Below are 72,089 nucleotides of genomic sequence, written 5' to 3' on the forward strand. Positions count from 1 at the left end.
TAAATCATATTACACTTACCGGTCAAGTTTCGTCAAATAGAGGAAATCAAATATTAAGTAACTTCCAACCACCAAATAAAAACACATAATCATCGAGAATGAAGGATGTCATGAGATGCAATGTAATATGACACCATGAAATGATATGCCTCAGAATACCCAGTACTCTCTCAACTGTATATACATGATACTCCTCGGAAATACATCGAGAGTTCATGACCCATGGGGGACTCGTGAGGTTCATATACCGACACAGACGATCTCCACGTGTCTGTGCAGACGATCTCAACGCACTATCATAATATTAAACAATTTTCGCACGGACGATCTCCACGTGCCCAAATTATAATCTTAACATCTCACCATCCCCGGTACGGATGATCTCCACGTGCCCAACTTATACTCAATATCATGTCAATTCATATGCAAAATATGATATCAATCAAAGGGATGATACAAGATCTCAATAAATCAAATGTCGCTATGACATATTATCACTTCAATCATTACAATTGTACGGATTCAACAAATGAACATAGCCACACACAAGAAATCAAGTCACTAGATACTTCAGTTAATGCCCATATACTTTAGCATTCTCAAATTACAACATATCATATTATAGAAATAGATTTTCCCTTTTATAACATTGGTACTCGTACCAATGCTCGTCACACCATTGGTAGGAGACCACATCTGTCGCCCTTACCCATTGTCCATTCCATTTTAATCTTTAATTAGAAAATATCCCTCAACGAAGTCTTAAAGTCTTAACATACCTTGATGCCGATCACGTGCCACGAATCCTCAAGATAGTTCCTTCCCTTTTCACGCAACTTCAGAACGTTCTCAATCTATCAATTATGCTATATTCGTAAGTAATCAAGTTCATAGACACTCAAATTATTATATATATGTCTAACCTAAACCCTAAAACTCACTCATTTTTCCAATCAAACTCCTACTCTTGATATAAATTTTATATGTCAAGGATCCTATTTGCTAAATTTCAAGCAAAGAATTGAACTTCAATCTCTCCAATTATCCTAAAATTTAATGTTACATCATATAATATACACCTAGTAATTAATTATCTATCTCAATATATTCAACTAAATTTACAATATGACAAAAATTAAAAATAATCGAAATAAATCACTGGTTACAAAAACCATAATTTCACCATCCATTAATGTCCTCACATGCCTCCGGAACTTTTTCCCAGAACCTCATTAATTACCACTAAAACTAAAGGTTCCAAATCAAAGAAAGAAAAAAAAATTATCCTACTGAGTATATTTCAATTTCCCAACATATTTAACCCTTCCAAAAATATTGAATCATTGTTCCCTGCTACTATATTCCAACCAATTTTTCTATCAACTCAATATAACAAGAATTTCTTAATAGTAATAATAGTAAATAGACAAATAATGAATCATCTTTCAACCTAAACTACACTAACTACGATAATTATGATTTCAATAATAACAAGAGAACAACTAGTTTCAACCACAAGAAAAGACAAACAAAACTATTCCCTACTATTCTATTTCAAAACTTTATAACCCATTGAAATAATACTAATACGGTGAGCATACATATCATTATGATTCATATAAAAGTCAAGAAAATTTCCAATCGCTCTTACCTGCAAATTCTTATTCGGCCCTCCAGTTTATATTTACGCCGTTCACAGGTAGTTTCTAATCCTTATTTCCTTCTTCTTCTTTTCAATGACAATTAACTATTAAAAGTGACTAATTCCACTAACTTAAGTTAATTATATAGGTCAAGTATAAAAGATATTAAATGAATTATGGATATAACCCACTAACTATTTACCATATTAATTATTTAATAAAATTTTCATCCACTAGATACTCTCAATTATCGAATATTTCAAAGTTTTCATTTTAATTTTACTAAAAGAGTCGAAATAGTCCTAATTCTCAAAACGACCTAGCGGGTCGTTACATCATCTACTACTAAAACAAACGTTCGTCCTCGAACGATAAAAAAATAAAGTAACTAAACGCTTAAAATTAATGTGGATAATTGATCTATATGTCCAACTCACTCGCATAAGTAGCCTCTTTAGCCCTTTCCTTTGAACTTTTACTGAAATAACTTCTTTCGACCTCAACTTTCAAACTTTCCCATCTATGTTAGTTACCAGTGGCTTCTCCTCAAAAGAAAGACTCTAATCAAGTAACACTGAATCACATATGCACCATCCCAAATGAAACTTCATCGTCATCAAATTATGAAATATAGGATGAACACCTTATAAGTCATGTGGCTAAGCCAACTCGTAAGCTACCTTACCTATACGCTGAACAATATTAAAGGAACAAATATACCTCTGACTCAACTTACCCTCTTTTAAAAATTCCATCACACCCTTCATGAGTGAAACCTTAAATAAATTCACTCTCTAACCATGAACTCCAAATCATGAACCTTTCGATCTGCATAACTCTGTTGGGTACTTTGAACCATGAGAAACCTATCTTGAATCAACCCAATTAAATAGAGATCGAATCGCGTACTACACAAAGCCTCAAATGATATCATCTCAATGCTCAAATGATAAATCTCGTGGTATAAAAACTCCACCAAAAACAAGAACTTATCCCAATAACTATCAAAATTGATCACACGTGTCCTAAGGGACCTGGATAGTCCATTCAAATACACTATAAATCTTAAGGTGGAGAGTTGTACTAAGATCCACTTGAGTACCCAATTTCTTTTGCATAGATCTCCAGACATGATACGTCAATTATGTACATCAAAGTAATAATAAAAATGGGCATCTCATACAAGTGAACTATCCCCGGAATATAGATCTAGATTAACTTATCCAAACTACAAGTAATCTGAATTGATATAAAACATGTACATTTGATTAATTGATCCATTATAACCCATATAACATCAAGCTTGCACAAGATACGTGGAAACCCTACTACAAAACTCATAGCAATATGTTTCCACTCCAAATATAGTATAAGCATCATCTAAGTCATACATTCATGCTTTTGGTGCTCATAATTTACTTGATAACAATTCAAACATGAGCTACAAATACAATCCCTTCATACAATACTATCTATAATATTGCTTCAAGTTAAAATATACCCCAATAGCCTCTTATTAATAAAATATCTGAACTATCGGCCTCTTTCATGATTAATCTACTCAGCTCAAATATTGGAAGAACATAATAAAATCTTTTATCCTTGAAACTCACTCACCACTAAGAATTTCTTCTTTGATTTCTTCTTGTAACACCTTATCGTAAGTCGTACACAAATTTCCATCACCAAACTATCGAACACGAATCTTCTCCAATAAGAATTATCTCACCTTCATGTAACAAAGGTAGACTACCCATACTCAATGTATTTTACGCTGTGCTATCTACTATCACATTCGCTTGTCCAAACGATAAATAGTAATCATTCCATAGTCCTTGAGAAACACCCATATCCATTATATTAAATTTAGATTCCTCTTATTAAATATTATACTAAAACCACTCAGAATACACGTTATAAATATAATGCCTCTACAATTTTTATGCAAGCACCACCACCACCGCCAAGTTTAAGCTATAACCAAGATAGTTCTTCTCATGAACTTTCAATAATCTTGAAGCATAAGCTATCACTTACCTTTCTACATTAACACCCAACCAAAAGATAAATAGAAAGAAACACCACCTAACATAGCTATTGTTCGGAACCTGAAACAGTACCTTGCTGACCTTCAAATCTGATCTCCAACGTTCAAATCAACCACCAAAATGTCGGAAATACTCAGTCTAAATTTTATCCCAATTCAACGATTAGTCTAAATTTTCCTCACAATATGTATTTATCACTATTTAACAATAACCCTCCATTTAAATGTCTTTACTAACTGATATTTAATTTAACTTTTTATAATCTTTTGATGTATTAGACTTAACCAACCTTGTGACTTCTATCAAATAACCATCAATATTGCCATAGTTTCATTCAACTTAAACTATTCAAATTATCTTCAGTATACCTCCACTCTAAAGGATAAAAAGAAAATCTGTCATACAAATCATATAACAAATTTTACCCTCTCAAACGTCATGAGAAGTGATCTCATTATATATCTCTATCCTTCCTCAACTTCTCCCCATAGCATTACCATAATCACTAAACTCTTATTTAATCAATTGAATCTTTCTAACCTAACAATTCTCTTCAATAAATCGACATTATAATTTTTCTATTACTAAATTATTCATTTATCCTAAACAAGGATCATAAAGTTATCCAAAAATTCGACTAAAGTTTAAATATCTTCGTCTAAATCACACCTGGATCAAATCATTCTTACAAATTTCAAACTCATCAATTTCATTCTTTAGAATAAAAAAACGCATTACCAAGTTATTTTGTTAGTTATACAACACCCATACTATACCACATAACGTCATCCCAACCACAAGGATCAGATTTGAAAATGTATCCTCACCTTTGATAAGAGAATGGACCAAGAAATTTTGACCTTAAACCAAATCACACACGCGCGATAAGGAAGTAAAGAAGAAACTTCCCTAAAGTCTTATAGCCATTGAAGATAAGTAACGGATGTCTCCGCACTGATCTGCAAGACTCTACAAGACTCAACTCTTGTACTCGTGAGACCGATGAACCTAGGAAGCTGATACCAATTTGTCATGATCCAAAATCACGAGTCATGATGACACCTATTGGTTGGGAACATAGTTGCCATCACGACTCGTGATAGGTCGTGGCACTCTTGTCCAGAGTTGTTGAGTAGTACTTTGTATTAAGGTTGTTGTATTCTAGAGGGGATAAGTCAAGAAGGACTACTATTGGACCGATAAAAAACATTTGTTGGAGTGAATTTAAATCTCCTTAAAGAGAGCGAGATATCCGTGCATCAATCAAAAGAAGAGATTTTTACTTCTTCATTTTATTTTCAATTGTAACTTATATTTTTTGTTATATTATAATTTTTTATTAACAACAATGAAATTAAATAATGTCTTTCAACCAAAAAAAATAAATTTATCGTGATAATTTATTTATAACTATTAAAAACAAAATAAAATCGTTAAATTATTCTAAATATGGAGAATTCGCAAAATCTAAGTGGGTGAAAAGAGGGTGTCATATGGTTGTTATTCATACTCAAGAGTACATATTGGTGTATATGTATTTTTATTATTAAACAAAATTTTAAGTGCATATGTTAGTGGGTATAAATTGTGCTAAAATATGATTATTAGTTCTTGACTTATATGACTATTAATTCTTGTAATTCTTATGGTCATTATAATTAGTTTCTTGCAATTTATATGACCATTAGTTTTTCATAACTTATGTAATATCTATCATATTCATCTACCCACATTACTACCCCTTATTCTGTCCATTGATTACATGAAAAACTTCTTCACCTATAAATAATGATACGTCTTCCTTTATATTGGGTAGGGGATGAAATATGTCAAGTGTGGAAAAAATATTGTAGTATGTAGTAGTGAAAGAGAGAATTGAAACAAATAAAATATTTTAAATCTACAAATATATTTACTATATAAAAGAAAATATCTATATGTTGAAGGAAGTTATTATACGAAGCTTTGTACACAAAACTAATCCAGAGTTGTTTGAGTTGCAACAAATTGTTGGACTGTTTCATTCCTAGAGGAGGAATCAAGAGAAAACTGTTGGATCAGTATAGATTATGCCACAGTGAATTTAAATCTCTTCAAAATGAGCGAGACATCTATGCATCAGAATATTATTTTATTCATTTTTAAATTTTATTTTCTACTTTAATTTACTATATATTTATAATATATTTCACTAATAAATTGTGATTGGCCCCATCATATAATCATGTTATTTAAGCGTTACTTACATATATAATTCTGCCTATGTGAAGCGCTTATGAAAGAAGGCTAAAACTTGTGCAAAATCGTTTAGAAAATTATGGAGATTTCCTTGTAGAACATTATAATTTTATGATTTTTTTAGAAAATCATCTAAAACCTTGTAACTTTGTAGATAATTGATCTTAGAGGGGGTCATTCACCAATAAATTGTCAAACAAAGATTTTTTCCAAACAAAAACTCTCCTTTAGCCCTTAATGTGTTCTTTTTACCCTTTTTTATTAATTTTTTTTAAAAAAATTCAACAATTTCAAAAGTCTTAAATTGACTTGACATAACATATTATTAACAAATTGTGTAAGATCTTGAGCAAGTTAATATGCTCCTAAATAAACTTCCCTTTTTACCCATAAGTTAAACATCGAGAAATTAGGCTTTCCCTTTTTTTCCCTAAGTTAAACACCGAGAAATTAGACTAGATCACTGCCAAACATTTTATGATTCATAGCCGACAGTGGAAGAGCCACTTTATACGCCTCTTCATTGAAAAATTAACTCGTTTGATAAAGTTAAAATTGTTATGAAATCAAGCTTATAAGACTATAATCATATAGAGGAGAATGCAAGAGAAGTAGATAGAAAAAGAAGACTTTTCTTTTTATTCAAGTGTATATAAGTTTCATTTGTATATCATACAAAAGTGAAAGGACAACCCTATTTACAGGTTGAGAAATCACTCCAAAAGTCACCATATTAAAAATCATAATAAACAAATACATTCTTATCCAAAAAGGTTCATGAAACCTAGTGAATATGGATGTTTGTTCATGTACTAACTTTATGGACTATCCACTCATTCAATGGATTTATAACACTCTCTCTTGGATGTCCATAGATAATGTGCCTCGTTAAAACCTTATTAGGAAAAATCCTGTGGGAAAAAATTCTAGTGAAGGAAAAAGAGTACACATATCTTTTGATACGCAATATTTGTTGCCTCATTAAAAACCTTGCCGGGAAAAACCCAGTGAAAAAAAGTCTCGGTCAAGGGAAAAAGAGTGCAACGCGTATTATACTCCTCCTGATTAAAACATCACTTAATTTCTTGTAATGATGTCTCCAATCTTCGTACATTGTGGTTGATATATTCTTTTTCAAAGAAAAATCACACATTTCCTGAATATGGTGAGTCATTTATCACAATCAGACGCACTTTTGACTTGCTTCATGGATGGATTTTATTTCTACATAGCAACATTTGTTTTATTGATCGCCAGGATATTATTGTGCCTCCACATGCAAACACATAGCGTACTTGAGATAGAGTTTTATGCGGATCAGATAAACATTCTGCATCTACGTAACCAATCAATTTTGTCTGGGATTCCTCGGAATATAATAAACCCATAACTATGGTCCTTCGAGAATATACAATCATGTGCTCAACACCATTTCAATGTCCTTTTATCGGGGAGAAACTGAATCTTGCCAGTAAATTTACTACAAAACAAATATCTGATAATATTGTTAGCAAAATGCACTAGTGCCCTGATTGCACCAAGATATGGAGTTTCATCACCAAGAAGCTATTCATTCTTCTTTTGAGATCAAACTGAATCATAATTTATGTCAAGCGATCTCATAATCATTGGAGTACTCAATGATGTGATTTATCTTATACAAAAACATATATGTGTATGTGTACTGATAGACAAATATTTCATTTGTCAAATTATCAATTAGTAGGTCAAGACAAAATTTTGTCTTACCAAGACCTTCTCATAAAAATACAAAGACAATTAGGGTCATTCTTTTGTATCATTTTCTTCCTTGACTTTTATATGCTTTAGACACCTTGATTGCTTTAAGGATTTTCATATAACCTTCATTGTCTAGCTAGACATGACAATCATTCATTATATGCATTCAAGTTTTTCATATGTTACCAGATCAAAACAAATCTTATTGTATCCACCATAGGAGAATACATCTCCAATATTGTTAGAAATTTTGCGACAAACCTTTATGCCCCAAGGCACAAGTTATACTTGATATATTACGATTATACCATCGCATAATAATTTATTGTACCCCACTAACATTATACCTTGATTTATGGACTATTTGTCCAAAACGTCACTTTTCTAAGTGAAACAATATACTTGAATTATGCATTTTACTTGGCCAACCATTTATCTGTCCACACTATATGATAGATTTGAATTCAAGATCCTCGTCACAATACCTTGATGGTTATTTCATATTGATTCCAATATGACATAACTTATCGAGATCTCTTCTTTTTTCATCATTTTTCAGGTACCTTAACCTTTTCCGAGGTTTTATGAAGTGTTATGTCATTGTGCTCTTTTATAGCACTTGCCTCATTATCATGACCATATTGATCATTTGCCCCTTTCCTTCTTCAAGGAATTTTATATTTGAAACCGATTGATCTATTACGCTTTCGGTGTATCATAGACTCTGTCCTTCATGGACTTCACATTGGAGCATTTGCAACTGAATTATATCATAGGCTTAATATTCATCTGACAACTGATTTGCAATATTATGCAAATGAATTGTCCCTTGAACTTCAAGTTCACATATTTATTTAGCGAGAATTTAGATAATTCATAATTAACCTGACACATAATTTCCAGTTGTCAATAACCTCTCCCCCTAATGTTAGCAAATCTAACATTCATCCCAACCTTATTTAGGAATTCATCTTTATGCATGGTGGAGCAATCAGATCATAACCACACATTCAACCTTTTAGATGAAAATTATTTGGTTCCTGGCCCTGAATCAATTTTAATGGGGAAACCTTGTTGGCTTGATGCATACATGTGTTGATACATGTTACTTATCTCATACCAAATCTCATTTGGGAGTTTTGTTCTCATAACCATGATTTAGCTATAATTGAAGGCGTACAATTTCTGCTAAATCAACCAGCATTATCAATATAATTTCATAGTTTGAAACTGTGTTCTTAATTTTAACAATTCGAGCAAACAACCTAACAAAAACCAATTTATAAGTTGACAACAAAACACATGTGACCATCGCATAGATGCATCGATCATATAGTTTCAAATGATCCACATGATAGGTGAACGTACCCATATTCACCCTTTTATATGTTCCAAAAGTTTTAGGGAATTACAATCCCAACCTTAACTGGTACAATGATCATTTTATGAAGAGAACAAGCAACACATGAGAATTCTTGAAGAATCTTTTATTTCTTCATCATATAATCCACATGAATTCTCAATTACATTTGCACCACATTTAAACCAGAATGGTCAACCGGTCATGTCAACTAATCTTTATTTCAGTACACTTATAATTTACTTTCGCATGTGATTTCATCAGCATGCCCACATTTGTGTGCAACAAACAAGAGGAAACAATTGGTAACCTTTTACATAAATATTTATAACCCCTTCGGTTGTAGTGATTTATAGTCTCGATATTTATTTTCAATTCATCCGAAACTTAAAAAATTTCTTTTGAGACTTACTACAACCCCATTATTATTCATCTGATAATAACACAACTCGTTAGAGCTTGCTATTAATTTTGTGTACTATCACATATTGCATGACACCATCCTTATTGTGAGCATCTCCTTCAAGGAGAAATTATATCATTATTGTCATGGTCAAAACATTACGAGCAAAACATGTTTCTTGCTTTACTTTTGTTGTACCATAGGTACACAACCAATGACAAATTTGTATTGTCACACAATAATGACCACAACCCTTATAGGCAAGAACTATTTCTTTCTTTTGCCCTTTCGATAGTTCATAACAAACATACCATAATATTCATGACGTATAAACGCACACGACCATTGACCGTTCATGTCAAATAAAATTTATATATTTCTCTCAAACCTCCCGTAGAGATGAGATGTGGCATAATCATTTTTTTCTCAAACCTTCCATAAATGTGAGTTGTGGCATATATCCAACCCATGATGATTTTATCACATCTTGACCCATTCTCTTATAGAATGATCGAACATTCACGATACTCATCACAAGTCACATTCTCTTCAAGGAATGGACCAATCATACATATGTACTTCATTAATTTGCATTATAAGCACATTGTCATGGCTTTAAAATTCATCATATTTTCATGACACACCTCAACATCACTTTGAAAGATTAAGTGTACCATCACTTTATCTTCTTGTCTTTTGATGGGGGATTTATAAACTTGTCAAATTATTGGGTCGACATTATTCAGAAGTCCAATGACCTTTAATACCATTTTGATAATAAATATTGTCTTCACATTTTGAAGGACTATTTGGAGAACTCATAGTGTTCTTTCTTTTATAATTACCACAATGATGACTATTATGATTCCGTCCCTTCACGACCTTATTCATATCGTTAATCATTTGTCATCTTTCAGACTAATTATTTACTGCTACCATTCATACGATAGAATGGAGCAAGTCAACATCGGATTTCAAAGTTATCATATGTTGCTACCACATTCTTTTCAAGGAATGGAGCAAATTCAATAAGACGGATTTCAAGGCTTTTCATCAAAGCCTTAGTCATCATTATACCATCACTATGGTGCATTGACTCAAACTCAATGTCTTATCCATATAAGGTGTGTGAGGCCAAATTATATGGGACTTGAACCCAATCCTTATCATCATGGTGCATCAAAACTCAAATTGATGTCTTACCCCCTTAGTGCGATAGAACTTGAATTTGTCGTCTTATCCCCAAATATTTTTCATTATGTGCATTCGGACTTTACCAGATGTCTTACCCCTTTTGGTGCGATGGGACTTGAATTCATCGTCTTACCCTTCAATCAATGTCATATAAATCAAAACCAATAGAACTCAACCATGAGCCTTTAAATGAAATCAAGAATTATAGAAGCAAATTTAGTCAAAATAAGATTGAGAGTTTTCTCACTTCCTACAATTATAAATATTAATAAGTTCCTCATAATTAACACTTAGAAAATCAACATGAAAATTTACTTCTTTATCCTTTAGTTCTTTTCTAAAACGAAAAACTGTTAGAAGAAAAGGACTTTTCTTCTTTTTAAGTGTATGTAAGTCTCATTTGTATATCATACAATAGTTGAATAAACAACCCTATTTATAGGTTGAGAAATCACTCCGAAAGTCACCATATTAAGTATAATAATAAATAGATACATTTTTATCCAAAAAGGTTCATGAAACCTAGTGAATATAGATGGTTGTTCATGTACTAACTTTGTGGACTATCCACTCATTTAATGGATTTATTAACAAAAAATTTAATTTTATGTATATATACTATATGTTGACTTTTCTTATTTTTTTATGTTAGATTTATTATTTTATATTTTGGCACTTTTTAATACAATTTTTGATTCGGCCACAAATAGAAGATTAACTTTAATACAGTAAACAAGTGGCAAAAAAATCCTGAGAGGATCAAAAAAGTGGCACTTTAATATCTATTGAAACACACTATTATATATTTAAGTTCAGTTGCATCTAATCTAATAACTAAATAAAGGCCTTAAATAAATTTAAATTAAGAACAAGTAGCTTAAAATTTTGGAGTTGGCTCCACATCTTTGAGAAGCAGTATTATGTTACTAAAGAAACAAATTATATAATCATTGTCAAAAGAATGTCCTTTTTTATATGTGATTGTCAATATCAAGTAGTCCACGAAACTAACGCCACGTCTGATTTTTGGTCCAATTGGATTAGACTTATCTATAGTTAACGCCTAACGGTAGTAAAAAGCCAATGACATTCTTTTTTACTCGTCAAATTTTAATTTTAAGTAATTAATATATTAAATTGATTATTTTATCTCTATTACTTGTATTACTAACTATATACTTGATAAGTAAATATGGAGGAAGAGAGTATATTACAAGCTACTTGCCAACTAACTATGACTTTGACAGCTATTACCCAACAAGAAATCCACACGCTTTATATTTCTTTTTGAATTGATAGAGCAATTCATTTTCCAACCTTAAAGCCAAGGTTTCATCCGAAGATGTAATTGCGTTTTTGTGTTAGAAGAAGGATAGCTATACTCTAAAGACGCATATTGAAGTGAAAGAAGCAGAAGAAGAAGAAGATGGGTCATAAAGGGAAAAAAGATAGGGCTAAAGTTGTGGCATATTGTTGTTGTCCTTGTATTGTAGTGTCTTGTACATTCTCTGTTTTAAAGAGGACACTCTTTGTGGTCTCTTTCCCTGTTTTGCAGTGCTTTGGATTGGATGAACATAGACATCAACATCAACACCACACACACTTCAATTCACAGCTTCATTAATGTTTTATTTTTCAAAGTTTCAATTTTTACAAGAACAGAAAAGGGGACAAAAATTCAATTACTTACTTGTTGGGTAGTGTATTCTGCTAGTTGATTTAGTTGTGAGCTATTATTGTTTCATTGTAATACTGCTATTCTGTTTGATTGTCTAGTGAAGAGAATTTCAATAGATATGTAACCATTGTATTTTTCCAGCTATAATTTTGTCCTTGGTGATAAGATTCTCTAGTTTTAAAACCATTCCACATTTGATTTGTAATTGCAATCAAATTTGAAAGGCTTTGATTAAATTACAAAAATGATGGCAAGAATCATCGATTTGAAGAAGAAGATAATTTAAACACTCTGCTATGTTGAGTAACTAATAAGTGACAAACCAGTTTATGGCCTAAAATCACCAATCTTATAGACAAAGTAGGAATAAGGAAAGAAATCAATTGCTTTTTGTGCTGATGGGATTGGGATAGGACGGATCAAATAGGATAGGACACGACGATACTTAAACAGGGCAGAACAGGTCAAAACTTCAAAATATTAAATGGGACAGGGCAAGCCCAAGCTTTGGCTTGTTTAGCTAATCGTTATGTCTGTGATAGTTTAGTTTTCTCAAATGACCGTTCGGAGCCGGAGGAAGTATTTAACAATGCTGATGAACGATTGTCAAGAATCAAACGTTTTGTTTGGCCCCATTTTTATGTAAGCCTTAGGTAAAGTGATCCAATAGGTAATAATATGCTTTTTGCCTCGTAAAAACAGAAATTTTCCAAATTCCAACAGTTTAATATAAACATTTTTTTTCACATACAGACTATCCTTTAATATTAAATAGCTATAACAGTAGTCTGACTTTGAAAAACTAGTAATTAGCACCCAACACAACAAAATTACACATAAGACTTTGAATACAAAATATTTCTCATTAATTAGCATTGCATGAGTTGACATCGTAACCTCTTCACATCTGAGTGCTTTAGAGGCTTCAACATGAACATCTGAGCCCCTTCTTCCATGCATCTGTTCATTTCAAAAAATTTGAGTTATTTATTTGATTACTTACCTATCATAACTTTGTTCAAAACTCAACTAGTCATCGATGATATAAACTTACTGATCAATTCGAGTTGGGATATTCTCAGATGACATAATAACAACTGGTACATCTTTCAATATCGACGATTCCTGCTTGCATTTCATTCAACTAATTAAACAACATTTTAATTTCTCCCATAGAATTTTTTGAACTATTAACTAAAAACTAATAATATACCTTGATTTTCTTAAGCAATTCATAACCAGTCATTCCTGGCATGCAATAATCTGTTATTATCATATTAACCTTTGAACCCTGTTGAAATAAACACACACACAAAAAAAAAAAGGAAAATCATAAACATTAATTAATACTAATAACATCCCTTGAAGAAAGAACTGTTTAATTAAAGAAATAATTACATTGTTATTTGTAGAGTTCTCCTGATTAGCTCCTAATCCCAAGTACTCCAACGCCCTTAGACCATTTTCTGCAGTAGTCACTAAAGCCAACTCACTAATTTTAGAAACTAATCCAATTTTCATCTAATAATCATATTTTGACGAGATTAGCCCGACTAATATAGAAAACTAGAAATAGCAAAAAAAACAATTCAAAAAATACTAATGGTATTAATTTAGTTAAGTCAGAGGCGGATCCACATGTATATGTAGGGTACACATCAGCACGTGCACTTGGTACTACTGATACAATCGAATAAAATGTTATATGTTAATTGTCACTGAAAGTTTCGATAAAGCCTAAATTGAAATAATATTAATATAATATTTAAATTATGAATTCGTCTTTTGTCTGAAATAAAATAAAATTCTCTTTACTGAATACAGATGAATCACGGTATTAATTTGTGGCCATACCTAGAGCTAGTTAGGATGAAATTATTTTCCTATATGATACTAATAAATAATGGCATCCAGAAGGAATTTTTTTTTTATTTTTGGAAGGAAAAAAAAAAGAGAATGACATAAAATGAGAGTAAAAGTCTGCATCAAAGGATTCGAAAAGATACGAAGGAAGCAGTGTGATCACGTATTCATAAAAAGTTTTAACATATCGAAAAGTCATATAAATCGGTATCATTTATTTACTTTTCCTACACGTTTATTCTTTTCCCCCATAATTAAACTCTTCTTTTATTTTAAATTTTCTTTAATTACCATTCCTTTAAGGAAATAAGAGGGAGAGAAAGCGATGTTATGAAGATCCAAAATTTGAATCGGTGAATCTTCAACTTTATTATTTCTATTTTTATTTACTTGTCAATGTTTTCTAATTTTTATTTTTGTTATTTTTTGACAAATTAAGGCAAAACATTTTTTTTTCTTTTTCTTTTAAGTCTTTCATTTATTAATATTGAGTTAATATTTTTGCAAAATATAGTGAGAAAATATATTTAATACTTTATCAATTAATAAATATAAAATAATAAATTTACTGAATCAATAATTATTTATCTGATACACGTGTCAAAATAAAATTTGACAAGTAAAAAAGAAAAGAAAGAGTATTACTCCTGTGTGATAACAATATCAAATAAAAACGTACAAATGATGTATACATAGTCTTATCCTATCTTATAATGATAGAGTGTGTTTGAATAGAATGTTAAGTAAAGAATAATGAGAAGTTAGTGTATAAAACAAATAGAATAGTGAAAAAACTCATGCTAAAAACGCTGTCAACTTAACATAAGTATGTATATTTAATTAATTTGTATAAGTATGCATTTTCTTCTTGGTATGTTGTATCAATTTGTGGGAGGATTTTCTTGCATGTATAATGTCATACTTGAGAAACATATATGATGGGGAATATATGATAGAGCAATTGAAACATATATTATACATTGTGATCACATGTGTTGTCAAATATTAACAAGAGAAAATGTGAATAAATAAAAATATATACTACCTTTACAAGATGATTTTTTGAGTAATTTTTCGACAAGTTTTCGATCAATAAGGTTGTCATCAACAGCTAGAACATGAGGTTCTTCCTGAGCAGAAATTGTTGAAGATGAAGAAGAATAAAAATCCATAATAAGGCACAAATAAGAATAAGAGGTGCAATAAGAAAAAGAAGAAGAAGAAGAAAGAATCAAAGTGTAGAGAGAAAAAAAAGCAATATAGTTTGTGGGGGGTATTTAAAGGAAAAGAAAGATTCTTGGAATTTCTTGGGAAGATGAAAAAAAGATTTTGAACTAGTGGGGGGTTGTGTTTAATTAAGGCAAGGAATCACCAAAATTAAAACTAAAATCAAAAGGTTGTGTCACACATGATATTTGGCCATCTCATATTTTGCTTCCATTACCCAAATTCTGTGGAAATTAATATTTCTTGATTACTTATAAAATGAATAAAATAAAATAGATAAAATGATATTTTTTAATTCTTGTGTTAAAGGTTAATTTTTTATTTTAGTTTTTGTGTTATTTAATTTAACACTATTAATTTTTAATTATATCAAGTGAGTAATTTTATTCCTTCAACTAACAGATTCAAAAAAATTAACAGAGAGTTCACTGCTAAAAGAGATAATTCGGGTATTTAAAAGTTATTGCTTGTGAAAATGGAATTTTTTTTAAAAAAATTATTCGTTGCATATCTTATCGTTCGTCGGTGTGAGAGGGAGGGTTAATGCCTATAAAATTGGTTTTGTTGAATTTGTAGCTCAAATCAATGGGCTTGTTCTTCTAGATAAAGATAAAGAAGACTTAGCTTGTTCTTCAAGAGAGAAAATAAAAAAAAAAGTATCTAAACTATCCCTTTTAGCGGTCTGTTAATTTTCTATAAATTTGTAAGTTGAAAGATTAAAATCACTTACTTAATATAATTGAAGGTCAATAATGCTAAGTTAGATAACACGAGAACTAAAATAAGATATAGTCTTAACACAGGGACTAAAAATGTCGTTTTCCCAATAAAATACTTTTTTCGGATACATAAAAATAAAATTTTTATTATAAAAAGACTATAAAACAAAAACAAAATAAAAAACTATTATAAAAAGGCTATAAAACAAAAAAAAGAAAAGAAAATTATAAGTGATCTAAAAAGCTAAATCCTCTCCTTTTCATTCATGCATGTATTATATCAATAACAATATTAATACTGTTTTCTCAGATCCTCATTTTCTTTTCTTTTTAATTATTAAAGAACAGATAATGTGCTCATAAAGAAAGTGTGGATAAATATTTTTTTTGTTTCATATTAGTTTATCACTTTTTATTTTGCATAGTGTTTCAGATATCATAAATAAGAAGATAATTTTTAGGGATATATTTTCAGAAAGAATTAACTTTTCAAGGTTAATATAGAAAAATTTTAATTAATGCTTTCTTGATTTAGTAAGGTGGACAATTTATTTAAAATAATTACTTTTAGTATAATGATCAATTGATATTGAACGGAAGGAATATTAAATAGTGGAATGTTTTGTTAAAAATGGCAAGTAGGTGTGTGAAATTTTCTTGAATTTGATATGGTGAGAAGAGGATCTAAAAAGTATGTGCATAGAGGATTTTGAAAGCAGTATCTTGCTAAATCTTAATAATGGGGACCAAATCTAGCTGCTTCCCATTCTTACAATATTCTACAACAAAAAAGTGTGTTTGGTATGAATCAAAGTATTTCTCAAATTTTTATTTTATTTTATTTTACAATAAACTACTTAATTCAAATGTAGCCATAAAATGACTTGTATAATTTATGGAAATTTTATTTTGTAGTAGTTCAAATATGCATTTAATTTGTGCGTCTTTCACTGCCCTAATTAATATGGCTTATATATAGTACGTTCTTAGCTTCCACATTTTTTGCTAATTCAAATTTTGAATATATACATTTATTAAGAAAATTTCTTTCAATATACTAGACAGTAAATAATTACTATATAATTATCAAACTCTATAGAATTTGTCTACTATATACCTCAGTTAATTCCACATTATCTTTATCTCTCTTGTAATTTTCCTCTTCTTATTTTCTCTCTGTATACTATCAATAAAAATGTTTAGGAGCTTGTTTGATATTGTTGCTGGAGGTAAAATATTCTATTGTTGCTGGAGGTAAAATATTCTTACTTTAAGGGGGGAAAATCACTTATTTTGAAGAATTAAGGTGCTTGGTTAATTAGTAAATTGTCTTTTAGTGGAATTAGAAACATTTTTTTTGTTTTTGAAAAAAAAAACTAAAAAATTCTGCTCCTTGAAAAAAAAAAATATCCCATCAATATGTACATATTTATTAATATATTCCTTATAATATTTATATTTGTGGTGAATTTTCCATAGTTATTTAATTTTTGGAATGATTATTTTGCTTGATTTTATTAACTATAGTTAAAATCATCATGTTAATATTATATATCGATATATTTTTTTCTTTATTTATCTCTGTATAAATATTTAAATATATATATATATATATTTATGTAATAAAGATAAAAATTCAATTGAAATTTTATTATAAATATATAAAATAATTTTAATATTAAAAAATACATTAATATTTGTCATTTTTCATGATTAATTCTTGAAACACTTTTTTTTAAGATAGTCAACCACAGTCTTCTTATCGAAAGTGGTTTCAAATTAATTAACTAAGCACCTAATGTTTTTTTTTTCTAAAAGCATTTTCCTGAAAAGTTTTTTAAATAATATATACTTCTAAAAATAAGTAATGTTTAACACTAACGCCAATCATGTTCTTAAACATAAATTATCTAAATATTCTTCCATCATTTTTGAATTTTTCACTTAAATGAATACTCCATTAATTCTAGCACTAAGAGTGAATAAATAATTTATTTGTATTGGAATGAAAGAATAGAATGTGTATGAAACTGAAAAACAGCAGTTTATTTTTCCCCAAAAAAGGGAGGGAGGGAGTCACACTAGTAGTACATCATAGGTGAATGAGAATTTTTAAGTAACAAATTGTTTTAGTGCATGTAGTTAGATAATGAACTAATTTAAGGTTTCACTTGCTATAATTAAACTAAAGAGTATTATATTAAATTATAATATTATCACAATAAGGAACAAAAATAAAACGTATATAAATGCCAAACTTTATATAACTTTATATAATTCCATTTCCCTATATATGACTTGGTGCACCATGATATATTTCTTGATACTCAGCAATATATAAGATATGTAATACATAGAACTTGATAATATCTTCATGAATTCCAAGAAATTTGCAAGTATCCCTCTTATTTTGTTCAATTATTTGGTTTATCTTTGTTATATCTTTGGACTTTGTGATATATATATATATATATATATATATATATATATATATATATATATATATATATATATATATATATATATATATATATATATATATATTTCCTTGCTAATAAAAGCAACAAATTTATATTACTTCCTCTATTTTAGTTAATTGAAAATTTTGGGACATTTTCAATGTTCAAATAATTGAATTTAAAGTTCAAAATGGATGTTGAATTTTTTCCCCTTCATATTTGTCCTTTTCTTTAGTAAAATTTGACATTTTATAGGAAAGTTATATTTATGATTTTACAGAGAATAATAATGAATATGATTTAAATATTATTCACAAATATTTTTTATAACAAATTTATATTGTTGCCTCACAAGTCAATTAATACGAAATCGTGGGAATAATATATTTGATGATTCGTCATTTGCATCATATGCATATATATGTATAAAAAAAATAAAAAAAAGTTATGGTATCTATTTTATATCATTATGTTTTTATTTGGTGTGGTTTGAATATGTCTTTCATTAATATTTGATATTTCTATAATTTTGTTTAAATCTTTTATCAGTTTGGTTTTACTAGAATCAAATCAAATTAAATATCATTAATTTTTAAAAATTTAAATTCAAATCGAACCAAAATCAAATAGAAATCTATTTAGAAAATCAATTTTAATTAAAATCAATACTCCCTCTATCCTTTTATATGACATTTTTCATTTTTCGAGAGTTAAACGATTTAAGTTTGATTGAAAATTCGCGCATGAAATTTTAATTTTTTTGAAATGAAATAAAGTACTACAGGTCACAATTTTTGATAATTCAAAATACATAAAAAATCGATGAAATATTTATTTTGAAACTTAAAAAATATCACATAAAATAAAACAAAGAGAATATTTAATTTAGATTAAAAAAAAAGAGAAAAGAATTATTTTGCATCATCCTTGCAAAAAAAAAAAAAAAAGATGATCCGAATTTCAAAGCAATGAAAGATGTGTTTAAAGTTCATAATCTTTGAATTTGACGAAAATAAATCTTTGCTATTTTTCGATAGATTTTCTCGTACCAAATTGCACAAAGTTCCAAGTAATATAGGGACTAACGTGCCTACAACATCAAATCCATTCTAAGCGATAAGAAAGAATCCCAATCACAAAACTCCCACTTGGGAGGGTCAACGTACTTATTAATTTTACACAAAATTTAAGATATTTTTTTTTGTTTTAAAATAAATAATAGATATTTATGTTATTAAAATTAATTCATTAAGAAGAAAATTAATATTTTAAATTATTGTTATAATAAATATATAAACCAGATATTTTTGGAATAAATTAAAAAAAAAAAATCGTATAAATTAAAATAACAAAAATAATGAGTATGTAGTTTATCATCTAAAATTATAATTTAAGAAAGAGGTAGGGTAAGTATAATTTGAATATGAAACTAAATTTTTTTTTGGGTGGGGTTGATTCATTCTTTATAAAACTAGCATAATCAGTACTCTCTTCGTTTTAAAAAGAATGATACAATTTTTTTAGTTTGTTTTAGAAAGAATGATTTCTTTCTTTTTTTTGATAACGTTAATTTTCAATTTCCCACTTGACATGTTTAAGGACACAAAATTAAAAAATATTTTGATACATTTGACATAACTTTAATTTAGTATCACATGATTAAAATATTTTCTTTCTTTTCTTAAATTTCATTTCAAGTCAAATTAAATGATTCTTTTTTAAACAGAAAAAATATTAACTAAAATATATAACGAAAGACCTTAAAATAACTGAATGCGTAATTACTAATGCATGCAACATTCTAACGAAAACCCTTAAAATGTGCCTTCTATAGATCATGCAAATGACATAGACTATGCTCACATGACCATAAAGTTTTCTTTAATCCATTCATATTCGAAATTTACTTCACAAACTAATTGTAATTCATATTATATTATACTTTCTTCGTTCATTATTGTTTGTCATAATTTTTATTTTTAAAGTCAAACTATAAAAATTTTGATTAACATTTGAAGACATATATTTTTATCATATTGATATGCAAAAAATTGCAATTTATAGTACTTTTCAAATAATTTTTGAATATCTAAATTTTTTTGTGTACAATACGAATTAATGTAATATAATTTAACTTTAGAATTTAGTCAAACTGACTTTTGAAAAGCGCAACATGACAAATAAAAGTGGACGGATGGAGTATTATATGATTCATTAATGGAGAAACACTCTTTAGTAATAAACGAATTTTCATTTTTGAAGTTTGGACACAACATTTAAGTGTAAGAAAGTAAAGAACTGATAATAGTAAGAATTTTATATCCAACTTGAGGTTTGTTATATCAAGTTCGAAAATTGGTCAGTACCAATTTTCCACCAACTTATTATAAGTAGGAACTAGGGACGACATAGTTTGAACCAACTTGAAATTTAGATCAAAATCCATTTTTTTTAGATATTTGGTTTGAATTTTAGATTATCATAAACTTCAAAATGACATACAATTAAAAATTCATCAACTGTTGTGTGTCATGGCCCATGTGCTTAGACTGCAATTGTACAGTGAAAACTCAAAATTGATTGTGGGCAAGCGTGATCAGCTGAAGATTGCTTGTGGGATTTCAGATCAGCATGGATATATTGTTGCGTGAATATTTCAGAATTGAGGTGAAGGGTTAAAATTGTCTACTTGTTATATTAAAATGAATGAAAAAAAGTTGAAAATGAAAAAGATCATGTGATAAATATGATAATGTGAATTGTCTTTTTGTGATTCTTTGTGATTGATTGATGAAGTGCTTAAAAGCATGATTGTAGATTTGAATTGTATGATTTGCTCTCTTCTAAGTGGTGTGATATTGCTTGTATGCACTGATTGTTGACACCGTGATGAAACACGTGATGAGTTATTATGTCGAGGTTTTTGTCGGCGAGTGCTACATATTGAGGTCTTTGTTGGCGAGTATTATCATTTCAAAGTCGGCGAGTGTTATTTGTTAGGATATATACAATTAATCATATGTTTAGATATAATATTTTGTTATAAAATCAAACTCATTAAAATATAATCATAAAGAGAAGGAGACAAAAGAAATAGATAGAAGAAGTGAACTTTTCTTCTTATTCAAATGCATATTTCAAATGGTGAGTGATATCTCTATTTAGTGTTGAATATCACTCCCAAAGGCCACCACGATAAATGTCAACTAATAGGTACAAAATTATCTATAAAGGTTCATGTCATGACCTTGAAAATGTAGATATATGATATGGACAAGTTCATGAAGAAAGTGTTAGGACTGAAAATAAGCAGGTGTAAACGCGGAAGCTAGCAATGCAAACCTCGAAAAATCACGAGTAAGAAGACAACGAGAAATATACCAAAAGACACAAAGATTTAACGTGGTTCGACCTACATCTACAAAGGAGATGAGCAATCCACTATAAATATGAGAGTACAAAATACAGAGAGAAACAACCTCAACCAATTCACTTGGAATACATAGGAGGTTCACACAAGCGATAACATATCAAGCTTGTGACCCATAAATTCTCTCCCTAACCAAAACAATCAAAGCCTTTAAGACTACATTGTGAATGCTGATAAAGTTAGAAGGAACATTCCTCTATTTATAGTGTCCTAAACCTTTTCCTACCAGAAAAAGGATTAGTCAATCCAAAACCTTTTCCTAAAAGGAAAATCTATTTATGGTAAGAAAAGGCAAATAGAACCTAACAAATCTCCCCCTTAACCTGAATTTCTAACAAAAAAAATTTGTCCACCTTCTTGACTTAATCTTCAACAACTTGCTTCTCCTCTCCATAATCTCCTTTGCAAAAATTCATGTATCAACACAAAGAACTTCTCTGAAACAATTTCTCCAACAAAATTTTCATTACTGTAAAAAAGGTTGCGGCTAGAACTACACCGGTCAAGATGATTACCTCCTTCTAACCTGATTCAATCATTGTTTATCGAACCACTAAACCTGACTCCATCATTGAATCTGGCTCTGATACCACCTGTTAGGATCGAAAATAAGCAGGTGTAAACGCGGAAGCTAGCAATGCGAATCTCGAAAGACCACGAGTAAGAAGACAACAAGAAATATATCAAAAGACACAAAGATTTAACGTGGTTCGGTCAATCGACCTACAACCACAAAGGAGATGATCAATCCACTATAAATATGAGAGTACAAAATACAGAGAGAAACAACCTCAACCAATTCACTCGGAATACATAGGAAGTTCACACAACTGATAACATATCAAACTTGTGACCCATAAATTCTCTCTCTCTCTCTAACAAAACTCTCAAAGCCCTTGAGACTACATTGTGAATGCTGATTAAGTTAGAAGGAACATTCATTTATTTATAGAGTCCTAAACCTTTTCCTACCAGAAAATGGATTAGTCAATCCAAAACCTTTTTCTAAAAGGAAAACCTATTTATGGTAAGAAATTAGGGCAAATAAAACCAAACAGAAACCAAATGGACAATTCACTATTCAATGGATTTATAACACTCCCCCTTGGATGTCCATAGATAATGTGCCTTGTTAAACCTCACTAAGAAAAATTTAGTGAAAAAAGTTCTGGTGAAGTAAATATGGTAAACACATCTTTTGATACACATTATTTGTTGCCTCATTAAAAATCTTGCCAGGAAAACTCAATGGGACAAAATCTCGGTCAAAGAAAAAAGAGTGCAACACGCATTACACTTCCCCTGATTAAAACATCACTTAATTTGTTGCGATGTTATCATTCAATCTTATAACCAGCTTTTCAATTGTTGATATGCACAGTGTCATTGTGATCAAATCGCATTCACAAGATGTTTCATGGTTGAACCAATCTTTATATATCATTGTCCGATTTCATGGATATGACAATACTTTGAGCTTAGTCGAATATATTCTTGAATATCATCTTATGCGTCATGACCTCGTAATTGCAAGCAAAGTGCTTATTCAACTTGTTCATAACAACAATTATCTTGTGGAAACATTCATTTGTAGTTGATTATCTTCGTATATTGTGATTGATATATTTGATATATTCTTTCTCAATGAAAAATCACATATTTCCGCAATATGATGCATCATTGATCTCAAGCATACACACGCTCTATTTGCTTCATGGAGATTTCTACATGATTTGAAGAAGTGATTACCAACACTTTCTTCATTGATGCCAAGATATTATTGTGTCTCCACATGTAAACAAATAACATTTTGACACTGAGCTTTATGCAGTTCAGATAAATATTCTGCATCTGCATAACCAATCAGTTCTGACTTGAATTCTTCATAATAAAATAAACTCATGTCTATGGTACTTTGAAGATACTCAAGTAGGTGCTTAACACCATTTAAATGACCTTTTGTTGGGAAGAACTGAATCTTAGAAACAGATATCTGGTTGAGTATTGTTAGAAAGATGCATTAGTGCCCTAATTCAATTAAGATATGAAGTTTCATCCCCAAGAAACTCTTCATCCTTCTTTTTGAGATCAAAATGGATCATCATTTATGTCAAGCGATCTCATAATCATTGGGGTATTTAATGAATCTGATTTATCCATATAAAATTGTATCAAAACTTTTCTGTGTATGTTGATCGATGGACAAATATTTCATTTGTCAAATTATCAATTTGTAAGTCAAGACAACATTCTGTCTTACCAATACCTTTTCATCCTCTCAAACACTCAACAGATTTGAAAGCTCTTTAAGAGTGCTAATGACGTTCAAGTCATCAACATACATAACTATAATAATAAATTTAGATCTTGACCTTTTCATAAAAATGCAAGGACAATTAGGGTCATTCCTTTTGTACCCTTTTCTTCGTTGATTATTTCAATCCATAAAAGAATTTTTGAAGCTTTATTTAAAAAGTTTCTTTCAAACTTTTATATGCTTCAGACACCTCAATTGCTTCAAGAATTTTCATATAACATTCATCGTCTAGATTGACATGACAATTGTTCATTATATGCATTCAAGTTTTTTAGATATGTTGCCATATCAAAATAAACCTCATTAAATCTACCATAGGAGAAAACATCTCCAATAATGTCAGGACTTTTGCGAAAAACCTTTATGTCCCAAAGCATAAATTATACTTTATATCTTACTATTATACTATCACATAATTATTTGATTGTACCCCATTGACATTATATCATGATTTATGGACTATCAATAAAAAACATAACTTTTCTAAGTGAAACAAAATATACTTGAATTATGCATTTTACTTGGCCAATCATTTATTTGTCCACACTCTAGGATATATTTGAATTCAAGATCCTCGTCACAATTTATATCATTGAGCGCTACTTCATATCAAAGATACCGGCGATGGTTATGAAACTTATCGAGAATTTCATCATTTTCAGGTACGTGAACCTTTTTCAAGGTTTTATGAAATGTTATCTCTTGGTGCTCTCTTATATCACTTGCATCATTATCATGACCATATTGATAATTTGCTTCTCTCATTCTTTAATGAATTTTACTTTTCTGATTTTTCTATTAGCTTCAGCGTATAACAGACTCTGTCCTTCAAGGACTTTAATTGGAGCATTTGCAGCTGAGTTATATCATAGGATTTGTACATTCATCTAACAATTGATTTGAAATATTATGCAAATGAATAATCTCTTGAACTTGAAGTTCATATATTTATTTTTCGAGAATCTAGATAATTCATGATTAACCTCACACATAATTTTCAGTTGTCAATCATCTCTCCCCTAATGTTAGAAAATCTAAAATTCATACTCAACTTTATTTGAAAATTCATCATTGTGTGTGGTGGAATAACTAAAATCATAACCACACATTCAAATTTTAGATGAAAATTATTTGATTCCCAACTCTTAACCAATTATGATGGGGAAACCTTGTTGGCTTGATGCATACATGTGTTGCTACATGTTATATAAATTTATCTCTTACCAAATCTAATTTGGGAGTTTTGCTTTCATACCCATGGTTTAGTTATAATTGGAGACATATAATTTCTACTAAACCAACCAGCATTATAAATATAATTTTATAGTTTGAAACTGTGCCCTTAATCTAACAATTCGAGCAAACAACCTTACAAACATCAATTTGTAAGTTGACAACAAAACACAAGTGACAATTTCATAGATGCTTCTATCATATAGTTGTAGATGATCCACATGGTTGGTGAAGGGGCTCATATTCACTTTTTTATATGTTCCATAAACTTCAGGGGATTACAATCCCAACCTTAACTGGTACAATGATCATTTTAACAACAAGCAACACAAGAGAATTCTTGAAGAATCTTTTTATTTTTTCATCACATTAGCCACATGAATTCTCAATTACATTTGTACCACATTTAAACCAGAATGGTCAACCGGTCATGCCAATTGATCTTTATTTCAGTACACTTATAGTTTACTTTTACATGTGAATTTATCAAAATGCTCATATTTATGTGCAACAAACAAGAGGAAAAAATGGGTAATCTTTTACATATTATATATAACCCACTTCGGTTGTAGTAATATGAAGATATTAAATCTTTTCATAATTTATAGTCTCAATTTTTTTTTTAAATTATCCAAAATTCTGAAACTTAAAAGTTTCTTTTGTGACTTACTACAATCCAATATTATTCCTTTGATGATAACATAACTCGTTAGAGCTTACAATTATTTTATGTACCGCCACACTCCATGACACCATCCGTATGGTGAGCATCTCTTTCAAGGAGGAAATTATATTATAATTGTCATGGTAAAAATAATTACAAGCGAGGTACACAACCAATGACAAATTTGTATTGCCACACAATAATATTATTTTGGTCATGTCCACAACCTTTAAAGGCAAGAATTATTTTTTTCTTTTACTCTTTCGGTAGTTCACAATAAACAACCATAATATTTATGAGGTATAAACGTAAAAGACCATTGGTCATTCCTGCCAACTAAAATTTATTTGTTTCTCTCAAACCTCTCGTAGATGTGAGTAGTGACATATTTACAACCACACATATATATGTTCTTATTCATATTTTCTTTATATCATGCCACATTCACTTTTAAGAATGGACAAACATTCACATGCTTATTACAAGTCACAATCTCTTCAGGAGTTGACCATAACCATTCATACATGTAATACCTTTATATATAACATATTTATATGATCCACCTCAACATCACTTTGAAAGATAAAGTGCACAATCACTTTATATTCTTTATTTTGATGGAGGATTTATAACTTATCAAATAAGTTCGCATGACAATCGTGTGTCCAATGACCTTTCATACTGTTTTGATGATAAAATTATTTTTACAGTTTGAAGGACTAGTTGAAGAACTCAAATTATTCTTCCCTTTTATAATTACCACAATGATGACTATTATAATTTATCCCTTCACTCTCCTATTAATATATTTAATTACATGTCGAATTTCAGACTTATTATTCACTGCTACCATATTCATACTATAGAATGGAGTAATCGGGTAGATTTCAAATTTGTCATTTACTGCTATCATTCGCTGGAGGGAATTGAGCAAATTCAATGAGATAAATTTTAAGACTTTTCATAAAAAATATATTATTTTGTCTTAGTCATCATTTTATCATCACTATGATGCATTGACTCAAATTCAATGTCTTACCCATACAAGGTGTGTTACACAATAATTCTATGGGACTTGAACCCAATTATGGTGCATCAAAACTTAAATTGATGTATTACCCTCTTGGTGCGATAGAACATGAATATACCGTCTTACACTCAAATATTTTTCATTATGGTGCATCAGAAATTTGACCGGATGTCTTATCCTTTTGATGCGACGGGACTTAAGTCCACCGTCTTATCCTAAATTAATAAATTATAATTCAAAATAAAATAGGATTAACCTATTATGTTCCATAACATCATTCGCGCGTCACTGCTTTTCAAAGACAAATATTTGCCTCTCCCAATTTATTTATTGTAACTTTTACGAAGAGTTGTGACTTTAATGAATAGTTGTGACTTTTATGAAAAGTTGTGATTTTTATAAAGAGTTGTGACTTTTTTGAAGAGTTGCGACTTTTTTGAAAAGTTGTGGCTTTTATAAAAAAAATTGCAACTTTAATGATTAGTTGTAACTTTTATGAAAGATTGTGACCTTTCATAAGGGTTGTCAGTTTTCCAAATAGTTGTGACTTTTCCGAAGGGTTGCAACTTTTCCAAATAGTTGTATCCTTTTCGATAAGGCACAATAAGTAGTTATTCATGTTGTCCTTTTTTGTATATAAATAGAGGTTTTTTTGTCTCATTTAAAACAATGAAAATTCTAAACCTCCTTCTCTTCTTCTTCTTCACAACTAAATATTTGTTCATGTTGAGTGACTCGCTGACACCATCGCTTATGTTACAGATCTTAGTATGTAATTTTACAATTATTAATTTATGCTTATGTTATTAAGAATAAATTATAATATAGTATTTTAGTTTTTATTACTGATAGATTTAAAATATTATTTTATAAAATTTGTGGCGATTATGAAAGGTTCTAACTTTTTCAAAGACTTGTGACCTTTTCGATAAGAAACAATAATCATTTATTACACTACTCTCTGTTGTTAAATAAGCATTTATTCTATTATTACAGAACCTGATATATTTTTTATAATTATTAATTTATGCTTATGTTATTAATTTCTATTTTTGAGTATATGTTTTAATCTTTGTTGTTTATATTTAAGCTTTTGTCAAGAGTTTTATATAATCATTAAACTATTGGTGTCATGTAGATTATAATTCTTTAACTTTTAAAATAAATGACTTTAATGTTTTCAATTGCTAAAAGACAATGGGGTGTTCAAGAATGGACTTTTGAGTGTTCAAAGTTATGGTGATTTCACACTACCTTAGAGTTTTAGTTATTTAATTTTGTATATTATCAAGACATTCAATTGATTAGTGACACATCATAAATAAAGGAATGTAGTGAGATGGTAAGTATTGACTCAACCTTAATCAAAAGTTTACTTTCAAATGGTTGATTGGAGTCAATGAATTACTCTTCAAAGTAGGATGAATTCATAATAGTGAATATTAAGTAAATAATTATATTCTTATAGATATTAGATTAAAGTCGCAAAAAATAAAGCTTTAACCATATTGATCGAAACATAAACAACAAAATATGTCTTTTGGATATCAAAGTAGTGTTATCGACTACGAATGCTTTTGAATAAAAGGACTTGCCAAAACATTATTTAATCCAAATTATTTGAGTGAAATACTTTGTTTCCTTGAACTCCAAGAGACGTCCTTTTAAATATTAATTAACTTATCAAGTACACAACTAATTATATAAGATGTATAATATTTATATTTTATGTGTAGAGGTCTTTTTAATAAGAGAAAAACTATCGCAATTGATGAATAAAATATTTGTACCAATTTTTTAAAATACAAATATAGTATAGACAATGAAACAATTATATATATATTCTAAAAACTTTGGTGATGAGTAACTACAATAAAATGATAAATTAATAACAAAATACATAAAAATTTAGAATCAAATCTTTTTGTTTTAAGATTAAAAAAAATTAATTTCATCTTTGGATAAATCATTCTTGACAATTTATTGTAGGGATGTACCCACTCAAAAACACTTATATTATCAAATGTTCATAAATAAATTATTGACGTAGTTCACCACTGCGCAAAGTGCAGTCAATTTACCTAGTATAATAATAATAGAAAATAGAAGCATAATTTTCTTCTTAAATGGCAAATTAAAACATATATCTTTTTGGAGATGTATATTCTTAGTGAATGAAATGAACCGTGCAAAACATATAAACATAACAAAATTTGTTAGACTAAGAAAAGAAAAACAAATTGAAAAAATGACAAAACAATATTCATTAACCAAAAAGTTTCCATATGTTTTCTTCGTGTTTAATAAACAGAAAAATGTTTTTAAGGCATCGGATGATAAAATTATGAATCATATAAAATCATCTTCCTTTTACATGACATAATGCGTAAGCGTACGTGATTAAGAATTAGATTATACCTATACCTAAATAAAGATATAGTACCAGTACAACTAAAGAAACATACCTCACTTTCTATACTTAATTCAACTATAGAAAGAAAAAAATCATACCAAAAAGATTCTGGATTTCACTTTGTAGTCTCGTGCTAATAACGTATTATAAAATCAAGCTCATTAGAATATAATCATAAAGAGAAGAAGACAAGAGAAATAGATAGAAAAAGAGTATTTTTCTTCTTATTCAAATGTATATTCTAAATGGTGAGAGATATCTCTATTTATAGTGTTGAGATATCACTCCCAAAGGTCATCATGATAAATGCCCAACTAGTAGGTACATAGTTATTCATGTCACCTTGAAAATGTAGATATATGATAAAATTAAATTCATTAAGAAAGCAATGAATAATTCACTATTCAATGAATTTATAACATATTTATAATAGAATAATAATTATTTATTCAGTTTTAATAAAAGTTTAAATAGATCATACATAGTCCGTGTTATGTTGTTTAGTCTAGAACTCCCACGGTGTTATTGAAGCGAAATGTAAATGTTACATATCACAAAAAAAATAGTATAGCAGGCTTTCTTTGAACATTGGTAAATTTGAGTTTTATATTATCCCTAGTTACCCCATTTGAGCCTTTGACCTTCATTTGTTGAAAGCTATAACATAAGCGGAATCCTTTCCATTGATCCCATAAATCTGATCCTGATCCTTAATGCACTAGGTCAGGCTGAAAGATAGAAACAAAGGAAACAGTTGAGAATAGGCGATGAATCATAACTATGAGAGTAAATGAAAGAAGAAGGTTGAACAATGCCCGGAATAAGAAGCAAAGGAATTCCCTTGACAATAGACATGACCTCAACAAAAGGAGTAGACACTTAAGTCCATAATGAGCGTAAAGCTAAGAGTATCTTGAGAAAAAGATTGAATGATAAAACGAGGAAATATCTATAGATTAGAGGGGCAAGAATAGAAATGAGCAGACAGGCTAAACTTGAAGTCGTGGAAGAAAAATGAGATGGAAAAGGGAAATCGATGGATTGAAGTTGAAAATAGTGCATTAGGGATAACACGTCACTAGTATCACATAAATGAATCTTCCTAGACCTTAGGCCTATATTACAACCTGGAAAAGTGCTGTTTGATTTTCAGGTATAACACATTTCATTAGTAGAGATGTACATAATGGGCAAGCTTATGATTCTCATTGCATGCATGTGATTTAATTTTGTGAGAGTGAGTTGTTTTATGCTGATTCCTAATATTATTTCAAAATTGTAGCTTGTGTGCAAAATCTGTTCTTTGGTGTGACAGGCGCTTGTTGCAGGAAGTAAAGTGCTAATTACGAGTACATTTGTAATTACTAGTATGGTTTCATAAAGTTGTCGAAGCATGCTCAGATTAGTTGCATATCATAAGATGAAAGAATGCTGAGAGTGTGGGGTAGTGATCTTGGGCATATTTTGAGCTTAGTTGGGAGTCGTTAAGTCTAGGTTAAGAGACTTATTTAGTGAATTTTGTGTTTCCAAACTAACCAACGTGATTAGTTATGTAGGGAGGTGAGGTGAAAGAAAAAAAAATGCACTAAGAGGAGTTAATAAAGCGACAAGGAGACCACAAGGAGGAAGCAAAGTAAAATGAAGCGGAAGAAATGCCTCAAAGGCATTTGCGTGCCAGCCTCGCGTCGCACAGATAGATAGGAGAGAAATCTAAAGCTTCAAATAAATTTTCAAAACAGAAGACTACATGTAGCCTCTGCATCGCGCGCCTGGTGGATGAATTTAAATTTTTAAATAAATTGCGAAGCAGTGCACCTCGTGCTAGCTCCGCGTCGCACGCCTGAAGCCCCGAATTTGAAAATTCGAATTTAGTATAAATAGGGTCTTATTGTAATTTTATTATTATTTCTTTTCTAGTTTTCGAGCTGGGAGCATCAAGAACTATACTTGGAAGCGTGTACGGTTATTTTTATCTCTTTTTATCTTGTAATTTTGGGGAATGATTTTGAATATTATTCTGAAGATTATGAGTAGCTAAATACCCTAGTTCTACGGTTGTGGCTACAGGATGAATGAAAATTGCTTAATTTGTTAAGGGTTTTATTATAAGTTATCTATGATTCGTTCTTATATTATTGCAATTAGTCTTTCATAATTGACCACCATAGAAAGAAATTTATCGTCCAAATTGAACTCGAGAGAGGAATAAGACCTAGGGGATGTAACTTAAAAAGATAGAAAGATTGTTCGCTCAAAGAAAACTATTTTAGATACTGGTACTAGCCAAGCGCCCTCTTCTCACAGTCAAGTTGTTGAACGTCCCCTCTCATGTCACGATCCAAGGTCGCCTCTAGACGTTGGCGTATAAGACCCTGAGAGTTTCCATACAAGTCACTTATTTTTCATCATACGAGAGAATATAATAAATAGATCTAAAACAGTTTGAACATATTAGAATCTTATAGAGACAAGAAAAATCTAAACATCACCACAATCTAGTACATAAGAATGAATTAGGTTGTAGCCCATACATCATGTTCCAAAACTAAAAGTAAGGAAAGACTGAAAACAATAAGTGTCCAGTCCTCGAAACATGAGGTCTAATCAAAGCTCAAAATCTCAATTCCTCACATAGCTCTAGCCACGAAACTACGAGCCCTGATTTTCAGACACTACATTTGGGGACAATGTAGGCACGATTATGCTTTAGTTAAAACATGTACAAAGTATGATAGTCAAGCAAAAAACATTTAAAAACATGCTTAAAAGAGACACCTTCATGAGATGCAATACCAAGTTACAACATGAGATGAAGAGTTAGAAAACACAAGTCATAAAACATGGTCAATACACATAATCTACTTTTTGAAGCAACATTAATTCATCATAACTTGCTTGTGGGATATATTCTTACCCAACATGTAAGATTATGTGAGCTGGTAACATGGAATATACTATCTATCTCACACTAAAAAGGGGTGTCCTACTTGTTACATTAAGAACCATGAACATCTAGCTATTTTGGATTCACTAGCTAATGTATATCTAGAAAACCCTATGTTGGCACATAATTTATGAAATACGGGTAATCGCCACTTATCCAATCGGTTCAAAATTTAACTTCCATGAAATAGTTCTTAGTCATATTCATCTTAGCTCTTGAAGGAACATGGGTAATTACCTCTTGTCCTTGCATCGTGTGACATGGGTAATCGCTTCCTGCCTCAATCATGAGAATAGTTCCTTAACATTGATTCATTTTGGGTAAGAATATCTTTCAACCATAAGAACCCTTATCATGTGGGAAAACCTTTCACAGTCATGCTTTCATGTGTCATGTAAAAAATCCTTTCAACAACACAACAACAACATAATTATTGATACTTCACTCTCAAAGTATCCTTAAAACATTCACATCAATTTCATAAGAACATGCATAATTCTCATTTAGATAGTCAAAGTTTGAGTTCTTTTTTTCTAAAAGTTTTTTTCTCTTGAAGCTCTCATTAAAGCTTTCTGGCAAAGCTCCATTGATGGTGTGAGTTAGTCACCTCCCTGCTAGTTCCATCTCAGCCGATGCTTGAAAAAGGTGATATCCCCTTCCCTTTGCTAAGTTCTTCATTTTGTGTTACTGCTGTTTTGAAATATTCAATTATTGTGATCATGTTTGCGTGGTATATTTTCTGATTTCCTTAATGAAGATACCAAGTGATGGTTTTAACGTTTGAATTTAGCTAAATGTTACTCCTCTTGCTGATAAAATGTGTTGTGCTATAAATTTAGTTTAAGCATGATTGAATTTGTTCTGCTAATATTAACCAAAAGTTATCTTATCTTATTTTTATATTGTTGTTGGCATATGTACATATTAGTGTGAAGCTATTGTTGTCTTTTCCCCCACAAATCTTGATACTTGTCTTGATATGGGTTGATATTTATCCTTCTTTTCATAATATAGAATATTGGTACAAATCCAATTGTTGTCTTCATTAAGCTTCTCTTCAACTCACTCCATGTTTTTGCATTTTTTTCTCATGTTCCTAGTTAACTCTTGTCCCTTTGTTTGATGTTAGATTCCTTTACTCTTTTCATGAACTCACATTTTTTCATGTTGGGAATCATATATGTTGGGTTTATATTGTGACTCGTGTTTATTGTTTGAGCAGGATTTCAACATGATTTAGAGTCGGAAATTACATGATGATAGTTTATTTGTGATTTAAGATAGGATATTGATAGTAGAGTTGAAATATGGTAATTTTAATTAGCATGGGTTTGAAATCATCAATGTACTCCTTGAGATTTGTCATTCTGTTGGTTCCTTTGGCAAGCCATGTTTGTCAAATAAGAAAATTGGTTTGGTGTCTTTAACTTCTTCAATCCTAGTGTGTATCAAAGTACTGTGAAGCTTTATTAGTTTCATTTTCCTAATTCTTGATTCTTTGCATATGTATCCGTCTAGGAGATTTTAATGTTGGTCATGCTATTATGAGGAAATTTATCTTATTACTATTTTGCATAGGTAGCTACTTTAGTGAGTCTCCAACTAATTTTGAATAGTTACTATTTCTTATTTTTATGCATGACCTTCCGACGGACCCTCTCCTTCACTCCTTGCATCTCGGTCTTTATCAATGTTCAAGCTGCTGGGAAACTAAAATACAGGGCAAATGGAAGAAAAACGCAGGCTGAAACCACACTCCAAGACGTCCAAAATGGATTGTATTACATTGATATATGGGTCCGAGTGTTGAAAACAGGTTGCAAACAGAGATGCAGGTGTACTGGAGTCCGAAATTGGATTATGTACGTTTCTGTACACTTATTTGTAGGTTCTGAATGCCGATATACAAGAATATACACAAGTTGTATAGGTAGTAGAAATGGGCCAAAAGGCCTCCTCAATTCCAGCAGCTGATTTAAATTTAAATGGGCTTGACCCATTTATGGCAAACCTTTAGGCTTAGGACAGGTGGGCCAAGGGTCCAGATCTGAATTTGGAATAAAAGCCGAAATTTGACTTAAACCTCTTCTTTCTTTCTGTATTTGTTTTTGGTTTCACTCTAACACTTCTTTCTTTGGTTAAAATTTAATTAAATCCCTTAACCATGAACCTTTTCGTTATGTTAATTGATTGTCTAATGTTTTTACATAGTTATTATAGTAGATACTTTTTGATATAAAAAAAAAACTATTTCCTTCTAAATTATTCATGTGTTAAATTTCGTATATATATGTATATGTATATTTGTATATGTAGATGTGTGTGTGTGCGCGCGCGCGTATATGTGTATAAAGAAGAATTAGATATCTTATTTCCATCAAGTATTTTTTTTCTAGTTAGTCAAAATATTTTTAGTCAAGTCATAGGATAACCACGTGTTAGCGGACACTGCTTTAAAAACCTTCTTGAAGTGTAAATGAGAATCTCGTATATAGATTGATTTTATCTCTTACCTTAAGGCCATGAAAATGATTTCTAAAGGGTATTATCTACCATGTGTTCGGGTTAAGGATTCAAACTACGAAACCCCAAACTTTTGAGTCAGTCCAGTTATAAATGAGTTTTCAGAAGTATTCCCAGAAGATCTTCCTTGAGTTTCTCACAAAAGAGAAATAAACTTTGGAAGAGACCTCCTTCCAGATCCCAGCCTATTTCGATTCCTTTTTATAGAATGGATCTAGTTGAGCTTAAAGAATTGAAATACCTTCTAGATAACAGCTTCATCAGACCCAACATCTCTCCATATGGTTCTCCAGTGTTTTCGTGCGAAAGAAACATGTTCTCTCAGGATATGCACTGATTATTGCCAGTTCAACAAAGTCATAATCAAGAGTAAGTATCACATCCGCAAAATTAATGACTGGTTTGACAAACTTCAGGGTGCTAGTTGCTTTTCTACGATAGACGTCAGATTCGGCTATCATCAGCTCAGAGTCAGAGATAGTGACATCCTAAAGACAACCTTCAAGATTCGATATGGTTACTATGAATTTTTTGTTATGGCTTTTGGACTAAAAAAAACTTTGCATCTTTCATGGACTCAATGAACAGGGTCCTTAAACAGTATTTGGACTTGCTCTTCATCATCTTGATTTATGATATCCTCATTTTATTCTTGAAGTGAGATAGAGCCAGCGACTCATCTAAGAGTTATTCTGCAATCTCTCAAGAATTGCTAAATATACTGCTAAGTTCAGCAAATGTGAGTTCTGGTTACAGTCGTTCGCTTTCCTTAGTCATGTGGTATCTAAAAGAGGGATTCTAGTGGATTCTCAGAAAATTAAGGTAGTACAACAGTGGCCCAGACCCGCCTCTCCGACTGATATAAGGAGTTTCGTAGGTTTGTCCAGTTACTATAGGAGGTTTGTTGAAGGATTTTCATCCATAGTCGCTTCATTGACAAAGTTGACTCAAATAATTTAGGCTTTATTGGTTAGACGAGTGTGAGAAAAACTACCAGGTTCACTACAACTCACGTCTTGACTTCATTGGATAATTCAAACGATTATGTGGCTTATTGTGATACATGTACGGTTGGTCTGGTTTGTGTTTTGATGCAACAAGTTAAAGCCATAGATTTTGCTTCCAGATAGCATGGTCCATGAGAAGAACTATCTGAAACGGGATCTCGAGCTTGTAGTCGTAGTGTTTTCCCTACAGATTTTGAGACACTACTTGTGTGGTGTTCATATTGATTTGTTCACAAATCAGAGCCTTCAGTATGAGTTTATATACAAAGAGTTAAATCTTCGTCAAAGGAGATGGCTTGAATTCCTCGAAAACTATGACATAAATGTGTTATATGATTCGGGTACGGTCAATGTAGTGGTTGATGCCCTTAGCAGATTATCCATGGGTAGTATGGTATACGTTGAAGAAGAGAAGAAGTAATTAGTCATAGATTTTTACCATCTTGCTCTCTTACAAGTTTGACTTATCGACACGTTAGATGATGGTATGATAGTTTAAAATGGGTCGGAATCTTTGTTGGTAGTAAGTTAAGAAGAAATGGATAGTGGTCATATATTGCTATAGTTGAAAGGTGTAGTTCATCAACAGAGAGTTGAGGTGTTCTACCAAGGGGAGATGGTAGGGTCGTTTATGTGTTCCATATGTGGGTGATTTGAGGCAGCAGATCCTTAATGAAGGTGATACTTCTAGATATTCTATTCATCATGTTGCCACTAAGATGCACCGTGATATATGGGAAGTCTATTGGTGGAACGACATGAAGAGGGACATATCTTATGGATAAGTATGCTAATTGTCAACAAATTAAAGTAGAACATCGAAATCAAGAGATTACCAACCATACATGGAAGTTGAAAGTGATAAACATGAATTTCATTACAGGTTTACCTCATACTCTCAAACAGCATGACTCTATTTGGGTGATAGTGGACAGAGTCACTAAGTCAGCTCACTTCTTGGTTGTTAAGACTAAAAATTAGCGGAGGACTATGATAGACTCTACAATAGTGAGATAGTCATGTTGCATGGGTTCCCTTGTCTATCATCTCACATAGAGTTCCCTAGTTTACATCACATTCCTGGAAATCATTTTAGAAATATCTTGGTACTCAGATAAATCTCAGCACAATATTTCATTCGTAAATGGATGGTCAGGCAGAGCATATTATTAAGACCTGAGATGACATGTTTAGAGATTGTGTTTGATTTCAGTGAGTAATTGGAATGATCACCTACCTCTCATAGAGCTCGCCTTACAATTTGAAATCGATGATTGGGTTATGTTGAAGGTGTCATCCATTAAGGTTGATGAGACTTGGTAAGAAAAATAAGCTCAGTCCCATAATGTGTCTTATGAGTTAGAGTTGCCAACAGAACTAGTAGTGGTTCATCTCGTCTTTCACATTTTCTTTTTGAAAAATTGTGTGGGTGATCCGGCATCGATAACCTTTATAGAGTGTGTGTCTATGAAGGATATTCTAAATGAAATTCTTTATCGCCAGGTTCCTAGGTTGAGAAGTAAGGAAGTCACTTCGGTAAAGGTTTTGTGGAGGAGTTAGTCCATAGAGGCAGCTATAATGGCCAAGTAACCTCACCTTTATCCTTCCAATTCTGTCTCAGCTTGAGGTAATGGTTCCCCTCCAATCTCTCAAATTACTCTTGTGTAATTCAGTATCAATATCTTGTTCACTCGGTTGTCCTTGCATTTCAACAAATTTACACGTTTATGGAACTCAGTTCAGTTTGATATCAGTTTCTGTTACTCAATAGTACGAATTACAGCTTTTTTCCTCCATACTCAGCTGGTTTAGTCTTTATTCGAGTACAAATTATCCCAGAGGAAGTTATTGTAACACCTTAAGCATCGAGAAAGGGTTAAAAGGGGAAATTGGACAAGTTCATGAATCCAAAATGGACCATGAACCCTTCACAACACCCTATACAATTCGTGTAGGGGACCACAACCCATTACGGGTGTCGAGAGTGACCGTCCAAGCAAAGGTCACCTAGACGGAGCCCTAGAATGCCTGTCAAGGGCATTGTGAACCACTCTCTAAGGGCTACCTAAGAAGGAGTCACCTAGAGGATGCCTTTAACGACTCATAGTGACTTGGACAGGCCGTCTAGGGGTCCGTACAAGTCACCAGTCAAGGATAATTCACCCAAGGTTAGTTTGAAGGACCACAGACACCTAAATGGTTTGTGGAGCTTTACACGGACCATGAAGTTTTTCGTGAAAAGTCTTGTCAGGTTTTGAGTTTTTGGTCAACTTTAAAATATCATATATTTCATCAAAAAATAAATTAGATAGTCCATAACCTATCAAATTAATGATCCTTGAGTCCTTTTTCCAATGCCGCAAGTTTGCCTAATCCCGAGCACGGAGAAAAAAGTTATGTAGATTTTAACAAAAACTTGTCGGGCAGGGCATCCTAACCACCTGCTAGAGGAACCATGGTGATCATGATGACCCGTAAGCCCCTCTTGAAGTTACTTCATTAGCATTTAAGTAAGGTTTGCATTAGTCTTTTCCCCTTAGGTGTTTAATTCTTAAACTACGACGTTTGGTGATTAAACTACATCATTTGTTCAGTCTAAGCCTAGTGATCTAGTCAGAAACTAACTAACACCCTCATTCTCCTAAAATCATCCAACTTAGAAAGAAAGAGGCGACAGTTTCTCCCAAGATAAATAGAGGTCTTCTTCAAGTTCAACCCCAAAATTCAAAGAATTTCTCCATATTTTTTGCCACGAGGTGCGTTGGATTTAACTAGTGGGTTCCTTTCACCGATAAGTTCCCTAGAATTCAATCAATTATTCAGTTTCTCCATCAATTTTTCAGAGCTAATGTTCTTAAATCTTAGGAACCATTGAAATTGTAGTTGTTATAGTTTTTATGTTACTGGTGACATATTTATATAGAGAACTAGTATAGTTCCATGTATATAAATCAGAACTCTAGCTTGTGTTTCTTATTAGTATTTCATGAATTATGCTTGATAGTCAGATTAGTCAGCAAATCATGATTCAGAATTCGAATGTCATATCTTTCAGTATATATATATATATATATATATATATATATTCAGTAGATTTAAATTAAGTTGGGAGTAGACTTAGCACCAAGTTGGACTAAGGTTCAGCACACCCTCAAGTCCCTATACTACGTGTCATCATAGATTTATAAGTTTCTTTTGTTGGGGATCAGTTCTAGTGATCTCACCACAATTATGTCTTTATACCCCGACAAGGTATATTGGGTCCTCTTGATGAGGCGTATACATCGAATTTCATGTTTAGCTCAGGTTGTTTATGTCAGTTAATAGTATTTCCCACACTAAGATTAATGTTTCATTGACCCTGTATTTAGCATTTACTTCACTATTTAGTTTAGCATGTTATCTTCATGATTAGAATTTGGTCATCGCATCCAACTCATTTTTTAATTATGTTCAGTATATTTATTTTCTTTTTTAGTTCTTATATTATTTAGCTTATCTTATATCTTGCATGCTCAGTACATTTAAAGTACTGACACATACTTTTGCGCTGCATTTTTGTATGATGTAGGTTCATGCACTCAACATTAGATCGCACTTAGCTCAACTTGTTATCTGTATTCAGCAGCTTCAATGGTAGTCCTCATAGTTCAAGAATGATAGACATGCTTTACTTTTTAGTTTCATTCTTATTAGATTTAGTTGGGGACATGTTCTAGCAACTCAATTAAGCTAAAAGCTATTAGACATAGTGTAAGACCCTAAAATGAGTTAGAGTATCTAGAGACTAACATGTTTTTCATAAGAAACTAAGGTCCTAAAATGACTTATAATATGGTAATAAGGCAGAGTATAAAGTTTGAGGTGATTTGGAAGTCAAACGTTAAGGGACGACCAAGACGTTCGACGACTAGTCACCTATGTGCCTCACGTGTCTATACGTGTTTATATATGGTATGTCATGAGATTATGAAGTCTTAAAATGATTTATAATGATATTTATATATAGTGTAGTTTCATGAAGTTTGGAGGTCAAACGTCCAAGAAGTTCAAAAATTATCCCTTGATACGTCCAAGTGTGTCTTGATGGGGCCTAGCCTGTTTCGACAAGTTGTGTGTATTTGTTATGGGTGAAACTGATGTGGGAGGTCTAAAACTTGTTAAGCTTTGTATTTACGTTGGGAACGTCCAGGTACGACTTCTAAAGTTCCCACAAGAAGGACCCAACGCTGTTAAGACATTGCCTTGGCAGTGTCAATCGACGAGCCAAAACGACGCCCAGTTGGTTGAACAACAGACCGTTGGTGGGGTATCATCGATGGACACTTAGACTAGTCAAGGATAAACCAAAAAACAGGCCAAGTTCCAATCGACGGAAGCCATAGACGGCCCATCAATGGACCCACTGGCCGTCGATGGTGATCCATTAATGCAACCCGGTGCCACTGCCTGCGCACTTTTTCATTAAAGGGGTGAATGTCAAATTCCTCCCTACTTTTCTATATTAATGTAGTTGATGAAGCCTTGTATGTCATTGTGTGTTAGGTCCACTTATGATAGCGGTGTTTACTTTATTTCCATTATATATATATATATATATATATATATATATATATATATATATATATATATATATATATATATATTGACCATGGCCTTGAAGGAAAATTGATGAATATATGAATGAGTGGTTATGATGATCACCTTATGTGTAACTTGTGTCTAGTCTTCTACTTTAGTTGTAAATCTAGGTTATGTTACTATTGTTATGAGCATGTAAATGGTTATGAAAGATCACGTTTAGTTACTGCCTTTAATGAAGTATTAAGGATGAATGACCCTTACCCATGTATCCCTATGTGAATGTGTGAATAGCTAAGGTTAGGAGTCTTGAATTTAATGTGAAGATTGTCTTGCCTCCTATGATAAATGGTGTTGTGTGGTCTATGCTTTGTTGTGCATTATGGTCTTAAGAGGGTGGCTGCCTCAAGATGTTATGGATAGCCATTATGTGATCATGTTGACCAATGCACACGCACACACTCACACATTATACATGTTTACAAGTAGTATAGGTCATGGTGTCTAAATGAAAGGTAGTTTTCATATTCACTAGTGTCTACTACTAGCCATGTTAATATGATGTCTATCAAAGTATGGTATGTGTTTCCTTAACTAGGATGACTTGATAGGTGTACTAGTATGGGCAAGGGTATGAGAAAAATTTGCCTATGCATTGCACATGTGTACCTTGATAGGATAGTTCTAGGTTTGTTTTCTATGTACATGAAAATGAAAGTATGGGCATATTATGATTATGACTTATAAGATATGGTGAATTATGAATGTTCATAGTACCTTAAAAGGTTATATAAAAGGATTGCTCATATAGTGATACATATATACTCATGCATTGATATATGAACATGGGTGGTCTAAATGTGTTATGTGAAAGGTTTGGTCACATATATGTGTACACTCACACACATGAATGATGATCTAGTCAATAGAGGAGCCTTGAAAGGTGTGATCAAGTGTATCATAAACTAGATAGTGCTAATACATATGCTATGTCCATGTAAAGGATTTCTCACATGATTTAGGTAGACGAACTCTCATCTATGACCTATGAGCTAAGCATATGAGGGGATGATTCTCCTAAGCCTATATTTTATAAAGTAATGTTAACGAAGGCTTTTAATAAAGGGAACATAGCTTAGCACCGAGTGAACTTGACAATGAGAGGTGTTGACTTCTTTTGGAGGAAGATTCACCAATTGTAACTTATAAAGTGTTGACTTCCGTTATTAGAATAATCAACTATGGATCCACATGAGGTGGTGACTTCCCCTTGAGGAAGGTTCACCTATGTTTTCTCATGAGAGGAGGCCCCAATTTCCCAATGGCATGTAGAGGGATTATACTTATCTCTTAGTTCCATAAACTACGCTTCACCCATAGGATCTAGCAAGTGAATTCACTTTGGATGCTAGGATGTATGTTAATGTTCTACCTTGGCTAGGTAGGAACACCTTCCATTGGTGTAAGGCTCTACAACACCAAATTCCATGTTTAGCACCCATGGTCTTGGTATCGGTTAAGGCTATAGTTTCCCTAGAGTAGAATGGACAATGGAAGTAAATGACTAGGATCCTAACTAGCATGACTTAAGGGAGGTTAACTCAGGATAGGTGAAAGTAATGAACTCGTCTAGACATTGCACAAGTAGCTCCTTAGGAAGTCCTAGAAGAGGTGACCTAATGTATATGATTATGTTTATGTTCATATGCACGACTTTGTAGCATTTGTCTATTTGTCATGAAGATGTGAATGATATGAGTCTATGTGATGTGGTCTTATTCTTATATGCACTATGTGAGTCATAGTGACTATATGATGAAGGTCGTTGACATGAATGAGGTTGTCTTAACTTAATATGTTGATGTATGAATTGAATTATAAGGTTTGTGGTCTCATGAAGGGTTTACTAAGTATGTGTGGGGTTATGGGGCTTCACATGTACATTGCACTAGTAGACTAAGATTGGGGTCATGAACAAGGTCTTATAATGATGTATATGAAAAAAAGTAAAAATATGTACAAATTGAAGTAGCTTACTGTAAAGCCAAAAGAATCTTGACTTAAATGTGTCTTTGATATATTTTGCTTATATGATGATTGTGTGTTGGCTTATGTAGCTTATATGTATGTCTACTTGTGGCCTTAAGGTGATGCATTGCACCAAGTATCACTAGGGGGTTACTTGGGAGTTTAATGACTAAAAGAAAGATAGTTCACTATAAAGAAGGAAAAGAACTCACTATAATGTGACTTGAAAATGTCATAAATTCTATATGTGATTTTATATGATGTTTGGCCTTTGAATATGTCTATATGAAGTATGTGAATGATATATATGCAATTGTCTAAAGGTTTTATAAAGAATTACTCAAAAAGGAATGAAGTATAATTTCAAAAAAATTGTTTCTTTTAAATGCATATTTTTGCATGATTGCCGTAGTTAGTGTATTCTTGTACTAATTTCATTCTTCTCTACTTTTTACACAAAGTGTAGGTTATGGATACTTAAAAGATATCTATATGATTGAGGATCTTGATAGATGATTCCCAAGCTCAAGGAAAGAAATCTTTAAGTCCAAGGATAACCTAATGTTTAGTTTACTGTAAAGTTTCTTAAATATTGTATAGTTATGTATTATGTCTTAAGGGTCGTGTCCCTAATGTACTCTAAAGTTGTTGAGTCTAAGATGGAAAAGAGACTTAGAGTTTAAGTATGTAATATGATTTTTTATATATATGAAGTGAAGTTTCTAGCATATAATGTGGTATGAAAAGTTCTAAATTTTCCGCTAAATTTATTATGACAATACGATGAATGATAACTATGGGCTTGTATAAGACCTCTGAGAGGTCAAGTACGCCATGTTACTTCTAGGAGGTGCTCCCGGATGTGACACATAGAGTAGATTCAGTTCGAGTTGTTAAGTGTTGTTTCAATCATCACTTTACTCTTTATATATTTGATATATTCGGACTTGTAAGAATTTCCGGATTTCAGATATTAACTATTTTTAGTTTTCGCACAGTTCATGCTTTAATTAAACTTGTATAGATATGCTAGGCAATGGTTTAGCTTGTGGTCACTTTTGACCCTAAGCATTGTGTTGTGCCTAGGGATAGCCTCGGAGCGTGACACACAACCAACAATGAAGATAGAGAAAATAACGCAATAGTGTTGGCTACAATACAAGTAAGAGATATAACACTATACCAACATGGTCCATAACAAAATTACTCAGTACGCATAAAGTGAACACAACAACTAGGGAGTTAGTTGTTATTTAGTTTAATATAACATCCCTATGGTATAGTAAAGAAGATTTAAACTTATTGACAAGAGTGGGTATCTAAACTGGGAAGGGGTGAGGAATTAATTATGATGTCATGTTCTAGCAGTGGTATTAGCTTCAACTGAGGCTCAACTTATTGAATAAGACTAATAGTTGGTTAATCAATACTTAATGATCTAAAGTGAGTTTCGGGTGGTTCCTTACCTTTTCAAATATATATAACTGAATTACATAAGAGAGATGAAGAAATTTTATATGGGTCGAATTTCATGGCCCCTGTGAGACTTGTTGGTGTCTTGAGTGAAATAAATCTAAGCTTTTTATTTCTAAACCAGATGGGATGTGTCATAGGAGGCAAGTATCACAAGGAATTGATATTATTGTTGTTATCTCTTATCTTTGATGAATTGGTCACCAGTGAAAAATGGCATGGAAGTCAATTGCTTCCTAATTGGGTTCTCACACTGTCTTGTTTTATTTAATTATTGTTTTTTTGGCTGGGACCTTTAATGAGCTTATCCTTATTGTTGTGCAGGCACGTTTGGTATGTTGGCATTATGTAAGACTATTGTCTATTGTAGTGGACGCAGGATTCTCATGAAGGGTGTCAATGGGTGTGGTAAGAAAATAAAAAAATAACTCACAACACGGCTTGAACACACAGCCCTAAGAAACTTTGCCAACATCTTAACTGGCCACTAGAATATTTATGAGTGCGACAGGGCTTGAACACACAATCCTAAGAAATTTTGCAACATCTTAACCACTAGAAAAAAATTTAAAGAAAAATTTGTCATGTAAGGGTGAGTTTATCCATGATTTTATTTATATATATATATATATATATTTGTGGCTTGGCCACCTTTTGATTAAAAATAAATCATGAATCATGTTACGGGTGACAATTTTCTCGATAGAATTTTTTTGCTTCAAGTTAAATGAATGTTTGAAATTCTCTGTTCATTTTTATTCATTTACTTAAGTAAACAATACTAAAAGCATATCTAAAATTGATCGATCGATTGAAAAATTTACTAACTTAAATAGAATTGACTAATGTTAGATGATTTTTTTAAATACTAAATTTTGAAAATTTAAAATATCATTATTATTGTGATATGTAGAAAAAAGAGTCAATGCGGCTGATTCTTTTCTGGACAATGATATGTATATTGGAGACAAAAGCTCGGACCTAATTGTCACGATCTGAGACTACCCTCTAGTCGTAACATGGTGCTTGGAGTCACTAGTGATCCCAAGTTAACCCTTATCCGCCTTGACACTAAGATTCATAGTGTGTGATTGACTTGGGCTTTGGAGAAAGTCAATATTCATGGGTTGGAGTTATGAAATAAGAAAAAGATAAAACACCCCTCCTAGAACATGAAAAAGAAAACTAAAAGAGTTTTTAAGAAACGTGCACGACTGCGTAGCTGAAAACTACTTCACTTAATACTTCACGCAACCTTAGTAGTAGCACTATCTTTATTGTGCAGCCGCGCGACCGAGGATCGCACAGAATATATAGTGCCTAGTAAGATGGGCATAACTTTTAGCAGAAAAGTTGGATTGACAACGGTCGAATGTGTTGGAAAGAAGGCGTCACGACCTTTCATTTTCTTGGTATTAGGCCAGAAAAACTCTTCATACTTAATCCGTTCACATTCAATATCTTTTACACACTTATTATTAGACTTTTACACCAAGTCAGATTTAAATTTGTCGAGTTTGAATCGATACACTTAGGGAGAATGGTTCATCCCCCTCTTTTGGGATTAGTAATCGTCGAATGAAGTATAATCAAGCTGGATAAAGCTGGAGTTCCATAATTGAAATTGACGGAATGGTTGACTCTTGACTGAGATGTAAAGATTGTACGTATTTAATGAACATATAAGCATACTAATACTCGGATAACTAAAAGACATGAAGCTGAATGGATGCTATGGAGAAACTATTACCTCATGCTGGAACTATAGCAGAAGGAAAGAGATGGGGTTATTTGGCCATCATATTTGTCACTGTTTTCCAAGTAGCTCCCTCAACTAATTGATTCCTAAAAAAAATTCTCCAATGCAACTTCTTTATTTCTCAATTTACAAATTTATCGATCAAAAATTTCGACCGAAACCTTTTCATACCAACACTCTCTAAAGGTACAAACTAAAATCAAATCACCAATACACTTCTTTAATAAAGATACATGAAATACTTGATGTCAGTTCATATATTAATATGTAAGTTGATAAAACAGAAGTTACTGATTTGGGGGGTGGGGGGTTCACTTATGAAGTATTTCAGTTGGTCCACTAAAATTCAAATAAAAAACTAGTGGCCAAAACGGATCGATCATATTCAAACTTTCACATAAATAAAGACCATTTATATATTATGAACCGTTTGACTGTTATTCCACTTGGTGTGGTTGACCGCTTCAAAGTATTGATGTGAAGACTAGAGAGTATCCCTTCAATCTGTCCTTGTTCCTCTCTGCAATTGCTGTTTCCACTTGGTGTGGTTGACTCTTTCCCCTCTCTCTCTCTCTCTGTAAGGAATTTTCAAGCTTTGCCTTTGTTACTATTTGATTGTATGCCTATCATTTCTGATTAGTTCAAAACTTTCTTCGTATTCCTTATGGGATGGATTGATACAGTTAATTAGGAGAATTTATAACTAGTGACAGATAGGGAAGTATAGTTGGTGAGTTATATACAGTTACTCGCCAAAATAGGTAGAGATCTGCTGCCAAAAAAAGTTGATGTTTTTAAGTTAGGATTGTGATCTATCTGACGGAATCTTGAACATTTTCATTCTGTATTCATAGTTCAAACTAAGAATTCAACCTTATGTGTGTTCTGCTGCATTTCTTGATCTAACTGGAGAAAGTATTACCTTTTATAGTACATGCCCTCATCAAATTCAGTTCCCGTTAAGAATATTTTCAATTAGCGACCTGTATTTAAACTGGTGTTTGGGTCAAAGGAATATTGAGAATTCGAATTTCCAAAATTTGGTAGGATATGAGAGATTCATCTACCGGAACATATAAAGACGTCACATCGAAAAAATTTAGAACTTGATCATATCCGATAGGTTTAACTCCATTAGGAAAACCATAACAATTTAGCCAACTGATTAGCAAGCATTATCAATATCATACAGGATATTGGGATGAGTTTTCAGTGTTTATAGAACCATCCATGCTTCCATGTCTTAAGCTAAATCCCATACAACAACATCTGTATCAAGCCTTACACTTAAACCACATAATATGTCCCAACACCAAGTATAGAGAATCAGCTCACAGTACACAAAGCATAAAGTTTGGGGTACAGCCCCAACAAAATCATACAATCCATAAAATGGATGCTATTTTACTATGACAATCCAAGGGATTCGATAGAGTGAATGCAGAGTTCAATACAAAATGACCAAACTACTAAAATCAAAAACATCTCAATGGCACACATGAAAAGTGTCAGTCATCTCAAAGCTAACAATGCTTCTGCTCTTGTGTGGTGTCTCAACATCTGGATCGAACTTGATTTTCTAAGTGTAAACTTGATTTTTTACCTCGAAATCTTGATGGGATATTAGCCCCTTCAATCCCTCTCCATGATTTGGTGAGCAAGAGCTTATTTTATTGTTGTTTCTTTAGCAAAAGCAATTCTCTTCCCTGTGGATCTTCCTCCAACAGAATCAATGGCATCGCATCTAGCTTTACTTTCTCCTTTTCTCGCTTAGGCTACCGCTCTGTGTGTTAGTATCGTAAATTTGCAGCCGCTGCTGGAAGCTGTGTGTAGGGGATAAATCCTAATTGACATGGATGGTGTGAGTCAAAGGTGTTTTTCCCATACTTATGTGGTGTTATCATTGAGAAAATAGCTGGGAATCGTGGTTTTTATGCTAGAGGATCTGGACACACTTCAAATCCCCTTAGTATCCTCAAGCTTTGCCGCCAGAAGCCTTTGACGCTATGCATCAAGCTTTATATAGAGTTTCTTGGCCAAAATGGCCTCCAACGCATCACACCAACGTTTTCTATTGCATACAAGGGTTATCCTCAGTACTGTGCACCTTCACTAAATGCTCATACCTTAATCCAAATGGCAAACTGGCTGAACAGTTGGATGCTAGACTAGAAAGTTACAAGTTCTCTTCAAAAATCATTATCAATCCTTTATAGATTAAGACTTGCGCATCTTTAAAAGTTATGGTATGTTTCACACTTTCACTTGTTAGAATAAGTCCAAGGTTCCAACTCCTCTAGTTTCCAGAGCACCCTTACCTTAATATAAATAACAACCAACACATCAAGCACGTATACTTTCTCATGTCGTATATATATCTAGCCAAGAAATGGGATATACTGTTACATTGGGATTCACTTATTTGTTTTTTAAGATTATAAGTGTTAAAATGTAATTCATGTGCCTTGCATCATTTTTTTCTTTTTCAGCTTGGTGCTAGTCAGCACTCATTTTATTTGACTTCATATTTTTCATCTTAAAAGCCAAAGAAGAATGGAGAAACCTGTGGTAATACTCATTTTTACAACTGTAATTATGAGTCTTGAATGCTTAGTGCAATCAGATGCCTCTACACATCGGTATAAAAGTGGAGATGATGTCCCTTTCTATGCAAACAAGGTTGGCCCGTTCTCTAATCCTAGGTAGATACTTTAAACATTTCAATCACTGTGTTTGAGCTTCTGCGTTATGTCTTTCAAGAAATGTCATCCATTCTTCAGTTAGTGTCAGGTATATAATTTCATTAATTGGTTGGTTAACAACAAAACAACATACCCAGTATATTCCCACAAGTGGGGTTAAAAGGATCACTTCATCAACACTTCAGTATCACGTAAAACAAGGAAATTCCTGTCTCTTTCCCCAAGAAGTACCCCGTCCACATAGTTTCTATTTGAAGACACTTTCTTCATACCTGCATACATATTAACAGTCATACTTCAATTGTTTTCTGGTCGATCAATTTTATTACTTTCTGCTTTAGGTGAATGGTTAGCTTGGTGAAGCAGATGTCAAATTTATTTTCTACCTGATTATAAATCTGATAAAACCCTTGGAACTGGTCAATAGAAAACGATAATATAGTTTGATGAATCAGACATATCTCTTTGTGGATTAAACTAAGGTGGTCATCAAAGGCCTTAGACAATCTTGTTAGGCAGTTTAATGAAGCAAATAAAATGGAACATTTCTCTAATGTTTCTTACTGGTTTCTTTGCTTCCATAATGTTTTTCATATTTCCTATTGCAGTGAAACTTATGCTTATTTCGATCTTCCATTTTGTCAACCAGGTTCTCTTCTTCACTTTTATTAAGTCCTTGATTGTCTATTACTTTGAATAAGGATCACTATTCTTATCACACATTAATCTTTTTCGTTTTTTACCTTTTTGTTTTTGTCAATCTTCTCTTAGGTTTTCCTGTTAATCTTATTGGTTTTCTATTGTGCTGAAACATTATCAGATAATTTGGAAAAGAAGAAAGAATCGTTTGGTGAACCGTTGAATGGAGATCGCCTTATATTTGCTCCATATAAGCTCGAGTTTTTGGCGGAAAAAGATGCCAAAGTTATATGTAAGAAAAGGTTGACAAAGGAGGAAGTTGCACAATTCAGAACCGCTGTTGCACTGGATTACTACGTCCAGATGTACTATGATGACTTGCCAATATGGGCGTTCCTTGGGAAGGTCGAGAAGGACGGAATTGATGACCCTAATGAGTACAGATATCACATTTATACATTTTATCAATTTGAAATTTACTACCACAAGGACCATGTTATTGAAATCCTAGTTAGAGTCGATCCATCTTTTACAGCTGATGTAACAAATGATGAGGAAGTTGATGTAGAATTCCTGTACACAGTGGTGTGGAAGGAAACTAACATCCCATTTGAAAAGAGAATGGACAAATACACGAGCTCTTCTGCTTTGCCTCATCACTTGGAAATTCACTGGTTCTCCATTTTAAACTCATGTGCGACAATTTTCATCTTGATGTCATGTATGGGAGCAATTTACTTGCGAGTCCTGAGGAGAGATATTTACAAGTAAGAAGATATATCCATTTTGTTCTTTTAAGTATAATATGGTTTGACCTTAGTATCAGAATAAGGATACTCCTTTTTCCTCAATCTTGTAAAGGCTTGCACAGGATGATGAATTTTCCGATAACCAAGAAGAAACTGGGTGGAAAAGCCTCCATGGCGATGTCTTCCGGTACCCAAAGTGCAAGTATTTGCTTTCCTCAGCGCTTGGTTGTGGAACACAGATGTTGGCAGTGTCAGTAATTTTTGATATCATTATGTTTAAATAAGAAGTAAACATCCAGCATGAACTCTTTGTGAAGATTCCTTTCTTGATCATGTTTCTGCAGTGTGGTGGTCATTCTATGTTTAGGCGTGCTTGGTGTTTTTCAACCGTATGATCGAGGAGTTTTGCCCACTGCATTGGTCATAATATATGCAATAACTTCTGCAGTTGCTGGATTTTCGGCTGTATCTTTTTATCATCAGCTCGAAGGTAGCAACTCGGTATGATATGCAGGATTCTTGCTACCTTAAACTCCTCTCTCAAATTGAGCTCTTAAGAGAATATTGCACAGATAACCTTATTAACTTGTTTTTGGCATGACAGCTAAGTGTTCTATTGCTGACGGGAGGAATGTTCTCTTGCCCCTTGTTGCTGACCTTTTTCTTCCTTAATACTGTTGCATTCAACTATGGGTCTACTGCAGCACTTCCTTTGGGCACAATTGTGGTTATACTTCTCCTCTGGGTTTTTCTAGCATTACCGTCACTTGTGTTAGGTGCGATTTCTGGGAAGAGAATAAGGTCTGAGTTTCAAGCTCCTTGTCACACCACAAAGTGTCCTCGTGAGGTTCCCCCACAGCGTTGGTACAGGCGTGTCATAACCCAAATGGCAATGGCAGGACTTTTGCCTTTTGGTGTCATCTATATTCAGCTATATTACATATTTGCTAGTGTTTGGGGTTACAGGATATACACAATATATGGCATTCTTTTTGTTGTGTTCATTCTCCTTCTGATTACAACTGCTCTTGTCTCTATTGCTATGACATACATCCAACTTGCCGCAGAAGATCATGAATGGTGGTGGAGGTGCGTCTTTTCTCATCTTATAACTATGATGCTTTTGTTACTATATATTGCTTTTCTTTCATAAGGTGTAAATTATGATTATCTCCTATCCAATTATACAAAGCCAGATTGATTTGCTATTCTTGGAAATAAGTTAGTGGGAGAATTTCCACATCTTTGTTTCCTGAATTCTTTGTGTTGCTGTTTAGTTGGCTCTTGTCTATATTTTCCAGTCTCTGACCATAAGACAGTCAATGCTCTTGAAACAAGTAGTGCTATCATGTTTTTTGTTATAAGTGCAAATGCAAATTCATGTTCTAAGATTTTTTCCTTCTCTATTTACCAGTCAATAAGGATCAAAAGTTTAGCTCAAAAGGCTTGTGTTTGATTCTTTTGTCACCAGTTCTCTTAGTGGGTGATCTGTAAATCTAACTTTAGTTCTCATTCAGGCCTGTGGCATGCCATGGCCCTGGACTGCTGGTACTCCCCTTAAATTCCTTAGTGGCAGTAGCACACGGTCTGAAGCTCGATAGATAGTAGCTAGGCCCATCCTTTAGCCTTCTCCACTGAAATACCAAACTTCTGTCTGTCGTAGAGTTTGATCCATGGTGTGCCCCTTACCCACACGTCATGTGCTGCGCTCTTACACTAGATGAAAGACCTGTGGACCCTCATTTAAGCTTTTAGTAACCAAAACGGAATAAAACCTGTAAGAGCCTCATGCTATTTAGTTTAGTTTGTGATTCTTCCCAGTCTTCATTAACAGGAGAGTGCCCTAATCTTCATTTGCTTGTATTTTTTCCCTCCAAAAATACAGCTATCGAGGTTTGAACCCCCTTCCTCTCTTAAAGAATTGAGGGGCTTAACCAGCATATTGATAAGCTCTCTGTCTTCATTTGCTTTTATAATTTTTAAAGATGTGAATAGATTTTTCTAAGTAATCATATGTTGAAGTCACCCTGAATCTCTACCTTTCTGCTATGGTTGTTCAAGAGGTTCCGGTATCTTGGCTTACCTTATAGTGGTTCTTGAGGATATCCTTAATTTAGCCATCTCCGCTATTTAGCTTATTGGAGAGCATAGCCTTAACTGTGCACTAAAAGAGTTCCCTGCTAGTTCTACAAGGACAGTAGGGCACCGAGTTTATCTAATCTTGCAGGCTCTTTGCCAGAGGATTATCTTAGTCACCTACAAATGTCTGATTGCTAAGCAATCGAAATATTTTGCTATGTCTTTCTGGCTGACTAATTTCTCACTTGAAACAGGTCTTTTCTTTGTGGTGGATCAACTGGCTTGTACTTATTTGGTTATTCCATGTACTACTACTTTTCACGGTCAGACATGAACGGTTTCATGCAAACCTCGTTCTTCTTTGGATATATGGCTTGTGTTAGTTATGGTGTCTTCCTTATGCTAGGCACTGTCGGCTTTCATGCCTGCTTGCTATTTGTCCGTCTTCTGTATGGCTGTATCAAATGTGAATAGCTGGTTGCTTTCAAGAACATCCTTAGCTTGTTTGGAGTGAGTATGTAAGATTTAGGATCAAAGCAGGTCACAATGTTCCCTTTAATGTAAGAACAAAGAGATTTTCTTATTCAAAGTTTCATCAATGAATCAAAAATAATTTGCAGAAAGTTTTGAAGTATAAGTAGTGATCCTACCCAACATCTTGTCCATCAAAGGTTTGACACTCTATAATCGTGGGATACTTGCGCCTTTTTTCTACTCTTTGTTGTCTTCATCAATATTCTGCCCAATTTTACTAACTTAATATACATTCAACTTATCATTAATTTGTTATGTCGGTAAGAGAAATTTTTATGACTATACAAAGCGCGATCAAGTACACTATCTAATCAAATAAAACCAGATAATTTTTTTTTTTTTGTCAATGAATGTATTGATCGATCGAGTTGATAAAAGACCGGACACCTGAGAATAAACATTTTTCAAACGTCCCTAATTAGTGTCGTATAAATATTAACAGCCGAATTTCATCTTCATCACTATTCCAATTCTTCAGTTATAGCGTTAGTAAAAGTAAAATTCCCGGTATGATTGATAAAAGAAATGGAAATTTTTTTCCCAAGTAAAACAATTTTTAAATAATGAGAAATGTGATTTTTTCATAAAAGACGCAGGAAAAAACAGGTTTATAATTAATTTCTAAGTTTATTGTCTCCTCCACGTTCACCCAATGTCTCCAAACCCATCATTTCGCCTCTCTCCACCCCCGACCCTCTCTCACACTATTATTTTACCAATTTACATATATATTAAAACCTCATAAAATTAATATTCGGTTAATTAATAATCTCTATAAGATAATAATTTTCTCTGGTCATGACTTGGGCCAATTGAAAAAATCATTCATTTTGATAAGATAATATACTTTTGGAAGACCAATATATAAATATGTGGTTCTATTAATATTATAAATTAATAATTTATTTAAAGTATAAATATATTGTCACGATCCAATTCACTGACCTGTGCGTGCATTCACTATAATACCTAAGTAGGAGAACTTGTATACCCCAAAAGTTAACATGCGGAAAATTCAATGAAAACAAAGGTAATTACAAAAATATGACTTTATAAATAACATTTTTAAACACACTTTTAAATAGAACTTGTAAAGTAATTTATCAACTCCCATCGATCTAGTCTAAACAAGTACAAGAGCTACTAAGAGTACAAGTAGACAAGGTAACAAAAGACACAGCTCCAACCATGCGGAAAGGAAAAGTAGAAGCTACTGGAGAATTCTTCGTCTTCACCTAATGAGACGTCACCAATCCTACATCCAGACTATGTCAAAAAAATAGCAAGAATAGTATCAGTACACACGTACTAATAGGCATCACCCGTCAACCCGACGTCCACCATATAAAATAAGAAACCGACTAGTAAGATCACAATATAAGCCACCCGCTTCTTAACCTTCTCAAACAACTTGCTCATCATGTTCTTGATCATAGCCTAACCATTCAACTCATTAACGAACCCCCAATTCCACCCACGAGCATTCCAACGAACCGCGCACTACGAACTCTTACTTTCTAGTCACATTACTCAATCATGATCACATAACGCACTATAACAACTTCCTTATCACTAAACTCAAATGTTTTCCCCAAGGTGAAACCCACCTAAGCATATTTCATTGCATACACTATCTCTACTTCTTTCTTTCGCAATTGCTACACATGAACAACTCTCGCTATCCATTACTCATCCCTTGAACCCTTATTGCCCTTTGACTATACCCCATGAGTTCGTTCAACAAGAGGACAATTAAATCATTTCTCATCATAAAAGTGCAACATATATAGTCAACACGGCCATATCATCACATGCAGATATAGAGCATACACAATAACATTGACATGAAGAACAACAAGGTATTTCACAATTTCCAAATATAACAGTTAAATAAACTAGTTCGTCCTCTCATGGGACCCAAGTCCAAACTGTTAGTATACCAGATTGTGATACCCGATTCCTTAGTTATGTCGAAACGTAGCAATATGATCTCATTTTTATGTCGAAACGTGGCAGTTCGATCCCAGTTAGTTATGTTGAAACATGGCAATTTGATCCAGTTAGTTATACCGAAATATGAGAATCTGATTCATCAACACATTACAATCACAAACAGAAGTATCCTCTCAAGTCATACAATCAAAAAATGATTCTTGGCATATAGTCATTCGTCTATCCCATTTACAACAAGTTTGATCAATAATGCAACATTCATATACCTACAAGTATCATAATGAAGCAAGAACATACATACATCACACAATCATAGAATCACAACCATCATCTACAATGGGTTCCTTGTCACATACATCATGGAACCCTAGTTCGACCATACTCAGCCCTAATTCACTCCTAAGGCTTCTTTCTAGGGTTTGAATCATAGATCATTCGGATAACGACGGCTTACACATAATCCTACCATTGTTTTACATATATTACTCAATGAGCAAAGATTTAGACTACTCAATACATAAAAACCTAGCCTGCTTTGGCACCAAGCAGTTGCGCGGAATTTTGACTTCGATTCAAGTTTTTCAAGCTTCGCGACGGTGAATTTGGCCAAAAATCCGTAAGATCTCACCATCCCCGCGCTAGAGATCTCCTTCTCCTTCTTTCTCAAACTTAGAGCAACCCTTCTGAGGTTTTTATGGTGTTTTATGACTTATTTAGGTATTTTAGGAAGATGGAGGAAATAGAATTTCTCGTAATTTACTTTCTTCTAGCCTATCCCGCCCTGGCGCCAGCTTGCCCCGCCCTGCGGCATCTGGCTCACTGCGGCGAAACAGTGACCTAGAATTTATCAAATTTTTGTTTCTCCTAAATAATGACTGCTCGGGTCATTACATATATCTAAGATAATTTAGTAAAATATAATTTTATTATGTTTTGGTTTTTGATAAAAATTTAAATATAGTTGAAGCTCATCTCTAACTTTTCTTATTTTAACCAAAAGTCTTGATGTTGTCATTTCTGATCGCACCATAAAATTGTGAAGAATTCTAGATTGTGCAAATTGTTTCCTTAAGCATAACTAGTCCAAAAGTATTGTATCATCTTCAACTTTATCATCAACATTGTTATTCCAATGATATCCACAATTTGTTTTTAAGCTATGGACCTTTGAGCATATATAATTTTAACCCATTCAATAGGTAATTAACGTTCATTTTATTGTGGTAACCAAGATCAATAATCATGACCTCAAGTAAATAATGATGTTTTCACAAGTAGATTTTTTCAAATTCTTTGAAATTTCATCCCGAAACAATTTTGTTGGCGTCAAAACACTCTTTAAGTTAATAAATATTAATTTATCGATCAAATAATACCTCTAAGAAAAATAATATTTCATGATCTCGCCTCAGCGGCGGAGCTATGGCATGGCAAGGTTGGTCACATGAACAACCTTCGTTGGAAATTTTTTCGAAGATATATACTAAATATCAATCTTTTTAGATATATTCTAAATGTTAAACAACCTTGATATAATAAAGGTTGACAGCCCAACGGTTAAGGCTGCGCAAAAATACCTTTGCGTTTTAGGTTCGAGCCTAATTGTGGCGACTTCTTTAATTTTTTTCATTATTCTGTTTTGTCTTTAAGTATGAACACCCTTAACAAAAATTCTGACTCCGCCACTATCTCGCCTATATTAATTTAAAGGGATTTTACTGTAAGTGCTCTTTGGCTATTATTTTCCTTTTACTAATTTATCAAACACTAAAAATTAAATAAGAAGTTCATATATTTTTTGTGAAAAATATTTTTCTTCCTACCTAGCACACATACAAAAAGATATTTCATCACAAAGATTAAGTTCCACCAGTTTACTCCCCAAAACCAAACATATGACAAAAAATATATCCATGATAAGAAGCCTATCACCACAATCTGTTTGTACAAAAATCTCACGTTATGTTAGTTAGCAAACAAACGAAATGCAGCTATCAAAACTAAATGCATATATTCTCTAATTAATTAATGTCATTTTACTGTCTGGACTTATTGCTACATTTATGTTTCAGTCAGACTCTCTTATTCCTTCTTCTTTTTTCATTTGAATAATCAGATATAGTCAGAGGAATGATATGCTATAACATATAATATGTGTTCGAGTAATTTTAAAATTAAATCATTTTGTGTTAGCACCCAATTGACAGTAAATATATTTTTTTAAAAATTCACTCAAAAATGATCAGCCAAGAATATATAGAAATTTGGAGTAAAGCGCTAGCTAAAAATAGTTTAATGTAATTTCTTTATATTAAAAATCATAATTAAGAAGCTTCACGTGCATATTTATCAACGTAAGCTCTCTCGTTTGTAAGGTGAGGCTAATTCAACTGGTAAGGAATCATTTTAAATATTACGACAAAAAAATATATATATTTGATAGGTAATAATTTTTTTTTACATCGATAATATTTATCATTGCAAAAATATTTAACAACAATTGAATAACATCATATTAACTATATTGTTAAACATAATATATAGAGAGAGAGACAATTATATATTGTCACTAAATAATCATCCCATATGTTTTATTTGTTGTAGTGCAATGTGTTGGGTTTGAGTATTTTCCTTCCTTTGTGGTTTAAAATTCTCCCAAATTTGACTAATTCACTTTTGTCCATAAGCTCAATATTATGGTGCATATGAGGTGAATCACAAGAATTTGAGAGCAGTCATATAAAGAGAGAAAATGTAGATTCTCGCACAAGCCTTAGCAATCATTTTCAAATTATGATTTTCGCTTCGTTTTTTGTCTAAGTGAGCTGATTTTTGGACAGTGTGTTTCTTTCAACTTAATATTTGATTGAGAGCTGAGAGAGGGTGATTTCGGAGTCTTGTAGCTTTAGATTTTGGCTCGTGAATAGTAGCTGCGGTTTGATGTTTTTGCTTCTCTTATTTCTCTAGTTTTTTGGTGTTATCTTGTAGTCGTGTTGCTCATTGTTTTTGCACTTTATTGGTGACCATTTTGGAGGACACTTTTGTAACTCTTGCTGATAATAATGGAGCTTTGGTCTTGTGGTTTTTATTCTTCACACTTAAGAGGTTTTCCACGTTAAATTTGGCGTCTCTTGTGTTGATTTATTTCTCTTGCTTGGTTAATTAGTTCGCTGCCCAAACTATTTTTTTCTATATTTTATTTTCTCTTGGTTCAAATAGAAGGAAAAATTTTAACTTTGATATTATCCGCTGCTATTCTATCGTGCACTTTAGGGTATTATTTCGCTGATATTCTGTCGTCCACATTTATTTTGTGCTTTCTTTTCCCAACATAATGATCATTGCGTAAAGTTGTTATTTAATTTATGAATTGCCTTTAATTTAGAGTATTGTTTTCATTTTGAGTTATTTTAAGGGCATTTAAACTAAAATTATCTTTGAGAACTTTCATTGTATTTGGATAAATTCTAAAAAGTTTTTAAGAAATTATTTTTAGCTAAAAAGATATAAATATGCCAAAAATATAAAATTCATAACTTATATTTTTGACTTATAAACCAAAAATATAAATTCATACAGTCATACTTTAAACTCTTAATATTGAAAAATGTTTTGTTGAACTCCGCTACAAAAATAAGAAACATTTTGTAGGTGGTTAAAAAATTGTGGTAGTACTCTTTTTCATTCAATATCATATTCATTTTGGTTTAATCTAACAAATTGTTGATTGAATGAAACCTAAGTAATTTGGGAGAATAGAAGAAGAAGAAGACTACTGAAATGTGTTGTTGCTTTTATTCATCTCAAACTTTATGAATGAGAAAAAATGATACTGGAGCTTACAGTGCTAACATGTATATATACAATTACATTGATGGTAACTAACTAACAGAATGAACCAATAGGATACTGACAGCTGGATAACAAATTTAGCACAATAATAACTAATTAAGCAATACTCAACTAACTACTAATTAATTCTTAGCAATACTCTTAGCATACTCCTCAATACCCTCCTTCAAGCTAGGAGATATGAAAATGTTCTTCATGCCTAGCTTGGATACAAGATAGTCATGCTGCAAACGACCACGACCTTTAGTTAACACATCAGCAAGTTGCTCCGCAGTGGCCAAATGTTGAATGAAGACAATACCTCTTTGAATCTTCTCCCTAACAAAATGACAATCAATGTCAATGTGTTTGGTCCTTTCATGGAACACAGGATTGGATGCAATCTGAATGGCAGCAGTGCTATCATTATGTATAACAACATGTAAGGTAAGAGGCATATCCAAACCACGAAAAAGACCAATTATCCATGTAACTTCAGAAACAGTGGAAGTCATGTTTCTATATTTTGCTTCTGCAGAACTCCTTGAGACAGTGGATTGCTTTTTTGACTTCCAAGAAAGTAAAGAGTCCCCAAATTTGACCATATACCCGGTGATGGACTTCCTAGTATCAAGACAGGATCCCCAATCAGCATCACAATATGCTTGCAAATAATCAGAAGATTGTGCAGCCAAAAGTATGCCTGAGCCTGGATTTTGTTTGATGTATCTTACAACTCTAACAGCAGCATCCATATGATACCTCTTTGGTGCATTCATAAACTGACTTAAGCTTTGAACAGCATAAGACAAATCAGGTCTAGTGATGGTTAAGTAAATCAACCTTCCAACAAGTCTTTGATATGCACCAATATCTGATAGTAGTGAGTCAGATGAAGAACCTACATGTTTATCAAAAACCATAGTAGTTAATTTGACATTCGTTTCAACAGGTGTGGCAATAGGTTTAGACCCACCTAAACCCAAGTGTGAAATTATCTCCAATGCATACTTCCTCTGGTGCATAAGAATCCCTTTAGTGTTTCTAGCAAATTCTATCCCTAGAAAATATCTCAAAGTCCCAAGGTCTTTTATTTTGAAGTTGTCCTTCAGAACTGTTTTAGTTTCATTAATCAACTTCAAGCTTCTACCGGTTACCAACAAATCATCAACATAAATCAAGACAATCACAATGCCTTCATCTGACCTTTTAGTGAACAAAGAGTAATCCATATGACTTTGTTGAAAACCAACAGCTAATAGGGCCTGAGTTAATTTCACATTTCATTGTCTCGAAGCTTGCTTAAGTCCATATAATGACTTAAGCAACTTACATACAGGTTGAACCCCATCATATCTATGAGTGCAACCTGGAGGCAATTGCATATACACTTCCTCCACTAAGTCACTTTGCAAGAAGGCATTATAGACATCTATTTGTTGAACATCCCACCCCTTAGTAGCAGCAAGGGTCAGCATTGTCCTCAAAGAGACCATTTTAACAACTGGAGAGAAAGTCTCCTGATAATCTAATCCTTCCGGCTGACTATAACCTTTGGCCACTAATCTAGCTTTGAATCTTTCAACTTCACCAGTTGCTTTGTACTTAATTTATATACCCACTTGAAACCTATAAACTTGTTACCAATAGGAAGATATACTATCTCCAAGTCTTATTATCTTCCAAAGCTTGTATTTCTTCCTTTATAGCTGCCACCCTTCTCTTGTCCTTGACAACTTGGTGATAAAAGTGAGGCTCATTTTTAACTGAAAAATTAGCAATGCAACATTGATATGAAGGAGACAAGCAAGTGTAGTCAATACTATCTCCAAGAGAGTACAGACAGTGAGACTTTGATTCACACTTGGCTGAGGTCACAAAATAATTTTGCCAAAATGGAGGCCTAGAAGTTCTAGTGGACTGTCTTCTTCCTATAGTGGAACTCATAGTTGGTTCCTGAACAACTGAAGATGGACTCATATTTGGATCCTCAAAAATATGATCAACAGAGTGTCTAGTGGTACTATCAATATGATCATCTATGCAAACATGATCATCAGCCTTGACATTCAAAACTGGAACTTGAATTGCATCATCTGGTACAATTGCCTGCATATCAGCATTAGCATGAATCTGAAAGGGAAATATGGATTTCGTAAACACAACATCCCTGCTGATAAAAAAGACTTTATTTTCAAGATCATAAAGTTTGTATCCCTTTTGTGTAGTGCCATAACCCATAAAAACTGATCTAATAGCTCTAGGTCCAAACTTGTTTGTCCTCAACAGTTTGGTGGCATGACATGAACAACCTATTATTCGCATGTAAGACAGATCTGGTGGTTTGCTGAACATCATCTCAAAAGGAGACTTTTTATCTAACACAATGGATGGAATTCTATTAATAATATGAACTGCAGCTAAAACACACTCCCCCAAAACATGATTGGAATGTGACCTTGAAATCTGATAGCTCTAGTTGTCTCCATGATGTGTCTATGCTTTCTTTCCACTACACCATTTTGTTGGGGTGCATGTGGACAAGAACTCCGATGAATGGTGCCTTTAAAATGAAACAACTCACTCACTTGAGCATTGAAGAATTCTCCCCCATTGTCTGATCGAAATGTTTTAACCTAGACACTGTATTGGGTTTGAACCATCGAAAGAAATTGCTTCAATATAGTAGATTCATCAGATTTAAGATGCATGAGATATATCCAAGTCCATCTAGAATATTCATCAACCAATGTAAGAAAAAACCTCATCTAATTGTGAGTTGCAACTTTGTAGGGTCCCCATACATCCATATGAACTAATTCAAAACATTTTGAACTCCTGGTGTTACTAACAGAAAATGGTAATCAAACTTGTCTAGCCAATGGAAAAATATTACAACATTGTAACTGAAACTTCCTTTTATTAGCAAACAAATCTATCTTTCTAATAGCATTTGTTGTGCGGAATTTGAGATAATACGAGAAAATATAAACGCGAAAAACAAGACAACAGATTTACGTGGTTCACCAATAAATTGGCTACGTCCATGGGAAGAGAGGGAGCAGTTTTATTATGGAGAGGCAAAAACAGAATTACAATAGGGTTTGCCATAGCGTCTATATATAGTGCTAAGCTACGCCCTAACAGGCTTGGGCCCAACATACAGAATCAACAGAAAATAAAGGGCCCAATACAACAACATTGTATACCGTCGGGACGGGGGCGTCTCCGCCCCCCCGGACCCCCAGGCCAGGGGGCGCATCGCCCCCCTGGACCCCCCGACTCACTGACCGGGCAGCGAGACCCCCGTCCTTTCTGTTTGTAGCGGGTCCGATTCAAGGCATTCAACAAATCTCCACCTTGACTTGAATTCTCCGAACAGATTCTTCAGACGCACTATGATAGTGCCAGGCCTCCCCCTCTTCCTCAGAGTTGCCCCGCAGGGCAATTAACAGCTTCTGATGTTGAGCAAGTCCAAACAGTGTTGAAACTTGCTTTGTGGAACCGGCTTTGTGAACATATCAGCAGGATTATCAGCAGTTCCTACTTTCTTCACCTTGATTCTCTTCTCACTTCTCAGAAAATGATACCTTACGTCGATATGCTTGGTTCTCTCATGATGGACTTGATCATTGGCTAGACAAATTGCGCTCAAACTGTCACAATACACCGTAGCCTGATCATGATGCAGACCAAGATCACTAACCAGCCCTTTCAACCAAATCCCTTCTTTTGCAGCCTCTGTCAAGGCCATGTACTCCGCTTCCGTAGTAGACAAAGTCACTGTAGGTTGCAAAGTTGCCTTCCAACTGACGACAGATCCTCCAAGGGTAAACACATAGCCAGTCATCGATCTTCTTGTGTCAACATCTCCAGCATAGTCTGAATCAGAATAGCCAGTAACCAAGCACTGAGTATCACCTCCATAAATGAGACCAACGTCAGATGTACCTCTAAGGTACCGAAAAATTCTCTTCACAGCCTGCCAATGTTCTCTCCCTGGTTGTCCCATGAATCTGCTCACTACACTGACTGCATGTGCTAAATCTGGCCTTGTACAGACCATAGCATACATCAAACTTCCTACGGCACTGGCATAAGAGACTCGTGACATATACTCCTTCTCTTCTTCTGACTGTGGAGCGAACATGACAGTGAGATGGATATTGGCAGCACTGGGGGTATCAATGGGCTTAGATGAAGACATGCCAAACCTCGCCAAGACCTTCTGAATGTAGCTTCTCTGTGACAAGAAAAGTTTCCTTCTCTCTCTGTCTCTAATGATCTCCATCCCTAAAATCTTCCGAGCGGCTCCCAGATCCTTCATCTCAAACTCAGCACTAAGTAAACCCTTCAGCTTCTGAATGTCATACTTCTTCTTTGCAGCTATCAACATATCATCTACATAAAGCACCAGATAGATGAATGAATCATCATTGAGCCTTTTGTAGTAGACACAACAATCATATGAGCTCCGAGTATAGCCCAACTTCACCATATAGCTGTCAAACCTTTTATACCACTGCCTTGGAGACTGCTTAAGTCCATATAAGGACTTCTTCAACTTGCAGACGTGATTTTCCTTCCCTGGAACTTGGAAACCATCCGGCTGAGTCATGTATATCTCTTCCTCCAACTCTCCATGTAGAAACGCTGTCTTCACATCAAGTTGTTCAAGCTCCAGATTCTGATATGCAACTATCGCTAGTAACACTCGGATGGAAGTATGTCTGACCACTGGTGAGAAGATCTCATTGTAGTCCACTCCCTCTCTTTGGTTGAAACCTCTGGCAACAACCCTGGCTTTATACTTGACTCCTTCTGCTGGTGATATCCCTTCCTTCTTCTTGAAAACCCATTTGCAAGTAATAATCTTTCTCCCCGAAGGCTGTATGACCAGATCCCATGTCTGATTCTTGTGTAGGGACTCTATCTCATCTCCCATAGCAGCAAACCATTTTTCAGAATTAGAACTTAAAATGGCTTCTTTGTAAGTAGACGGCTCAGATGTATCTACCTCTTCAGCAACCTGTAGTGCATAACCCACCATGTCCTCAAAACCATACCTCGTAGGTGGCCGAACTCCAACCCTCCTTGGCCGATCTTGAGCTATACTCTGATGGATATCTGATGGCATAGATTCTGGAATATCAGTTTCTGTCTGTGGCTCTTGATCCTCCTCTTCAGGTTCCTTTAAATCGCTCTCGTTCTGAATGACTTGAAACTCCACCTGTTTGTCAAGACTCCCAGTTTCTGACGTAGTTGTAGGCTTCACAATGGTTCTAAGCAGAGAACTTTCATCAAAGACAACGTTCCTGCTCATAATAACCCTCTTTTCTGCTGGAGACCAGATTCTGAAACCTTTCACTCCATCTCCGTAGCCCACAAATACTCCCTTTTTAGCTCTTGGTTCTAACTTACCTTCACTGACGTGATAGTAAGCCGTACAACCAAAAGCTTTCAGATTTGAATAATCAGCAGCTTTTCCTGACCACATCTCCATAGGTGTCTTGCACTGTATGCCTGTATGTGGTCCGCGGTTAATCAAGTAGCAAGCTGTACTAACCGCTTCTGCCCAGAATCTTCTATCTAGCCCAGCATTAGAGAGCACGCACCTTGCTCTCTCCAGAAGTGTTTGATTCATCCGCTCAGCTACACCGTTCTGCTGTGGTGTATTTCTGACTGTACGATGTCGAGCAATCCCTTCATCCTTACAGAATTGATCAAATTCAGACCAACAGAATTCCAGCCCATTATCAGTTCGCAACCTCTTGATCTTCTTCCCTGTTTGATTTTCCATCAAAATTTTCCACTCCTTGAACTTCTGGAAGGCTTCACTTTTATGCTTCATCATGTACACCCAAGTCATCCTTGAGTAGTCATCAATAATGGACACAAAAAATCTGCAGCCTCCCAAAGACTCAACACGGCATGGACCCCAGCAATCAAAATGGATATAATCAAGTGTGCCTTTTGTTCTATGAATGGCCTTTGGAAACTTGTTGCGATGTAGTTTTCCAAAAACACAATGTTCACAAAACTCTAGGCTCTTAACCTTATGACCAGCAAGTAAATCCTCCTTTGACAGAATTTGCATCCCTCTTTCACCCATATGACCAAGTCTCATGTGCCATAACTTAGTCATATCCTTCTGGTGAAATTCTGACGATGCAACATGGGCTGAACCTGTAACCGTGGAACCTTGTAGAAAATACAAAGTACCACGCATGACACCTTTCAGAATCAAATTTGAACCCTTCCAGACCCGCAAGACTCCATCTTTTCCTGACCAGCTGAATCCCTTGCTGTCCAAAAGACTGAGAGATATCAGATTTTTCGTCATCAATGGAACGTGCCTGACCTCGTTCAATGTGCAGAAGCTACCGTCATGTGTCCTTATCTTGATCGAGCCTGTCCCAACCACCTTGCAGACAGAACTGTTGGCCATCGAGATGCTGCCTTCGTTTACCTGCTCATAAGTCGTGAACCACTCTCTCCTAGGACAGATGTGATAGGATGCCCCAGAATCGAGAACCCACACATCTGAATGATGAGTGTGCTCATCCGCAACTAGGGCAATGTCTTCTTCAGAATTGGTGTCTTCTTCAGCAACAGCAGCAGAAACTGATTGTTTTTCCGATTGCTTCTTCTTCTTCGGACAATCAAATTTCCAATGTCCCTTCTCCTTGCAGTAATTACAAACATCATCCGGCTTTGCACCCTTCGACATCGGCTTATTTTTCTTTCCGCCGTTTTTCCTTCCCTTTCCGCTACTGGTGAACAGACCGGAAGGCTGTATGTCCGTACTTGTGCCGTTAGCCTTATGCCGTAATTCCCTGCTATGAAGGGCCGATCTGACTTCTTCCAGTGACACAGTATCTTTCCCAACAATGAACGATTGAACAAAATTCTCAAACGACATTGGGAGAGATACTAACAGAATCAGGGCAGCATCTTCATCCTCGATCTTCACATCGATATTACGCAATTCTAATAACAAAGCATTCAATTGCTCTAAGTGTTCCCTGAGTTGTGTACCTTCAGCCATTCGTAAACCGAATAGACGTTGTTTCAGAAGCAGCTTGTTGGTTAGAGATTTTGTCATGTACAAACTCTCCAGCTTCAACCACAGACCAGCAGCAGTCTCTTCATCCGAGACCTCCGTGATGACGTCATCCGCGAGACACAGCATGATCGTCGAGTGCGCCTTTTCCTCCAGAATCGCCATCTCAGGAGTAACGACGGCGTTCTTGTCTTTCGACAACGGCGCCCAGAAACCTTGCTGTTTCAACAAAGCCCGCATCTTGATCTGCCATAAACTGAAACTGTTCCTCCCTGTGAATTTGTCGATTTTCACGTTCAAAGCAGACATCTCAAATTCTCCAAGAACACCGATTAACCGAGAGGCTCTGATACCAATTTGTTGTGCGGAATTTGAGATAATACGAGAAAATATAAACGCGAAAAACAAGACAACAGATTTACGTGGTTCACCAATAAATTGGCTACGTCCACGGGAAGAGAGGGAGCAGTTTTATTATGGAGAGGCAAAAACAGAATTACAATAGGGTTTGCCATAGCGTCTATATATAGTGCTAAGCTACACCCTAACAGGCTTGGGCCCAACATACAGAATCAACAGAAAATAAAGGGCCCAATACAACAACATTGTATACTGTCGGGACGGGGGCGTCTCCGCCCCCCCGGACCCCCAGGCCAGGGGGCGCGTCGCCCCCCTGGACCCCCCGACTCGCTGACCGGGCAGCGAGACCCCCGTCCTTTCTGTTTGTAGCGGGTCCGATTCAAGGCATTCAACAGCATTCATAGGGATGTGACCTAGTCTTTTTTGCCAAACTTCACCCTCATCAGAATCCTGGATAGCTCTAGTAGAAATACTCTTATGATGTTGTCCAGTGTCTATCAGTTGAGGAGACTTCAAAATGTATAAACCACCATCCTCTTTATCAATCTCCTTCACTCTCCCAGTGAGAAGATTCTGGAGAAGGAAGAAATCAGGATAAAACATAGCACAACAATTCAATTGTCTAGTTAGTTTAGCCACTGAAAAAAGATTGAAGTTAAAACCTTGCACACATAAAACATTTTTAACTATATCACCTCCTTATAGTTTAGAACAACCTGAGTGTGTGACTCGAGATAAATCACCATTTGGAAGTTGAACATGTCCTGAACTCATCACTGTTCATTCATGAGTCAATACATTCTTAGTTCCCACCATATGATCAGTTGCTCCACTATCAACAATCCAATCAAAACTACAGGAATTGAACTTAGAGTTTCCTGCAAAGTTACCTGCTTCATTGGCATTAATGTTGGTAGATGTTGCATTTCCTTCATGAATCAATGGTAAGTTCAACATCTGAAGGACATTTTTATACTGATCAGGTGTAAACTGTGGCACTGAACTAGCTCCAAAACCTGAACCATATTGTTGTTGTGACTGTTGTGTGGAAGTAACAAAACAACTATTATCATTTGATTTTCCTAAGGATCCACAATCTGTTGACACATTGTTAGCTAATCTTTTCCCTTTGTAATTGACAGGATAACCTATTAACTGGAAACAAACGTCCTTCAAATGCCCATGCTTATGACAATGAGTACAATATTTCAGCTTGTTGCAATCAACTCTATTGTGACCATTCATTTCATAGTGATCACAATACAAATATCCACTCCTTTGTGGCTTATGAGGTTTCATATTTCCTTGACTTCGATAACCTTGACTCACAGGACCATTACTTCCAGAACCATTGCCTCCAGAACTATGGAAAATAATGCAGTAGAATTTAATTGTCCGCCTAAGGTGTAGTGATCTCCACATAACTCCCTTTAGCTTTCATCTTGAATTACCATAGCATAACATTAATTAACAGTAGGTGGAACACTCATCATAAGAATCTGACTTCTAGCATGACTATAATTGTCATTCAAACTCATTAAAAATTGCAAAAGCTTTTGTCTAAGCATGCTATCAATATACTCTTTAGATCTATCACAATTACAAGAGGGAGGTGGAACAATTGATTCGAAATCATCCCATAGATCCTTTTACTTTGAATAATAAACTGATACAGGGGAAGTACCTTGAGTATGTGGGACAATTGATTTGTGCAAATGGAAAATTCTGGACATATTCACCTTATCAAAACGTTCATTCAGATCACTCCAAACTAGTGTTGCATTAAAACAAAATAAGATTCCACTCACCAAATCCTTGCTCACACTACTGATCAGCCATGAGAGCACCATAGCATTACATCGATCCCACTGTTCTTCTCAGAATCAACTATATAATTTTCACGTTTGATGCTTCCATCAACAAACCCCAATTTATTCTTAGTCAACAGAGTCAATTCCATTGCTCTGCTCCATAAAGTGTAATTCTCCATGCCTGAGAGTTGAATTTCAATTTGAACAGCTCCTGGTACATTAGAAGATGACAAAAACAGAGGATGAGCATGGTCGATTTTGTTCGTCATTGATGTCTTCTCAGGTCTGCAAACTCAGCTATCAACTGAAGCTAGAAAATCACCAGGAATCGCATTCCATGCTCTGATACCATAACAAATTGTTGATTGAACGAAACCTAACTAGTTTGGGAGAATAGAAGAAGAAAAAGACTACTGAAATGTGTTGTTGCTTTTATTCATCTCAAACTGAATGAATGAGAAAAAATGATACTGAAGCTTACAGTGCTAACATGTATATATACAATTGATGGTAACTAACTAACAGCTAATGAACCAATAGGATACTGACAGCTGGATAACAAATTTAGCACAATAATAACTAATTAAGCAATACTCAACTAACTACTAATTAACTCTTAGCAATACTCTTATCATACTCTTCAATATGATCGATTGAAATTTATATCAGAAAGGTTTACTATTAGAATAAAACATTATTTATTTGAAGTAAAATTTCAAGTTGAAGTTAACTTAGTAGGCATTTGTACTTGCAATAGGAAAAATCATGATTTCAAATTAATGTTAAGACATGTAATTTGCAATTGTGATTTTTAATCTCAGTTTAAAAAAAGCATGCTTTAAGATTTTAAATCACAATTTCATTTTTTGTTAGCACTTAGATATATAAATTTATATTTTATATCAATAAAAAATAAAAATGCACCATTTTAAATTTATATAAAAAAATAACAATATATTCGATGTGAACAATTTGTTTTTTGATAAATAGGAGAAGTTATATTGCTTCCCCCAAAAAGGGAGGGCTTGCTCCTTCCTTTGCCAGTGCATCCGGCATTGGAATGACAATGGGGCGTTTAGGGCGGTGATGGTGTGAATTGGGCTTAATTCATAAAAATTTTAATTCGCTTCGTTTTGCCTTGTCCCGCATAGTGACACTTTTATTTTTAATCCGTTCGATCCGCTCCGCACGAATCCGTCCACATAATTTTCTTAATATTTTTCTTTTTACTAAAAATAAAATTCATAAAAATAATTCATTTTTCATTAAATTGTATTAATTTAATAGGATAGTAACTTAAAATTTGTTTTTTAGAGGTCAATTGGAAAATATGTAAGAAATTGTCTTATTTATTGAACCATTTTCATTTATTATCTTGAATATTTTAGCAGTTTTAATGAACTTATATTACAAAATAATGCTCTATCCTCTATAACATGTAAAAAAATTAAAATAAGTTTAAACCCACATAAAATCACATATACCCGCGACTCATCCCGCTCCACGTTAATTTTTTTTAAACTCACATTAACCCGCTCCGCATTCTACCCACTCACGTAATTTGACTAATAGATTTTTATAAAATTATATATATTTGAAATTTTATAATTATAAATATTTATGTATAAAAGGAATGTGGAGACATATAATTTATCAATGTGGTATTTTAAAATGTTTTGATTTTTTTATTTATGGACTATAATTTGTTTATTCAGTTAAATTGCATAAGAATTGATTTTTATTTTTTTTCATCACAACTAATAGAATTTTCATATTTATAAAAAATATAATTTATAAAATTCAATTACGTATTCAAACAAAACTTCATTTTCAAATCAATATATTTTTAAAGAGAAAAGTAGTGAAAGCCCGTCTCTAAACTTTTGTACAAATTATTAGTTTTATCTTCAAACTAATGAAAGCCTTAAAAATATTTATTTACTTGACTAATTAAACTTAAATACATTTTCAATCTCGCAACATGAGTGAAAAATAATACACCCCTAATATTTTGCCAACTTTAAAGGTGTTTTCAACACTTTTCTTAACTTTTTTATTAAAAGCCCCATGGTCCGATAAGACTTTGAATCAACTTGATATGCGGAGTGTATTTTAATTCAATTAGTCAAGTAAAAGAATATTTTAAAAATTTTAAAAATGAAACTAATAATTTACGTTAAATTAAAAAATTATTTTCTCAAATTTTTGAGTAATTTTATAAATCATGATTTCTAGAAAAGTAGACATTAGACTAATATAATAATAAGAGAAGTCTAGGCCAAAATATTTTTAGAGGCAGTGTAGTCTAAGTATATATATGATAGAAATACATCCAAAAGTCGCATAACGGCACTCTGGCTTTTGTCTTTTTGCTTTTGTTACATCTTTTTGACTTGTATTCCCTTGCACTTGCACTTGCAGTGTCAAAATTGAACAGTAAATCTGTGAGACTTCTATTCCCCTGCATTGTCAAAAATTTGCTGGCAACTTCACAGGAGAGTACCTGGCCTTCCATTCAAATTTTTGAAACTTTTTGCTTTTCCTTTTGGATGTTTGTGGTTTTTATATATAGTAAATTATTTCGTTAAGAATAAAAAAAAAGTTAAAATAAAGGTTTATTTACATTAGTTATATAAGGATGATTTTTTTCGGGGATGAATTAAAAATAAGTTACTTTTAGCAAGTCATTTTTTAATGGCCGTCGATTTGATCATAGATTTGAGAAAAATATTTAACTTTTAAAAAAATAATTTATTTCATAAGTTTTAAAAATTATGAAATATTTTTATAAATTTGTATTATCATTTTTATACTGAAAATGTTAAGTTAAAAGCTATGAAAAATAACATAATTAATATGAATTTGAAAAAAGAGGAAGAAAACAAAAAGGAAATATCATTGATTTGTGTACGAAAAAATTACTATTACTGTTTGTAGTTGAAACTGATCTCGAAAAGCATGTTTGGATAAAATTATATAAAATATGTATATTACGATATAAATTTTGTAAAACAAATTAAGAGTGAAATTTAGTCCAAAACTAAAAATGGTAAATATTTTTATAAAATATAAAAGTTTTGAATAACAAACTAGGAGTGAAATTTAGTTCAAAACGATAAATGATTGGTGTTTTAATAAAATAAAATTTTGGGTAATTTTTTAATCTTAAAAATTCTTAAATGCTAGAACTTGGCAACTTAGGATGTTTGTCAAATATATTTGTCAAGTAATAACAAATAATATGGCCACACACTTATTTGTAATTACTCTGAAGTTTTCTCCAAATATATTTGTTGTCATATGTGTCCTAAAAATTATAATAAAGGAATATACTCCTTATTAGATTATTAGGTTAATTTGTATAAAAACTTTAGACTAAATTTTTTATAAATATTATAGTAATTGTATAAACATAGAAATTATTTGGCGTAAAGTATTATACTAGGTAAATCAATTTTAAAATAAAATACATGTAGGATTACTTTATCTAGAGTTTGATTGAAGGTATTATATAGTCCTGAATTATTTTTCTCAAGATAACTTATAATTCTAGATAAGTTATTTCAAGATAACTAATTCTGGGATGAATTATTCCGTCATACATACGAAGTAAGTTATCCCACCATAATGACCAAAATAATGGGATAACTAATCTAATATTTATTAATACCTTCAACTAAACATGAGAAAAAAATAATCTCATGTTATATCATATACTTCACGTCAAATGAGCCCTTGATGATGCAGGCATAAGTCATACAAATAATGTAATAATTTTTCCATAGTAATTAATTTAAAAATAGCTAGTGTCCAACCAAATGAACACATAAAGTTTTCTATCACTTTGCCATTTAGTTTATTTTTTTATAAGAAATCTTTATTTCTGTAACTTTTTTTAATATACATTTTTATATGTATGGAGAAACTTATTTTTTGAATTGCTTTGTAAATTTTTCAAAATAAGTACGTTCATGTCCAAATCGATAAATTATTCATAAAGAAATAAATTATAAAAGGGTAACAGATCCCATTTCCCTCCTAATAAAATTAATGTAACGTTACATTAAAGTACATTTGCAATTAGAAGTGTAACACATGCTTAGTTGAAATTACTATTTACATTTTTTGAGTTTGGGCCATTAAGACATTTCTTCTCCTCTTCCTTAATTCTTCTTCACTGCTTTCGTGTTTCTCTCTAATTGAAAACGTGAAAGGAAGCTTAAGATTTAATGTGCTATTATAGCTTTTTAAATTCTTTTGAGTCACAAAAATGATATATTAAAAGAATTCTAAATTTTGAGGGTTAAAATTTGAGAATATTTAGAGGAGATTTTGAATTTATTTGTTTTTATGAAAGAGTCTATTAGTCACAAAATTTCTTCAAAGCTCAAATC

General features: G+C 33.0%; 4 protein-coding genes across 10 annotated transcripts; 1 reads left to right on the plus strand and 3 right to left on the minus strand.

The window, feature by feature from the left end:
* Positions 1-13,009: 13,009 nt before the first annotated feature.
* Positions 13,010-16,045, minus strand: LOC101253384 (two-component response regulator ARR17). The gene is made up of 5 exons (XM_010323821.4): positions 15,213-16,045; positions 13,703-13,782; positions 13,518-13,595; positions 13,359-13,429; positions 13,010-13,264 (listed from the first exon to the last, which is right to left on the minus strand). Exons 1-5 carry the CDS (start codon positions 15,337-15,339, stop codon positions 13,174-13,176), a joined length of 447 nt encoding a protein of 148 aa, XP_010322123.2. The 5' UTR covers positions 15,340-16,045; the 3' UTR covers positions 13,010-13,173.
* A 29,685-nt stretch (positions 16,046-45,730) lies between these two features.
* LOC101253692 (transmembrane 9 superfamily member 3) lies at positions 45,731-52,766 on the plus strand. 7 transcript variants are annotated; one of them, XM_026031454.2, is made up of 8 exons: positions 45,731-46,551; positions 48,518-48,676; positions 49,285-49,325; positions 49,497-50,082; positions 50,177-50,314; positions 50,409-50,565; positions 50,669-51,153; positions 52,398-52,766. In XM_026031454.2, the coding sequence occupies exons 2-8, from the start codon at positions 48,528-48,530 to the stop codon at positions 52,615-52,617; spliced, it is 1,776 nt and encodes a 591-aa protein (XP_025887239.1). In that variant the 5' UTR covers positions 45,731-46,551; positions 48,518-48,527; the 3' UTR covers positions 52,618-52,766. The 7 variants fall into 7 exon arrangements, with proteins under 7 accessions (XP_025887239.1, XP_069155271.1, XP_069155270.1 ...); XM_069299170.1 differs by having other exon boundaries at positions 45,925-46,160; positions 48,464-48,653; XM_069299169.1 differs by having other exon boundaries at positions 46,044-46,551; positions 48,518-48,653.
* A 5,838-nt stretch (positions 52,767-58,604) lies between these two features.
* On the minus strand, positions 58,605-59,957 carry LOC138349357 (uncharacterized mitochondrial protein AtMg00810-like). The gene is made up of 2 exons (XM_069299682.1): positions 59,799-59,957; positions 58,605-59,726 (listed from the first exon to the last, which is right to left on the minus strand). The coding sequence occupies exons 1-2, from the start codon at positions 59,955-59,957 to the stop codon at positions 58,605-58,607; spliced, it is 1,281 nt and encodes a 426-aa protein (XP_069155783.1).
* A 163-nt stretch (positions 59,958-60,120) lies between these two features.
* Positions 60,121-67,964, minus strand: LOC138349358 (uncharacterized). Its single transcript, XM_069299683.1, has 4 exons — positions 67,732-67,964; positions 66,683-67,247; positions 66,220-66,457; positions 60,121-60,839 (listed from the first exon to the last, which is right to left on the minus strand). The coding sequence occupies exons 1-4, from the start codon at positions 67,962-67,964 to the stop codon at positions 60,121-60,123; spliced, it is 1,755 nt and encodes a 584-aa protein (XP_069155784.1).
* Between the last annotated feature and the right edge of the window lie 4,125 nt (positions 67,965-72,089).

This window comes from Solanum lycopersicum, chromosome 6 (genome assembly GCF_036512215.1).
Source record: "Solanum lycopersicum chromosome 6, SLM_r2.1".
Classification (NCBI taxonomy): Eukaryota; Viridiplantae; Streptophyta; class Magnoliopsida; order Solanales; family Solanaceae; genus Solanum; species Solanum lycopersicum.

What these genes read in the sequence shown, in the direction of transcription:
- LOC101253384 (XM_010323821.4), bottom strand. Translation starts at nt 15,339, where the DNA reads ATGGATTTTTATTCTTCTTCATCTTCAACAATTTCTGCTCAGGAAGAA. An exon ending in CAAAAAATCATCTTGTAAAG is followed by an intron (nt 13,783 to 15,212) that starts GTAGTATATATT and finishes AGTTGGCTTTAG; the next exon opens with TGACTACTGCAGAAAATGGT. An exon ending in AGAACTCTACAAATAACAAT is followed by an intron (nt 13,596 to 13,702) that starts GTAATTATTTCT and finishes TTATTTCAACAG; the next exon opens with GGTTCAAAGGTTAATATGAT.
- LOC101253692 (XM_026031454.2), top strand. Translation starts at nt 48,528, where the DNA reads ATGGAGAAACCTGTGGTAATACTCATTTTTACAACTGTAATTATGAGT. An exon ending in GGCCCGTTCTCTAATCCTAG is followed by an intron (nt 48,677 to 49,284) that starts GTAGATACTTTA and finishes TTCCTATTGCAG; the next exon opens with TGAAACTTATGCTTATTTCG. An exon ending in GATCATGAATGGTGGTGGAG is followed by an intron (nt 51,154 to 52,397) that starts GTGCGTCTTTTC and finishes CACTTGAAACAG; the next exon opens with GTCTTTTCTTTGTGGTGGAT.
- LOC138349357 (XM_069299682.1), bottom strand. Translation starts at nt 59,957, where the DNA reads ATGGTCTCTTTGAGGACAATGCTGACCCTTGCTGCTACTAAGGGGTGG. An exon ending in GATATGATGGGGTTCAACCT is followed by an intron (nt 59,727 to 59,798) that starts GTATGTAAGTTG and finishes AAATTAACTCAG; the next exon opens with GCCCTATTAGCTGTTGGTTT.
- LOC138349358 (XM_069299683.1), bottom strand. Translation starts at nt 67,964, where the DNA reads ATGACGAACAAAATCGACCATGCTCATCCTCTGTTTTTGTCATCTTCT. An exon ending in ATATGGTGGGAACTAAGAAT is followed by an intron (nt 66,458 to 66,682) that starts GTATTGACTCAT and finishes TTCCTTCTCCAG; the next exon opens with AATCTTCTCACTGGGAGAGT. An exon ending in GACGGGGGTCTCGCTGCCCG is followed by an intron (nt 60,840 to 66,219) that starts GTCAGCGAGTCG and finishes CCATTGTGTTAG; the next exon opens with ATAAAAAGTCTCCTTTTGAG.